General features: G+C 51.6%; 3 protein-coding genes across 5 annotated transcripts; 2 read left to right on the top strand and 1 right to left on the bottom strand.

The window, feature by feature from the left end:
* The first annotated feature begins 8,526 nt into the window (after nt 1-8,526).
* On the top strand, nt 8,527-22,942 carry LOC116437773 (cell wall adhesin EAP1-like). The gene is made up of 9 exons (XM_032095937.1): nt 8,527-8,545; nt 9,177-9,202; nt 11,051-11,173; nt 13,020-13,142; nt 14,955-15,077; nt 16,924-17,046; nt 18,893-19,015; nt 20,862-20,984; nt 22,832-22,942. Exons 1-9 carry the CDS (start codon nt 8,527-8,529, stop codon nt 22,940-22,942), a joined length of 894 nt encoding a protein of 297 aa, XP_031951828.1.
* A 3,973-nt stretch (nt 22,943-26,915) lies between these two features.
* Nucleotides 26,916-38,999, top strand: LOC116438108 (serine/threonine-protein kinase PAK 3-like). Its single transcript, XM_032096746.1, has 13 exons — nt 26,916-27,158; nt 27,964-28,098; nt 28,376-28,720; nt 29,145-29,312; nt 29,637-29,808; nt 30,141-30,204; nt 30,897-30,945; nt 31,727-31,839; nt 32,513-32,630; nt 33,448-33,547; nt 33,991-34,187; nt 37,330-37,467; nt 38,821-38,999. Exons 1-13 carry the CDS (start codon nt 27,138-27,140, stop codon nt 38,908-38,910), a joined length of 1,710 nt encoding a protein of 569 aa, XP_031952637.1. The 5' UTR covers nt 26,916-27,137; the 3' UTR covers nt 38,911-38,999.
* Nucleotides 39,000-48,308: 9,309 nt separating this feature from the next.
* Nucleotides 48,309-64,693, bottom strand: LOC116438110 (serine/threonine-protein kinase PAK 1-like). 3 transcript variants are annotated; one of them, XM_032096748.1, is made up of 11 exons: nt 64,167-64,690; nt 63,202-63,239; nt 62,642-62,764; nt 60,021-60,155; nt 59,399-59,743; nt 55,469-55,581; nt 54,678-54,795; nt 53,761-53,860; nt 53,121-53,317; nt 49,841-49,978; nt 48,309-48,487 (listed from the first exon to the last, which is right to left on the bottom strand). In XM_032096748.1, exons 1-11 carry the CDS (start codon nt 64,399-64,401, stop codon nt 48,398-48,400), a joined length of 1,632 nt encoding a protein of 543 aa, XP_031952639.1. In that variant the 5' UTR covers nt 64,402-64,690; the 3' UTR covers nt 48,309-48,397. The 3 variants fall into 3 exon arrangements, with proteins under 3 accessions (XP_031952639.1, XP_031952640.1, XP_031952641.1); XM_032096749.1 differs by lacking the exon at nt 60,021-60,155 and having other exon boundaries at nt 64,167-64,693; XM_032096750.1 differs by lacking the exons at nt 62,642-62,764; nt 63,202-63,239; nt 64,167-64,690 and adding an exon at nt 60,961-61,162.
* Between the last annotated feature and the right edge of the window lie 3,482 nt (nt 64,694-68,175).

The raw sequence follows: 68,175 nt of genomic DNA, 5'->3' as shown, positions 1-68,175 counted from the left end.
AAAGAAAGAAAGTGCGCAGTTGGGAACCCTTCTTCCGTGGCAGAAGTCAGAGGCTGCCATGTTTCTGCAGCTACTTTCTGTTGTGAAGTCCGCTTTTAAAACTCCATTTGAAAACTGCATTGGAGCTTTGAGCTGGGCCAAAGCTGCAGCGCTACGAGTGCTGACTGGTAGGGCAAAGAACAGGAAGGAGATCTTGAAGTTCTGGCTGCTGTATTTGAAGTCCAATGTGCAACTTTGTGCCTGGGGAGCTGCATGGGAGAAAAGGAGCCAGGGGTGCCGGTCCACAGTAGCTGAACAGGAGCCAGGGGTGCCGGTCCACAGTAGCTGAACGTGAGCCAGCGTGTGCCCAGGTGGCCAGGAAGGCCAAGGGCGTCCTGGCCTGTGTCAGCAATAGTGGGGCAGCAGGAGCGGGGCAGTGACCGTCCCCCTGTGCTGGGCACCGGTGAGGCCGCAGCTCGAGTGCTGGGTCCGGTTCTGGGCCCCTGTGAAGAAGCAAGGCCTTGAGGGGCTGCAGCGTGTGCAGAGAAGGGCAAGGGAGCTGGGGAAGGGTGTGGAGCCCAAGTCCCATGAGGAGGTGCTGAGGCAGCTTTAGGCTGGAGAAAGGGAGGCTCCTGAGGGACCTTGAACCAGACTTCCCTAAATGCCTACATGACAGTGCTCGCCACAAGTGCCGTTGCATCCCGTGCCAAGCATCCCCTCCCTGCACCCAAGGGCTTTAGACAGTGCAGCAGGTGACACTTTTGTCTTTTGGTCTCTTGGTTTGTGTGTTTGCTAGGAGGAGAAGCCCTGTTTATTTTCTCTTTCTCCAGCAAGCAAAGGTGCTTTTGCTCAACCTTTCCTGCCCTTTTCCAGCACTGGGAGAGATTCTGATCCAGTTTTAGTTCTCCATGTCTGCAGCAGCAGTAGCAAAGGCATCGCTGTGGAATACCTGCTTTTGCATTTCAGAGCTGTGGAAGACTAAAAGCCGGGTTTTGCAGAGAGAACGTTGCTTGCTGAGAGTAGCCAGGGTGGAATATCTAGTTCAGAGCAATATGCAGTACTGTTGAATTAGCCCATTTTACTTTAGTTGGAGGCACTTGGAATGCCATTGCTATCCAAGGTTATGATTGCTCCTTAGTAGAGCTGGTTGTAGAGCTGAAGAGAGATAAGGTTAGAAATGATAGGTAACTGCCTGTCCCTCACGCTACAACCTGTCCACAGAGCACAGAACCAACTGCAGGCTCTCCTCTGGCTCCCTCTGCTCCTGGAGAAGAGGCTGAAAAGGAGCAAAATGTCCTGAACTCTCCAGCCGTGGTCAGACGCGAACCTGAACGTCGTGAGCCAGTAAGTGCCAGTTCTGGTTGGTGCTGTCTTTAGAGGAAATCCGAGCTGCAAGTTTCTGAGCGGCCAGCACTTGCTGGTGGTGGCCAAGGATGCTGAGTGCTGGAGTCGTGCCAGGACCTAGGGATTCCCCCCAGCCAGTGAGAGCTGGAACATGGCCTTTGACCTGTCATGTTTAGGCCCCAGCTTGCTGGGATTCCAAGAGGGGCAAACGTGAATCATGAAGGCTCCCCTGTCCCCAGAGGAGGGAGTGGTCAAAGGACACCGCTCTCAGCCTTGCCAGACACGTAGGGGACACGGTGGCCTGGAGAGACGTGTCCCACTCCACAGGCTGGCCAGGTAGCTGCTGGCACAAAAGCTGTTGATGTGAGCACACAAGTCCTTTGGGGTGGTTTGTCGACAGGAGCTTCTTGGGTGGGCCTACCTGGGAGTATTTCAGAGACGCACTGGGGACGGGGAGCTGCTGCTTGAAGTCAGGGACTTTGGTGCCTTTGTTGCCAGGTTGTTCTTTCGCCTCTTCAGGCAGAGCAGTCAGGAGCAGAGCTGACAGGGGCTCTGAGTGCGCCTGTGGTTTTGCTTGTGATAAGCTGCAAAGAGATGGTTGTGTTGTCCATGGAGCTGTGTGAGGCCACTCTTCTCCCGTGTGGCATAAGAAAGAAAGTGCGCAGTTGGGAACCCTTCTTCCGTGGCAGAAGTCAGAGGCTGCCATGTTTCTGCAGCTACTTTCTGTTGTGAAGTCCGCTTTTAAAACTCCATTTGAAAACTGCATTGGAGCTTTGAGCTGGGCCAAAGCTGCAGCGCTACGAGTGCTGACTGGTAGGGCAAAGAACAGGAAGGAGATCTTGAAGTTCTGGCTGCTGTATTTGAAGTCCAATGTGCAACTTTGTGCCTGGGGAGCTGCATGGGAGAAAAGGAGCCAGGGGTGCCGGTCCACAGTAGCTGAACAGGAGCCAAGGGTGCCGGTCCACAGTAGCTGAACGTGAGCCAGCGTGTGCCCAGGTGGCCAGGAAGGCCAAGGGCATGCTGGCCTGTGTCAGCAATAGTGGGGCAGCAGGAGCGGGGCAGTGACCGTCCCCCTGTGCTGGGCACCGGTGAGGCCGCAGCTCGAGTGCTGGGTCCGGTTCTGGGCCCCTGTGAAGAAGCAAGACCTTGAGGGGCTGCAGCGTGTGCAGAGAAGGGCAAGGGAGCTGGGGAAGGGTGTGGAGCCCAAGTCCCATGAGGAGGTGCTGAGGCAGCTTTAGGCTGGAGAAAGGGAGGCTCCTGAGGGACCTTGAACCAGACTTCCCTAAATGCCTACATGACAGTGCTCGCCACAAGTGCCGTTGCATCCCGTGCCAAGCATCCCCTCCCTGCACCCAAGGGCTTTAGACAGTGCAGCAGGTGACACTTTTGTCTTTTGGTCTCTTGGTTTGTGTGTTTGCTAGGAGGAGAAGCCCTGTTTATTTTCTCTTTCTCCAGCAAGCAAAGGTGCTTTTGCTCAACCTTTCCTGCCCTTTTCCAGCACTGGGAGAGATTCTGATCCAGTTTTAGTTCTCCATGTCTGCAGCAGCAGTAGCAAAGGCATCGCTGTGGAATACCTGCTTTTGCATTTCAGAGCTGTGGAAGACTAAAAGCCGGGTTTTGCAGAGAGAACGTTGCTTGCTGAGAGTAGCCAGGGTGGAATATCTAGTTCAGAGCAATATGCAGTACTGTTGAATTAGCCCATTTTACTTTAGTTGGAGGCACTTGGAATGCCATTGCTATCCAAGGTTATGATTGCTCCTTAGTAGAGCTGGTTGTAGAGCTGAAGAGAGATGAGGTTAGAAATGATAGGTAACTGCCTGTCCCTCACGCTACAACCTGTCCACAGAGCACAGAACCAACTGCAGGCTCTCCTCTGGCTCCCTCTGCTCCTGGAGAAGAGGCTGAAAAGGAGCAAAATGTCCTGAACTCTCCAGCCGTGGTCAGACACGAACCTGAACGTCGTGAGCCAGTAAGTGCCAGTTCTGGTTGGTGCTGTCTTTAGAGGAAATCCGAGCTGCAAGTTTCTGAGCGGCCAGCACTTGCTGGTGGTGGCCAAGGATGCTGAGTGCTGGAGTCGTGCCAGGACCTAGGGATTCCCCCCAGCCAGTGAGAGCTGGAACATGGCCTTTGACCTGTCATGTTTAGGCCCCAGCTTGCTGGGATTCCAAGAGGGGCAAACGTGAATCATGAAGGCTCCCCTGTCCCCAGAGGAGGGAGTGGTCAAAGGACACCGCTCTCAGCCTTGCCAGACACGTAGGGGACACGGTGGCCTGGAGAGACGTGTCCCACTCCACAGGCTGGCCAGGTAGCTGCTGGCACAAAAGCTGTTGATGTGAGCACACAAGTCCTTTGGGGTGGTTTGTCGACAGGAGCTTCTTGGGTGGGCCTACCTGGGAGTATTTCAGAGACGCACTGGGGACGGGGAGCTGCTGCTTGAAGTCAGGGACTTTGGTGCCTTTGTTGCCAGGTTGTTCTTTCGCCTCTTCAGGCAGAGCAGTCAGGAGCAGAGCTGACAGGGGCTCTGAGTGCGCCTGTGGTTTTGCTTGTGATAAGCTGCAAAGAGATGGTTGTGTTGTCCATGGACCTGTGTGAGGCCACTCTTCTCCCGTGTGGCATAAGAAAGAAAGTGCGCAGTTGGGAACCCTTCTTCCGCGGCAGAAGTCAGAGGCTGCCATGTTTCTGCAGCTACTTTCTGTTGTGAAGTCCGCTTTTAAAACTCCATTTGAAAACTGCATTGGAGCTTTGAGCTGGGCCAAAGCTGCAGCGCTACGAGTGCTGACTGGTAGGGCAAAGAACAGGAAGGAGATCTTGAAGTTCTGGCTGCTGTATTTGAAGTCCAATGTGCAACTTTGTGCCTGGGGAGCTGCATGGGAGAAAAGGAGCCAGGGGTGCCGGTCCACAGTAGCTGAACAGGAGCCAGGGGTGCCGGTCCACAGTAGCTGAACGTGAGCCAGCGTGTGCCCAGGTGGCCAGGAAGGCCAAGGGCGTCCTGGCCTGTGTCAGCAATAGTGGGGCAGCAGGAGCGGGGCAGTGACCGTCCCCCTGTGCTGGGCACCGGTGAGGCCGCAGCTCGAGTGCTGGGTCCGGTTCTGGGCCCCTGTGAAGAAGCAAGACCTTGAGGGGCTGCAGCGTGTGCAGAGAAGGGCAAGGGAGCTGGGGAAGGGTGTGGAGCCCAAGTCCCATGAGGAGGTGCTGAGGCAGCTTTAGGCTGGAGAAAGGGAGGCTCCTGAGGGACCTTGAACCAGACTTCCCTAAATGCCTACATGACAGTGCTCGCCACAAGTGCCGTTGCATCCCGTGCCAAGCATCCCCTCCCTGCACCCAAGGGCTTTAGACAGTGCAGCAGGTGACACTTTTGTCTTTTGGTCTCTTGGTTTGTGTGTTTGCTAGGAGGAGAAGCCCTGTTTATTTTCTCTTTCTCCAGCAAGCAAAGGTGCTTTTGCTCAACCTTTCCTGCCCTTTTCCAGCACTGGGAGAGATTCTGATCCAGTTTTAGTTCTCCATGTCTGCAGCAGCAGTAGCAAAGGCATCGCTGTGGAATACCTGCTTTTGCATTTCAGAGCTGTGGAAGACTAAAAGCCGGGTTTTGCAGAGAGAACGTTGCTTGCTGAGAGTAGCCAGGGTGGAATATCTAGTTCAGAGCAATATGCAGTACTGTTGAATTAGCCCATTTTACTTTAGTTGGAGGCACTTGGAATGCCATTGCTATCCAAGGTTATGATTGCTCCTTAGTAGAGCTGGTTGTAGAGCTGAAGAGAGATAAGGTTAGAAATGATAGGTAACTGCCTGTCCCTCACGCTACAACCTGTCCACAGAGCACAGAACCAACTGCAGGCTCTCCTCTGGCTCCCTCTGCTCCTGGAGAAGAGGCTGAAAAGGAGCAAAATGTCCTGAACTCTCCAGCCGTGGTCAGACAGCGAACCTGAACGTCGTGAGCCAGTAAGTGCCAGTTCTGGTTGGTGCTGTCTTTAGAGGAAATCCGAGCTGCAAGTTTCTGAGCGGCCAGCACTTGCTGGTGGTGGCCAAGGATGCTGAGTGCTGGAGTCGTGCCAGGACCTAGGGATTCCCCCCAGCCAGTGAGAGCTGGAACATGGCCTTTGACCTGTCATGTTTAGGCCCCAGCTTGCTGGGATTCCAAGAGGGGCAAACGTGAATCATGAAGGCTCCCCTGTCCCCAGAGGAGGGAGTGGTCAAAGGACACCGCTCTCAGCCTTGCCAGACACGTAGGGGACACGGTGGCCTGGAGAGACGTGTCCCACTCCACAGGCTGGCCAGGTAGCTGCTGGCACAAAAGCTGTTGATGTGAGCACACAAGTCCTTTGGGGTGGTTTGTCGACAGGAGCTTCTTGGGTGGGCCTACCTGGGAGTATTTCAGAGACGCACTGGGGACGGGGAGCTGCTGCTTGAAGTCAGGGACTTTGGTGCCTTTGTTGCCAGGTTGTTCTTTCGCCTCTTCAGGCAGAGCAGTCAGGAGCAGAGCTGACAGGGGCTCTGAGTGCGCCTGTGGTTTTGCTTGTGATAAGCTGCAAAGAGATGGTTGTGTTGTCCATGGAGCTGTGTGAGGCCACTCTTCTCCCGTGTGGCAAAAGAAAGAAAGTGCGCAGTTGGGAACCCTTCTTCCGTGGCAGAAGTCAGAGGCTGCCATGTTTCTGCAGCTACTTTCTGTTGTGAAGTCCGCTTTTAAAACTCCATTTGAAAACTGCATTGGAGCTTTGAGCTGGGCCAAAGCTGCAGCGCTACGAGTGCTGACTGGTAGGGCAAAGAACAGGAAGGAGATCTTGAAGTTCTGGCTGCTGTATTTGAAGTCCAATGTGCAACTTTGTGCCTGGGGAGCTGCATGGGAGAAAAGGAGCCAGGGGTGCCGGTCCACAGTAGCTGAACAGGAGCCAGGGGTGCCGGTCCACAGTAGCTGAACGTGAGCCAGCGTGTGCCCAGGTGGCCAGGAAGGCCAAGGGCATGCTGGCCTGTGTCAGCAATAGTGGGGCAGCAGGAGCGGGGCAGTGACCGTCCCCCTGTGCTGGGCACCGGTGAGGCCGCAGCTCGAGTGCTGGGTCCGGTTCTGGGCCCCTGTGAAGAAGCAAGACCTTGAGGGGCTGCAGCGTGTGCAGAGAAGGGCAAGGGAGCTGGGGAAGGGTGTGGAGCCCAAGTCCCATGAGGAGGTGCTGAGGCAGCTTTAGGCTGGAGAAAGGGAGGCTCCTGAGGGACCTTGAACCAGACTTCCCTAAATGCCTACATGACAGTGCTCGCCACAAGTGCCGTTGCATCCCGTGCCAAGCATCCCCTCCCTGCACCCAAGGGCTTTAGACAGTGCAGCAGGTGACACTTTTGTCTTTTGGTCTCTTGGTTTGTGTGTTTGCTAGGAGGAGAAGCCCTGTTTATTTTCTCTTTCTCCAGCAAGCAAAGGTGCTTTTGCTCAACCTTTCCTGCCCTTTTCCAGCACTGGGAGAGATTCTGATCCAGTTTTAGTTCTCCATGTCTGCAGCAGCAGTAGCAAAGGCATCGCTGTGGAATACCTGCTTTTGCATTTCAGAGCTGTGGAAGACTAAAAGCCGGGTTTTGCAGAGAGAACGTTGCTTGCTGAGAGTAGCCAGGGTGGAATATCTAGTTCAGAGCAATATGCAGTACTGTTGAATTAGCCCATTTTACTTTAGTTGGAGGCACTTGGAATGCCATTGCTATCCAAGGTTATGATTGCTCCTTAGTAGAGCTGGTTGTAGAGCTGAAGAGAGATAAGGTTAGAAATGATAGGTAACTGCCTGTCCCTCACGCTACAACCTGTCCACAGAGCACAGAACCAACTGCAGGCTCTCCTCTGGCTCCCTCTGCTCCTGGAGAAGAGGCTGAAAAGGAGCAAAATGTCCTGAACTCTCCAGCCGTGGTCAGACGCGAACCTGAACGTCGTGAGCCAGTAAGTGCCAGTTCTGGTTGGTGCTGTCTTTAGAGGAAATCCGAGCTGCAAGTTTCTGAGCGGCCAGCACTTGCTGGTGGTGGCCGAGGATGCTGAGTGCTGGAGTCGTGCCAGGACCTAGGGATTCCCCCCAGCCAGTGAGAGCTGGAACATGGCCTTTGACCTGTCATGTTTAGGCCCCAGCTTGCTGGGATTCCAAGAGGGGCAAACGTGAATCATGAAGGCTCCCCTGTCCCCAGAGGAGGGAGTGGTCAAAGGACACCGCTCTCAGCCTTGCCAGACACGTAGGGGACACGGTGGCCTGGAGAGACGTGTCCCACTCCACAGGCTGGCCAGGTAGCTGCTGGCACAAAAGCTGTTGATGTGAGCACACAAGTCCTTTGGGGTGGTTTGTCGACAGGAGCTTCTTGGGTGGGCCTACCTGGGAGTATTTCAGAGACGCACTGGGGACGGGGAGCTGCTGCTTGAAGTCAGGGACTTTGGTGCCTTTGTTGCCAGGTTGTTCTTTCGCCTCTTCAGGCAGAGCAGTCAGGAGCAGAGCTGACAGGGGCTCTGAGTGCGCCTGTGGTTTTGCTTGTGATAAGCTGCAAAGAGATGGTTGTGTTGTCCATGGACCTGTGTGAGGCCACTCTTCTCCCGTGTGGCATAAGAAAGAAAGTGCGCAGTTGGGAACCCTTCTTCCGTGGCAGAAGTCAGAGGCTGCCATGTTTCTGCAGCTACTTTCTGTTGTGAAGTCCGCTTTTAAAACTCCATTTGAAAACTGCATTGGAGCTTTGAGCTGGGCCAAAGCTGCAGCGCTACGAGTGCTGACTGGTAGGGCAAAGAACAGGAAGGAGATCTTGAAGTTCTGGCTGCTGTATTTGAAGTCCAATGTGCAACTTTGTGCCTGGGGAGCTGCATGGGAGAAAAGGAGCCAGGGGTGCCGGTCCACAGTAGCTGAACAGGAGCCAGGGGTGCCGGTCCACAGTAGCTGAACGTGAGCCAGCGTGTGCCCAGGTGGCCAGGAAGGCCAAGGGCGTCCTGGCCTGTGTCAGCAATAGTGGGGCAGCAGGAGCGGGGCAGTGACCGTCCCCCTGTGCTGGGCACCGGTGAGGCCGCAGCTCGAGTGCTGGGTCCGGTTCTGGGCCCCTGTGAAGAAGCAAGGACCTTGAGGGGCTGCAGCGTGTGCAGAGAAGGGCAAGGGAGCTGGGGAAGGGTGTGGAGCCCAAGTCCCATGAGGAGGTGCTGAGGCAGCTTTAGGCTGGAGAAAGGGAGGCTCCTGAGGGACCTTGAACCAGACTTCCCTAAATGCCTACATGACAGTGCTCGCCACAAGTGCCGTTGCATCCCGTGCCAAGCATCCCCTCCCTGCACCCAAGGGCTTTAGACAGTGCAGCAGGTGACACTTTTGTCTTTTGGTCTCTTGGTTTGTGTGTTTGCTAGGAGGAGAAGCCCTGTTTATTTTCTCTTTCTCCAGCAAGCAAAGGTGCTTTTGCTCAACCTTTCCTGCCCTTTTCCAGCACTGGGAGAGATTCTGATCCAGTTTTAGTTCTCCATGTCTGCAGCAGCAGTAGCAAAGGCATCGCTGTGGAATACCTGCTTTTGCATTTCAGAGCTGTGGAAGACTAAAAGCCGGGTTTTGCAGAGAGAACGTTGCTTGCTGAGAGTAGCCAGGGTGGAATATCTAGTTCAGAGCAATATGCAGTACTGTTGAATTAGCCCATTTTACTTTAGTTGGAGGCACTTGGAATGCCATTGCTATCCAAGGTTATGATTGCTCCTTAGTAGAGCTGGTTGTAGAGCTGAAGAGAGATGAGGTTAGAAATGATAGGTAACTGCCTGTCCCTCACGCTACAACCTGTCCACAGAGCACAGAACCAACTGCAGGCTCTCCTCTGGCTCCCTCTGCTCCTGGAGAAGAGGCTGAAAAGGAGCAAAATGTCCTGAACTCTCCAGCCGTGGTCAGACAGCGAACCTGAACGTCGTGAGCCAGTAAGTGCCAGTTCTGGTTGGTGCTGTCTTTAGAGGAAATCCGAGCTGCAAGTTTCTGAGCGGCCAGCACTTGCTGGTGGTGGCCGAGGATGCTGAGTGCTGGAGTCGTGCCAGGACCTAGGGATTCCCCCCAGCCAGTGAGAGCTGGAACATGGCCTTTGACCTGTCATGTTTAGGCCCCAGCTTGCTGGGATTCCAAGAGGGGCAAACGTGAATCATGAAGGCTCCCCTGTCCCCAGAGGAGGGAGTGGTCAAAGGACACCGCTCTCAGCCTTGCCAGACACGTAGGGGACACGGTGGCCTGGAGAGACGTGTCCCACTCCACAGGCTGGCCAGGTAGCTGCTGGCACAAAAGCTGTTGATGTGAGCACACAAGTCCTTTGGGGTGGTTTGTCGACAGGAGCTTCTTGGGTGGGCCTACCTGGGAGTATTTCAGAGACGCACTGGGGACGGGGAGCTGCTGCTTGAAGTCAGGGACTTTGGTGCCTTTGTTGCCAGGTTGTTCTTTCGCCTCTTCAGGCAGAGCAGTCAGGAGCAGAGCTGACAGGGGCTCTGAGTGCGCCTGTGGTTTTGCTTGTGATAAGCTGCAAAGAGATGGTTGTGTTGTCCATGGAGCCTGTGTGAGGCCACTCTTCTCCCGTGTGGCAAAAGAAAGAAAGTGCGCAGTTGGGAACCCTTCTTCCGTGGCAGAAGTCAGAGGCTGCCATGTTTCTGCAGCTACTTTCTGTTGTGAAGTCCGCTTTTAAAACTCCATTTGAAAACTGCATTGGAGCTTTGAGCTGGGCCAAAGCTGCAGCGCTACGAGTGCTGACTGGTAGGGCAAAGAACAGGAAGGAGATCTTGAAGTTCTGGCTGCTGTATTTGAAGTCCAATGTGCAACTTTGTGCCTGGGGAGCTGCATGGGAGAAAAGGAGCCAGGGGTGCCGGTCCACAGTAGCTGAACAGGAGCCAGGGGTGCCGGTCCACAGTAGCTGAACGTGAGCCAGCGTGTGCCCAGGTGGCCAGGAAGGCCAAGGGCATGCTGGCCTGTGTCAGCAATAGTGGGGCAGCAGGAGCGGGGCAGTGACCGTCCCCCTGTGCTGGGCACCGGTGAGGCCGCAGCTCGAGTGCTGGGTCCGGTTCTGGGCCCCTGTGAAGAAGCAAGGACCTTGAGGGGCTGCAGCGTGTGCAGAGAAGGGCAAGGGAGCTGGGGAAGGGTGTGGAGCCCAAGTCCCATGAGGAGGTGCTGAGGCAGCTTTAGGCTGGAGAAAGGGAGGCTCCTGAGGGACCTTGAACCAGACTTCCCTAAATGCCTACATGACAGTGCTCGCCACAAGTGCCGTTGCATCCCGTGCCAAGCATCCCCTGCCTGCACCCAAGGGCTTTAGACAGTGCAGCAGGTGACACTTTTGTCTTTTGGTCTCTTGGTTTGTGTGTTTGCTAGGAGGAGAAGCCCTGTTTATTTTCTCTTTCTCCAGCAAGCAAAGGTGCTTTTGCTCAACCTTTCCTGCCCTTTTCCAGCACTGGGAGAGATTCTGATCCAGTTTTAGTTCTCCATGTCTGCAGCAGCAGTAGCAAAGGCATCGCTGTGGAATACCTGCTTTTGCATTTCAGAGCTGTGGAAGACTAAAAGCCGGGTTTTGCAGAGAGAACGTTGCTTGCTGAGAGTAGCCAGGGTGGAATATCTAGTTCAGAGCAATATGCAGTACTGTTGAATTAGCCCATTTTACTTTAGTTGGAGGCACTTGGAATGCCATTGCTATCCAAGGTTATGATTGCTCCTTAGTAGAGCTGGTTGTAGAGCTGAAGAGAGATAAGGTTAGAAATGATAGGTAACTGCCTGTCCCTCACGCTACAACCTGTCCACAGAGCACAGAACCAACTGCAGGCTCTCCTCTGGCTCCCTCTGCTCCTGGAGAAGAGGCTGAAAAGGAGCAAAATGTCCTGAACTCTCCAGCCGTGGTCAGACACGAACCTGAACGTCGTGAGCCAGTAAGTGCCAGTTCTGGTTGGTGCTGTCTTTAGAGGAAATCCGAGCTGCAAGTTTCTGAGCGGCCAGCACTTGCTGGTGGTGGCCGAGGATGCTGAGTGCTGGAGTCGTGCCAGGACCTAGGGATTCCCCCCAGCCAGTGAGAGCTGGAACATGGCCTTTGACCTGTCATGTTTAGGCCCCAGCTTGCTGGGATTCCAAGAGGGGCAAACGTGAATCATGAAGGCTCCCCTGTCCCCAGAGGAGGGAGTGGTCAAAGGACACCGCTCTCAGCCTTGCCAGACACGTAGGGGACACGGTGGCCTGGAGAGACGTGTCCCACTCCACAGGCTGGCCAGGTAGCTGCTGGCACAAAAGCTGTTGATGTGAGCACACAAGTCCTTTGGGGTGGTTTGTCGACAGGAGCTTCTTGGGTGGGCCTACCTGGGAGTATTTCAGAGACGCACTGGGGACGGGGAGCTGCTGCTTGAAGTCAGGGACTTTGGTGCCTTTGTTGCCAGGTTGTTCTTTCGCCTCTTCAGGCAGAGCAGTCAGGAGCAGAGCTGACAGGGGCTCTGAGTGCGCCTGTGGTTTTGCTTGTGATAAGCTGCAAAGAGATGGTTGTGTTGTCCATGGAGCTGTGTGAGGCCACTCTTCTCCCGTGTGGCAAAAGAAAGAAAGTGCGCAGTTGGGAACCCTTCTTCCGTGGCAGAAGTCAGAGGCTGCCATGTTTCTGCAGCTACTTTCTGTTGTGAAGTCCGCTTTTAAAACTCCATTTGAAAACTGCATTGGAGCTTTGAGCTGGGCCAAAGCTGCAGCGCTACGAGTGCTGACTGGTAGGGCAAAGAACAGGAAGGAGATCTTGAAGTTCTGGCTGCTGTATTTGAAGTCCAATGTGCAACTTTGTGCCTGGGGAGCTGCATGGGAGAAAAGGAGCCAGGGGTGCCGGTCCACAGTAGCTGAACAGGAGCCAGGGGTGCCGGTCCACAGTAGCTGAACGTGAGCCAGCGTGTGCCCAGGTGGCCAGGAAGGCCAAGGGCGTCCTGGCCTGTGTCAGCAATAGTGGGGCAGCAGGAGCGGGGCAGTGACCGTCCCCCTGTGCTGGGCACCGGTGAGGCCGCAGCTCGAGTGCTGGGTCCGGTTCTGGGCCCCTGTGAAGAAGCAAGGCCTTGAGGGGCTGCAGCGTGTGCAGAGAAGGGCAAGGGAGCTGGGGAAGGGTGTGGAGCCCAAGTCCCATGAGGAGGTGCTGAGGCAGCTTTAGGCTGGAGAAAGGGAGGCTCCTGAGGGACCTTGAACCAGACTTCCCTAAATGCCTACATGACAGTGCTCGCCACAAGTGCCGTTGCATCCCGTGCCAAGCATCCCCTCCCTGCACCCAAGGGCTTTAGACAGTGCAGCAGGTGACACTTTTGTCTTTTGGTCTCTTGGTTTGTGTGTTTGCTAGGAGGAGAAGCCCTGTTTATTTTCTCTTTCTCCAGCAAGCAAAGGTGCTTTTGCTCAACCTTTCCTGCCCTTTTCCAGCACTGGGAGAGATTCTGATCCAGTTTTAGTTCTCCATGTCTGCAGCAGCAGTAGCAAAGGCATCGCTGTGGAATACCTGCTTTTGCATTTCAGAGCTGTGGAAGACTAAAAGCCGGGTTTTGCAGAGAGAACGTTGCTTGCTGAGAGTAGCCAGGGTGGAATATCTAGTTCAGAGCAATATGCAGTACTGTTGAATTAGCCCATTTTACTTTAGTTGGAGGCACTTGGAATGCCATTGCTATCCAAGGTTATGATTGCTCCTTAGTAGAGCTGGTTGTAGAGCTGAAGAGAGATGAGGTTAGAAATGATAGGTAACTGCCTGTCCCTCACGCTACAACCTGTCCACAGAGCACAGAACCAACTGCAGGCTCTCCTCTGGCTCCCTCTGCTCCTGGAGAAGAGGCTGAAAAGGAGCAAAATGTCCTGAACTCTCCAGCCGTGGTCAGACGCGAACCTGAACGTCGTGAGCCAGTAAGTGCCAGTTCTGGTTGGTGCTGTCTTTAGAGGAAATCCGAGCTGCAAGTTTCTGAGCGGCCAGCACTTGCTGGTGGTGGCCGAGGATGCTGAGTGCTGGAGTCGTGCCAGGACCTAGGGATTCCCCCCAGCCAGTGAGAGCTGGAACATGGCCTTTGACCTGTCATGTTTAGGCCCCAGCTTGCTGGGATTCCAAGAGGGGCAAACGTGAATCATGAAGGCTCCCCTGTCCCCAGAGGAGGGAGTGGTCAAAGGACACCGCTCTCAGCCTTGCCAGACACGTAGGGGACACGGTGGCCTGGAGAGACGTGTCCCACTCCACAGGCTGGCCAGGTAGCTGCTGGCACAAAAGCTGTTGATGTGAGCACACAAGTCCTTTGGGGTGGTTTGTCGACAGGAGCTTCTTGGGTGGGCCTACCTGGGAGTATTTCAGAGACGCACTGGGGACGGGGAGCTGCTGCTTGAAGTCAGGGACTTTGGTGCCTTTGTTGCCAGGTTGTTCTTTCGCCTCTTCAGGCAGAGCAGTCAGGAGCAGAGCTGACAGGGGCTCTGAGTGCGCCTGTGGTTTTGCTTGTGATAAGCTGCAAAGAGATGGTTGTGTTGTCCATGGACCTGTGTGAGGCCACTCTTCTCCCGTGTGGCAAAAGAAAGAAAGTGCGCAGTTGGGAACCCTTCTTCCGTGGCAGAAGTCAGAGGCTGCCATGTTTCTGCAGCTACTTTCTGTTGTGAAGTCCGCTTTTAAAACTCCATTTGAAAACTGCATTGGAGCTTTGAGCTGGGCCAAAGCTGCAGCGCTACGAGTGCTGACTGGTAGGGCAAAGAACAGGAAGGAGATCTTGAAGTTCTGGCTGCTGTATTTGAAGTCCAATGTGCAACTTTGTGCCTGGGGAGCTGCATGGGAGAAAAGGAGCCAGGGGTGCCGGTCCACAGTAGCTGAACGTGAGCCAGCGTGTGCCCAGGTGGCCAGGAAGGCCAAGGGCATGCTGGCCTGTGTCAGCAATAGTGGGGCAGCAGGAGCGGGGCAGTGACCGTCCCCCTGTGCTGGGCACCGGTGAGGCCGCAGCTCGAGTGCTGGGTCCGGTTCTGGGCCCCTGTGAAGAAGCAAGGCCTTGAGGGGCTGCAGCGTGTGCAGAGAAGGGCAAGGGAGCTGGGGAAGGGTGTGGAGCCCAAGTCCCATGAGGAGGTGCTGAGGCAGCTTTAGGCTGGAGAAAGGGAGGCTCCTGAGGGACCTTGAACCAGACTTCCCTAAATGCCTACATGACAGTGCTCGCCACAAGTGCCGTTGCATCCCGTGCCAAGCATCCCCTGCCTGCACCCAAGGGCTTTAGACAGTGCAGCAGGTGACACTTTTGTCTTTTGGTCTCTTGGTTTGTGTGTTTGCTAGGAGGAGAAGCCCTGTTTATTTTCTCTTTCTCCAGCAAGCAAAGGTGCTTTTGCTCAACCTTTCCTGCCCTTTTCCAGCACTGGGAGAGATTCTGATCCAGTTTTAGTTCTCCATGTCTGCAGCAGCAGTAGCAAAGGCATCGCTGTGGAATACCTGCTTTTGCATTTCAGAGCTGTGGAAGACTAAAAGCCGGGTTTTGCAGAGAGAACGTTGCTTGCTGAGAGTAGCCAGGGTGGAATATCTAGTTCAGAGCAATATGCAGTACTGTTGAATTAGCCCATTTTACTTTAGTTGGAGGCACTTGGAATGCCATTGCTATCCAAGGTTATGATTGCTCCTTAGTAGAGCTGGTTGTAGAGCTGAAGAGAGATAAGGTTAGAAATGATAGGTAACTGCCTGTCCCTCACGCTACAACCTGTCCACAGAGCACAGAACCAACTGCAGGCTCTCCTCTGGCTCCCTCTGCTCCTGGAGAAGAGGCTGAAAAGGAGCAAAATGTCCTGAACTCTCCAGCCGTGGTCAGACACGAACCTGAACGTCGTGAGCCAGTAAGTGCCAGTTCTGGTTGGTGCTGTCTTTAGAGGAAATCCGAGCTGCAAGTTTCTGAGCGGCCAGCACTTGCTGGTGGTGGCCGAGGATGCTGAGTGCTGGAGTCGTGCCAGGACCTAGGGATTCCCCCCAGCCAGTGAGAGCTGGAACATGGCCTTTGACCTGTCATGTTTAGGCCCCAGCTTGCTGGGATTCCAAGAGGGGCAAACGTGAATCATGAAGGCTCCCCTGTCCCCAGAGGAGGGAGTGGTCAAAGGACACCGCTCTCAGCCTTGCCAGACACGTAGGGGACACGGTGGCCTGGAGAGACGTGTCCCACTCCACAGGCTGGCCAGGTAGCTGCTGGCACAAAAGCTGTTGATGTGAGCACACAAGTCCTTTGGGGTGGTTTGTCGACAGGAGCTTCTTGGGTGGGCCTACCTGGGAGTATTTCAGAGACGCACTGGGGATGGGGAGCTGCTGCTTGAAGTCAGGGACTTTGGTGCCTTTGTTGCCAGGTTGTTCTTTCGCCTCTTCAGGCAGAGCAGTCAGGAGCAGAGCTGACAGGGGCTCTGAGTGCGCCTGTGGTTTTGCTTGTGATAAGCTGCAAAGAGATGGTTGTGTTGTCCATGGACCTGTGTGAGGCCACTCTTCTCCCGTGTGGCAAAAGAAAGAAAGTGCGCAGTTGGGAACCCTTCTTCCGTGGCAGAAGTCAGAGGCTGCCATGTTTCTGCAGCTACTTTCTGTTGTGAAGTCCGCTTTTAAAACTCCATTTGAAAACTGCATTGGAGCTTTGAGCTGGGCCAAAGCTGCAGCGCTACGAGTGCTGACTGGTAGGGCAAAGAACAGGAAGGAGATCTTGAAGTTCTGGCTGCTGTATTTGAAGTCCAATGTGCAACTTTGTGCCTGGGGAGCTGCATGGGAGAAAAGGAGCCAGGGGTGCCGGTCCACAGTAGCTGAACGTGAGCCAGGGGTGCCGGTCCACAGTAGCTGAACGTGAGCCAGCGTGTGCCCAGGTGGCCAGGAAGGCCAAGGGCATGCTGGCCTGTGTCAGCAATAGTGGGGCAGCAGGAGCGGGGCAGTGACCGTCCCCCTGTGCTGGGCACCGGTGAGGCCGCAGCTCGAGTGCTGGGTCCGGTTCTGGGCCCCTGTGAAGAAGCAAGGCCTTGAGGGGCTGCAGCGTGTGCAGAGAAGGGCAAGGGAGCTGGGGAAGGGTGTGGAGCCCAAGTCCCATGAGGAGGTGCTGAGGCAGCTTTAGGCTGGAGAAAGGGAGGCTCCTGAGGGACCTTGAACCAGACTTCCCTAAATGCCTACATGACAGTGCTCGCCACAAGTGCCGTTGCATCCCGTGCCAAGCATCCCCTCCCTGCACCCAAGGGCTTTAGACAGTGCAGCAGGTGACACTTTTGTCTTTTGGTCTCTTGGTTTGTGTGTTTGCTAGGAGGAGAAGCCCTGTTTATTTTCTCTTTCTCCAGCAAGCAAAGGTGCTTTTGCTCAACCTTTCCTGCCCTTTTCCAGCACTGGGAGAGATTCTGATCCAGTTTTAGTTCTCCATGTCTGCAGCAGCAGTAGCAAAGGCATCGCTGTGGAATACCTGCTTTTGCATTTCAGAGCTGTGGAAGACTAAAAGCCGGGTTTTGCAGAGAGAACGTTGCTTGCTGAGAGTAGCCAGGGTGGAATATCTAGTTCAGAGCAATATGCAGTACTGTTGAATTAGCCCATTTTACTTTAGTTGGAGGCACTTGGAATGCCATTGCTATCCAAGGTTATGATTGCTCCTTAGTAGAGCTGGTTGTAGAGCTGAAGAGAGATAAGGTTAGAAATGATAGGTAACTGCCTGTCCCTCACGCTACAACCTGTCCACAGAGCACAGAACCAACTGCAGGCTCTCCTCTGGCTCCCTCTGCTCCTGGAGAAGAGGCTGAAAAGGAGCAAAATGTCCTGAACTCTCCAGCCGTGGTCAGACGCGAACCTGAACGTCGTGAGCCAGTAAGTGCCAGTTCTGGTTGGTGCTGTCTTTAGAGGAAATCCGAGCTGCAAGTTTCTGAGCGGCCAGCACTTGCTGGTGGTGGCCGAGGATGCTGAGTGCTGGAGTCGTGCCAGGACCTAGGGATTCCCCCCAGCCAGTGAGAGCTGGAACATGGCCTTTGACCTGTCATGTTTAGGCCCCAGCTTGCTGGGATTCCAAGAGGGGCAAACGTGAATCATGAAGGCTCCCCTGTCCCCAGAGGAGGGAGTGGTCAAAGGACACCGCTCTCAGCCTTGCCAGACACGTAGGGGACACGGTGGCCTGGAGAGACGTGTCCCACTCCACAGGCTGGCCAGGTAGCTGCTGGCACAAAAGCTGTTGATGTGAGCACACAAGTCCTTTGGGGTGGTTTGTCGACAGGAGCTTCTTGGGTGGGCCTACCTGGGAGTATTTCAGAGACGCACTGGGGACGGGGAGCTGCTGCTTGAAGTCAGGGACTTTGGTGCCTTTGTTGCCAGGTTGTTCTTTCGCCTCTTCAGGCAGAGCAGTCAGGAGCAGAGCTGACAGGGGCTCTGAGTGCGCCTGTGGTTTTGCTTGTGATAAGCTGCAAAGAGATGGTTGTGTTGTCCATGGACCTGTGTGAGGCCACTCTTCTCCCGTGTGGCATAAGAAAGAAAGTGCGCAGTTGGGAACCCTTCTTCCGTGGCAGAAGTCAGAGGCTGCCATGTTTCTGCAGCTACTTTCTGTTGTGAAGTCCGCTTTTAAAACTCCATTTGAAAACTGCATTGGAGCTTTGAGCTGGGCCAAAGCTGCAGCGCTACGAGTGCTGACTGGTAGGGCAAAGAACAGGAAGGAGATCTTGAAGTTCTGGCTGCTGTATTTGAAGTCCAATGTGCAACTTTGTGCCTGGGGAGCTGCATGGGAGAAAAGGAGCCAGGGGTGCCGGTCCACAGTAGCTGAACAGGAGCCAGGGGTGCCGGTCCACAGTAGCTGAACGTGAGCCAGCGTGTGCCCAGGTGGCCAGGAAGGCCAAGGGCGTCCTGGCCTGTGTCAGCAATAGTGGGGCAGCAGGAGCGGGGCAGTGACCGTCCCCCTGTGCTGGGCACCGGTGAGGCCGCAGCTCGAGTGCTGGGTCCGGTTCTGGGCCCCTGTGAAGAAGCAAGACCTTGAGGGGCTGCAGCGTGTGCAGAGAAGGGCAAGGGAGCTGGGGAAGGGTGTGGAGCCCAAGTCCCATGAGGAGGTGCTGAGGCAGCTTTAGGCTGGAGAAAGGGAGGCTCCTGAGGGACCTTGAACCAGACTTCCCTAAATGCCTACATGACAGTGCTCGCCACAAGTGCCGTTGCATCCCGTGCCAAGCATCCCCTCCCTGCACCCAAGGGCTTTAGACAGTGCAGCAGGTGACACTTTTGTCTTTTGGTCTCTTGGTTTGTGTGTTTGCTAGGAGGAGAAGCCCTGTTTATTTTCTCTTTCTCCAGCAAGCAAAGGTGCTTTTGCTCAACCTTTCCTGCCCTTTTCCAGCACTGGGAGAGATTCTGATCCAGTTTTAGTTCTCCATGTCTGCAGCAGCAGTAGCAAAGGCATCGCTGTGGAATACCTGCTTTTGCATTTCAGAGCTGTGGAAGACTAAAAGCCGGGTTTTGCAGAGAGAACGTTGCTTGCTGAGAGTAGCCAGGGTGGAATATCTAGTTCAGAGCAATATGCAGTACTGTTGAATTAGCCCATTTTACTTTAGTTGGAGGCACTTGGAATGCCATTGCTATCCAAGGTTATGATTGCTCCTTAGTAGAGCTGGTTGTAGAGCTGAAGAGAGATGAGGTTAGAAATGATAGGTAACTGCCTGTCCCTCACGCTACAACCTGTCCACAGAGCACAGAACCAACTGCAGGCTCTCCTCTGGCTCCCTCTGCTCCTGGAGAAGAGGCTGAAAAGGAGCAAAATGTCCTGAACTCTCCAGCCGTGGTCAGACGCGAACCTGAACGTCGTGAGCCAGTAAGTGCCAGTTCTGGTTGGTGCTGTCTTTAGAGGAAATCCGAGCTGCAAGTTTCTGAGCGGCCAGCACTTGCTGGTGGTGGCCGAGGATGCTGAGTGCTGGAGTCGTGCCAGGACCTAGGGATTCCCCCCAGCCAGTGAGAGCTGGAACATGGCCTTTGACCTGTCATGTTTAGGCCCCAGCTTGCTGGGATTCCAAGAGGGGCAAACGTGAATCATGAAGGCTCCCCTGTCCCCAGAGGAGGGAGTGGTCAAAGGACACCGCTCTCAGCCTTGCCAGACACGTAGGGGACACGGTGGCCTGGAGAGACGTGTCCCACTCCACAGGCTGGCCAGGTAGCTGCTGGCACAAAAGCTGTTGATGTGAGCACACAAGTCCTTTGGGGTGGTTTGTCGACAGGAGCTTCTTGGGTGGGCCTACCTGGGAGTATTTCAGAGACGCACTGGGGACGGGGAGCTGCTGCTTGAAGTCAGGGACTTTGGTGCCTTTGTTGCCAGGTTGTTCTTTCGCCTCTTCAGGCAGAGCAGTCAGGAGCAGAGCTGACAGGGGCTCTGAGTGCGCCTGTGGTTTTGCTTGTGATAAGCTGCAAAGAGATGGTTGTGTTGTCCATGGACCTGTGTGAGGCCACTCTTCTCCCGTGTGGCAAAAGAAAGAAAGTGCGCAGTTGGGAACCCTTCTTCCGTGGCAGAAGTCAGAGGCTGCCATGTTTCTGCAGCTACTTTCTGTTGTGAAGTCCGCTTTTAAAACTCCATTTGAAAACTGCATTGGAGCTTTGAGCTGGGCCAAAGCTGCAGCGCTACGAGTGCTGACTGGTAGGGCAAAGAACAGGAAGGAGATCTTGAAGTTCTGGCTGCTGTATTTGAAGTCCAATGTGCAACTTTGTGCCTGGGGAGCTGCATGGGAGAAAAGGAGCCAGGGGTGCCGGTCCACAGTAGCTGAACAGGAGCCAGGGGTGCCGGTCCACAGTAGCTGAACGTGAGCCAGCGTGTGCCCAGGTGGCCAGGAAGGCCAAGGGCGTCCTGGCCTGTGTCAGCAATAGTGGGGCAGCAGGAGCGGGGCAGTGACCGTCCCCCTGTGCTGGGCACCGGTGAGGCCGCAGCTCGAGTGCTGGGTCCGGTTCTGGGCCCCTGTGAAGAAGCAAGACCTTGAGGGGCTGCAGCGTGTGCAGAGAAGGGCAAGGGAGCTGGGGAAGGGTGTGGAGCCCAAGTCCCATGAGGAGGTGCTGAGGCAGCTTTAGGCTGGAGAAAGGGAGGCTCCTGAGGGACCTTGAACCAGACTTCCCTAAATGCCTACATGACAGTGCTCGCCACAAGTGCCGTTGCATCCCGTGCCAAGCATCCCCTCCCTGCACCCAAGGGCTTTAGACAGTGCAGCAGGTGACACTTTTGTCTTTTGGTCTCTTGGTTTGTGTGTTTGCTAGGAGGAGAAGCCCTGTTTATTTTCTCTTTCTCCAGCAAGCAAAGGTGCTTTTGCTCAACCTTTCCTGCCCTTTTCCAGCACTGGGAGAGATTCTGATCCAGTTTTAGTTCTCCATGTCTGCAGCAGCAGTAGCAAAGGCATCGCTGTGGAATACCTGCTTTTGCATTTCAGAGCTGTGGAAGACTAAAAGCCGGGTTTTGCAGAGAGAACGTTGCTTGCTGAGAGTAGCCAGGGTGGAATATCTAGTTCAGAGCAATATGCAGTACTGTTGAATTAGCCCATTTTACTTTAGTTGGAGGCACTTGGAATGCCATTGCTATCCAAGGTTATGATTGCTCCTTAGTAGAGCTGGTTGTAGAGCTGAAGAGAGATAAGGTTAGAAATGATAGGTAACTGCCTGTCCCTCACGCTACAACCTGTCCACAGAGCACAGAACCAACTGCAGGCTCTCCTCTGGCTCCCTCTGCTCCTGGAGAAGAGGCTGAAAAGGAGCAAAATGTCCTGAACTCTCCAGCCGTGGTCAGACGCGAACCTGAACGTCGTGAGCCAGTAAGTGCCAGTTCTGGTTGGTGCTGTCTTTAGAGGAAATCCGAGCTGCAAGTTTCTGAGCGGCCAGCACTTGCTGGTGGTGGCCGAGGATGCTGAGTGCTGGAGTCGTGCCAGGACCTAGGGATTCCCCCCAGCCAGTGAGAGCTGGAACATGGCCTTTGACCTGTCATGTTTAGGCCCCAGCTTGCTGGGATTCCAAGAGGGGCAAACGTGAATCATGAAGGCTCCCCTGTCCCCAGAGGAGGGAGTGGTCAAAGGACACCGCTCTCAGCCTTGCCAGACACGTAGGGGACACGGTGGCCTGGAGAGACGTGTCCCACTCCACAGGCTGGCCAGGTAGCTGCTGGCACAAAAGCTGTTGATGTGAGCACACAAGTCCTTTGGGGTGGTTTGTCGACAGGAGCTTCTTGGGTGGGCCTACCTGGGAGTATTTCAGAGACGCACTGGGGACGGGGAGCTGCTGCTTGAAGTCAGGGACTTTGGTGCCTTTGTTGCCAGGTTGTTCTTTCGCCTCTTCAGGCAGAGCAGTCAGGAGCAGAGCTGACAGGGGCTCTGAGTGCGCCTGTGGTTTTGCTTGTGATAAGCTGCAAAGAGATGGTTGTGTTGTCCATGGAGCTGTGTGAGGCCACTCTTCTCCCGTGTGGCAAAAGAAAGAAAGTGCGCAGTTGGGAACCCTTCTTCCGCGGCAGAAGTCAGAAGCTGCCATGTTTCTGCAGCTACTTTCTGTTGTGAAGTCCGCTTTTAAAACTCCATTTGAAAACTGCATTGGAGCTTTGAGCTGGGCCAAAGCTGCAGCGCTACGAGTGCTGACTGGTAGGGCAAAGAACAGGAAGGAGATCTTGAAGTTCTGGCTGCTGTATTTGAAGTCCAATGTGCAACTTTGTGCCTGGGGAGCTGCATGGGAGAAAAGGAGCCAGGGGTGCCGGTCCACAGTAGCTGAACAGGAGCCAGGGGTGCCGGTCCACAGTAGCTGAACGTGAGCCAGCGTGTGCCCAGGTGGCCAGGAAGGCCAAGGGCGTCCTGGCCTGTGTCAGCAATAGTGGGGCAGCAGGAGCGGGGCAGTGACCGTCCCCCTGTGCTGGGCACCGGTGAGGCCGCAGCTCGAGTGCTGGGTCCGGTTCTGGGCCCCTGTGAAGAAGCAAGGACCTTGAGGGGCTGCAGCGTGTGCAGAGAAGGGCAAGGGAGCTGGGGAAGGGTGTGGAGCCCAAGTCCCATGAGGAGGTGCTGAGGCAGCTTTAGGCTGGAGAAAGGGAGGCTCCTGAGGGACCTTGAACCAGACTTCCCTAAATGCCTACATGACAGTGCTCGCCACAAGTGCCGTTGCATCCCGTGCCAAGCATCCCCTGCCTGCACCCAAGGGCTTTAGACAGTGCAGCAGGTGACACTTTTGTCTTTTGGTCTCTTGGTTTGTGTGTTTGCTAGGAGGAGAAGCCCTGTTTATTTTCTCTTTCTCCAGCAAGCAAAGGTGCTTTTGCTCAACCTTTCCTGCCCTTTTCCAGCACTGGGAGAGATTCTGATCCAGTTTTAGTTCTCCATGTCTGCAGCAGCAGTAGCAAAGGCATCGCTGTGGAATACCTGCTTTTGCATTTCAGAGCTGTGGAAGACTAAAAGCCGGGTTTTGCAGAGAGAACGTTGCTTGCTGAGAGTAGCCAGGGTGGAATATCTAGTTCAGAGCAATATGCAGTACTGTTGAATTAGCCCATTTTACTTTAGTTGGAGGCACTTGGAATGCCATTGCTATCCAAGGTTATGATTGCTCCTTAGTAGAGCTGGTTGTAGAGCTGAAGAGAGATAAGGTTAGAAATGATAGGTAACTGCCTGTCCCTCACGCTACAACCTGTCCACAGAGCACAGAACCAACTGCAGGCTCTCCTCTGGCTCCCTCTGCTCCTGGAGAAGAGGCTGAAAAGGAGCAAAATGTCCTGAACTCTCCAGCCGTGGTCAGACAGCGAACCTGAACGTCGTGAGCCAGTAAGTGCCAGTTCTGGTTGGTGCTGTCTTTAGAGGAAATCCGAGCTGCAAGTTTCTGAGCGGCCAGCACTTGCTGGTGGTGGCCAAGGATGCTGAGTGCTGGAGTCGTGCCAGGACCTAGGGATTCCCCCCAGCCAGTGAGAGCTGGAACATGGCCTTTGACCTGTCATGTTTAGGCCCCAGCTTGCTGGGATTCCAAGAGGGGCAAACGTGAATCATGAAGGCTCCCCTGTCCCCAGAGGAGGGAGTGGTCAAAGGACACCGCTCTCAGCCTTGCCAGACACGTAGGGGACACGGTGGCCTGGAGAGACGTGTCCCACTCCACAGGCTGGCCAGGTAGCTGCTGGCACAAAAGCTGTTGATGTGAGCACACAAGTCCTTTGGGGTGGTTTGTCGACAGGAGCTTCTTGGGTGGGCCTACCTGGGAGTATTTCAGAGACGCACTGGGGACGGGGAGCTGCTGCTTGAAGTCAGGGACTTTGGTGCCTTTGTTGCCAGGTTGTTCTTTCGCCTCTTCAGGCAGAGCAGTCAGGAGCAGAGCTGACAGGGGCTCTGAGTGCGCCTGTGGTTTTGCTTGTGATAAGCTGCAAAGAGATGGTTGTGTTGTCCATGGAGCTGTGTGAGGCCACTCTTCTCCCGTGTGGCATAAGAAAGAAAGTGCGCAGTTGGGAACCCTTCTTCCGTGGCAGAAGTCAGAGGCTGCCATGTTTCTGCAGCTACTTTCTGTTGTGAAGTCCGCTTTTAAAACTCCATTTGAAAACTGCATTGGAGCTTTGAGCTGGGCCAAAGCTGCAGCGCTACGAGTGCTGACTGGTAGGGCAAAGAACAGGAAGGAGATCTTGAAGTTCTGGCTGCTGTATTTGAAGTCCAATGTGCAACTTTGTGCCTGGGGAGCTGCATGGGAGAAAAGGAGCCAGGGGTGCCGGTCCACAGTAGCTGAACAGGAGCCAGGGGTGCCGGTCCACAGTAGCTGAACGTGAGCCAGCGTGTGCCCAGGTGGCCAGGAAGGCCAAGGGCAGTCCTGGCCTGTGTCAGCAATAGTGGGGCAGCAGGAGCGGGGCAGTGACCGTCCCCCTGTGCTGGGCACCGGTGAGGCCGCAGCTCGAGTGCTGGGTCCGGTTCTGGGCCCCTGTGAAGAAGCAAGGACCTTGAGGGGCTGCAGCGTGTGCAGAGAAGGGCAAGGGAGCTGGGGAAGGGTGTGGAGCCCAAGTCCCATGAGGAGGTGCTGAGGCAGCTTTAGGCTGGAGAAAGGGAGGCTCCTGAGGGACCTTGAACCAGACTTCCCTAAATGCCTACATGACAGTGCTCGCCACAAGTGCCGTTGCATCCCGTGCCAAGCATCCCCTCCCTGCACCCAAGGGCTTTAGACAGTGCAGCAGGTGACACTTTTGTCTTTTGGTCTCTTGGTTTGTGTGTTTGCTAGGAGGAGAAGCCCTGTTTATTTTCTCTTTCTCCAGCAAGCAAAGGTGCTTTTGCTCAACCTTTCCTGCCCTTTTCCAGCACTGGGAGAGATTCTGATCCAGTTTTAGTTCTCCATGTCTGCAGCAGCAGTAGCAAAGGCATCGCTGTGGAATACCTGCTTTTGCATTTCAGAGCTGTGGAAGACTAAAAGCCGGGTTTTGCAGAGAGAACGTTGCTTGCTGAGAGTAGCCAGGGTGGAATATCTAGTTCAGAGCAATATGCAGTACTGTTGAATTAGCCCATTTTACTTTAGTTGGAGGCACTTGGAATGCCATTGCTATCCAAGGTTATGATTGCTCCTTAGTAGAGCTGGTTGTAGAGCTGAAGAGAGATAAGGTTAGAAATGATAGGTAACTGCCTGTCCCTCACGCTACAACCTGTCCACAGAGCACAGAACCAACTGCAGGCTCTCCTCTGGCTCCCTCTGCTCCTGGAGAAGAGGCTGAAAAGGAGCAAAATGTCCTGAACTCTCCAGCCGTGGTCAGACGCGAACCTGAACGTCGTGAGCCAGTAAGTGCCAGTTCTGGTTGGTGCTGTCTTTAGAGGAAATCCGAGCTGCAAGTTTCTGAGCGGCCAGCACTTGCTGGTGGTGGCCAAGGATGCTGAGTGCTGGAGTCGTGCCAGGACCTAGGGATTCCCCCCAGCCAGTGAGAGCTGGAACATGGCCTTTGACCTGTCATGTTTAGGCCCCAGCTTGCTGGGATTCCAAGAGGGGCAAACGTGAATCATGAAGGCTCCCCTGTCCCCAGAGGAGGGAGTGGTCAAAGGACACCGCTCTCAGCCTTGCCAGACACGTAGGGGACACGGTGGCCTGGAGAGACGTGTCCCACTCCACAGGCTGGCCAGGTAGCTGCTGGCACAAAAGCTGTTGATGTGAGCACACAAGTCCTTTGGGGTGGTTTGTCGACAGGAGCTTCTTGGGTGGGCCTACCTGGGAGTATTTCAGAGACGCACTGGGGACGGGGAGCTGCTGCTTGAAGTCAGGGACTTTGGTGCCTTTGTTGCCAGGTTGTTCTTTCGCCTCTTCAGGCAGAGCAGTCAGGAGCAGAGCTGACAGGGGCTCTGAGTGCGCCTGTGGTTTTGCTTGTGATAAGCTGCAAAGAGATGGTTGTGTTGTCCATGGACCTGTGTGAGGCCACTCTTCTCCCGTGTGGCAAAAGAAAGAAAGTGCGCAGTTGGGAACCCTTCTTCCGTGGCAGAAGTCAGAGGCTGCCATGTTTCTGCAGCTACTTTCTGTTGTGAAGTCCGCTTTTAAAACTCCATTTGAAAACTGCATTGGAGCTTTGAGCTGGGCCAAAGCTGCAGCGCTACGAGTGCTGACTGGTAGGGCAAAGAACAGGAAGGAGATCTTGAAGTTCTGGCTGCTGTATTTGAAGTCCAATGTGCAACTTTGTGCCTGGGGAGCTGCATGGGAGAAAAGGAGCCAGGGGTGCCGGTCCACAGTAGCTGAACAGGAGCCAGGGGTGCCGGTCCACAGTAGCTGAACGTGAGCCAGCGTGTGCCCAGGTGGCCAGGAAGGCCAAGGGCGTCCTGGCCTGTGTCAGCAATAGTGGGGCAGCAGGAGCGGGGCAGTGACCGTCCCCCTGTGCTGGGCACCGGTGAGGCCGCAGCTCGAGTGCTGGGTCCGGTTCTGGGCCCCTGTGAAGAAGCAAGGCCTTGAGGGGCTGCAGCGTGTGCAGAGAAGGGCAAGGGAGCTGGGGAAGGGTGTGGAGCCCAAGTCCCATGAGGAGGTGCTGAGGCAGCTTTAGGCTGGAGAAAGGGAGGCTCCTGAGGGACCTTGAACCAGACTTCCCTAAATGCCTACATGACAGTGCTCGCCACAAGTGCCGTTGCATCCCGTGCCAAGCATCCCCTCCCTGCACCCAAGGGCTTTAGACAGTGCAGCAGGTGACACTTTTGTCTTTTGGTCTCTTGGTTTGTGTGTTTGCTAGGAGGAGAAGCCCTGTTTATTTTCTCTTTCTCCAGCAAGCAAAGGTGCTTTTGCTCAACCTTTCCTGCCCTTTTCCGGCACTGAACGTGATTGTGCTAGACTTTTAGTTTACAAGGTCGCGGTTCTGGAAGATGCAGTGTTTTTCGTGAGAACACGTAGTTTGGGGCAGGGACGTTGGTGCAGAAGGAGCTGTTCTGGTTGCCGGCCAGCCAGTAGTGCCTTGCATATCATTTTCATGTTATCAGCCCCTGTTCATTTTCTCATCCCAGGGGATCAGAATGTGTTGTATTTCAGATATGGGAACTCAGCAGGAAATCAACGCCCTTGCATTCTGGCTGGTCTTCAGAGATCAGAGGGGCTGGGATGGGCCTCATTTCTGATTGCAGCCCCTTTAACATTGTCAGTCTGGTTGAGTCCAAGAGAAGAACTTGCCCCAGTACAGATGCACAAAGAGTGCAGTTCCCAGTGCAGTGCCCTGGGTCTGATCGCATTCCTTAAGGACCTTACTGCTCCCGGTTCTCCAAGAGTGAGGTTTATTGAGGCAACAGGAGAGCAAATTCAGGATTGCCGCTGATCAGGGCACTGCCTACCGAGTGTTGTTGTGTGTAGTGATGGAAAGCACAGGAAAAGTGAGATGATAACAGTGAGATAGATCTATCTATCTATCTGTCTATCTAAATGAAACTCCCTGGCTCTGCTCCAAGGCAGTTGGAGGTGCAAACTCACCTAAAGACATCCTTTCAGGAGAGGAGGAGAGACATGTTCCATCGATCGATCCCGAGCAGGCAGAGATGTTTCCCCCTCCAGAGATGGTTGTTTCTTCCCCTCAGAGGTGTTTTCCTCCCCCTGTTTATCCTTTAAAGTTTGGTCTGTCCTATGGGTGTGGAACAATCCCAGCCTCTTGTTGGGGTTTGGTGACTCTGGTCAAACATGCATTACAAGACACATGGTTTCCTTCATTGGCATCCTGAAGGGTGTCTAAGTTAATTTGTTAATAGGGCCTTATGAGGGTCTCTGTTACTGCCGGTCAGAATTCTCAGTTGACAAAAAAGGGAGGACAATAAACACCTTGGTCCTCCTCCATATACTGAGGTGGCCATAGAGGCCCTCTGACCTCCATTGGAGGGTCTTTGTGCGCATCCTCATCTCCTGAATAATCCAGGATCTGTAACAAGAGTGTAGATGTCAGAAAGGCAGGAATGGCAGTGCAGGCCTGAAGAGAACATGAACTCCAGAAGTGTCTCTCACAAGGAGCAAGCTCACACAGGAAGCCACCTGCAGAGCCAGGGTGGGGCTGTGGGACAGGGCTGGGTGTCAGTCACTTCTAAAAAACAAACAGGACACGGCAGAAGAGGAGCGAGGTCCTCAGCAGAGCCTTGAGAAATGCCCCACGTTCCCTGTCAGATGCCTAAGAGTCTGTTGGAGCTTCAGTCCCAGATGGACCCTGACTGTACTGCCAGTGTCACTTTGGAATCTGTGCCTCCCCATGGGCAGAGAAGGACCCAGGAGAGCAGCAGCACATTGCTTTGGGAATGTGTGAGCCCATCAGTCTTTGAGTCCTGCCCCACAAATGTTTTATGGGAAGTTGAAACCCATCTTCTCTTGCTTTCTGTGCAGCTCCTTCTAGAGAAAGAGCATGAGCAGATTGCTCTATCAGAGTTGCCATGCCAGACTTGGGGAGAGCTGTTCCCAGCCCGAGAGCAGCTGGAGCAGCTCAGGCAGCAGGTGGAAGAGCCACAAGAGAATGGCCAGGTGAGCCTGACTAGCCAGGTGAGAGAGTGAAGGGCAGGAACGGGGACATAAAACGGAGCTCTTGGGACTGAGGAGGCCAGGAGTCCCACAGGCACTGAAAGCACAGAGCCTTGTCATCTGCAGAGACCAGCTCTGGGACGGGAGGGTTCCAATGGAAGCAGAGCTGGGTAGGGAAGCAGAAGGGAGTGGCTGAATGAATGTGATTTTGAGGCCAAAAGAGGAAAAAGCTGAGCCTGATGGCAGCTCCCAGTCACTTGCTCTCCATTTGTGTGTACAGAACATCAAGGCAGAGCCACAAGCAGAGCTGCCCGAAGCCCAGAGTGACATCAAGGCAGCGAAGAGGAGGAACAAGGAAGACATCAGAAGCATCCAAGAGGAGAAGAATCTCCATCAGCACAGGAGCGATCTACAAGACCAGGTGAGTGTAAGAGCGGAAGCCACTCCACTCATGAAATATCCTCTCTCTTGTTTTTTACAGAACTTCAACAAACAGCTGCAGGCAGAGCTGCAGGCAACTGAGACTAGGTTAAGAGCAAGGGAGAAGAGACTGGATGGAAAAACAAAAGTAGCCCGAGAGAAACTGGATGTCCTCCTTCAGGAGCAAGAGGCTCTAGAAAAGCAAGTGAGTGAAGCAGAGATAGCCGCTGCAGTCACCAAACTGGTGGTTTCTGCCCTTCCTACCTTTCCTCTGCAGAGCAGCAGGCGGGCTGGGTGATGTCTCTGAGTGCCATCCTGCTGTGGTCTCTATCACAGCCACTCTGAAGGACACGTCCTGGGCTGCTGAATCTCAGCTGCTGCCCTGGACAGTGCGACTAGTCCTTTGGCCTGTTGGCCAGCAGTCATCCAAATGGATTCCTGCTGGCCTGTTCCTGCTCTCCTTGTTTCTTGAGGTGTTTTTGCAGGTCAACTTGGTGACCCTGATGGATCTTGAAACAAGCTGTCTGTATCACTTGTGAACCTGTTCTTTCCCTTCCCTCACAGTCTGTGACCCATGGCTGACAGGGATAAGCTGTAGTGTCTGACTGCTTTGTTCTGTTTGACTTGAGGTGGAAGTGTTGACATCTCACCTGGCAGCCTGCAAAGACTTCCAGCAAGTGATTGGCCACAAAGAGCCCCAAGGCTGGTGTGGGGCACAGGAACTGTCCCAGCCAGACCTGCTGCAGCTTGAGCCCGTCCTGAAGATGGCTGAGGAAATGAGGACTCAATGGGAGGAGGTAGAACATTAGAACAAGGAGGTGCAAGTGTGTCCATAGCCCTTGGAGGGGGAAAAGAGTGCTTGGGAGGAAGTGGAATAGTCATTGCGGCAGTCATCCTTCAGAAAATCCATGAAAATGGAACATGAATCTGGCCATGAACTCAAGTAAAATCAGCCTTTGGTTTTGACCCATCTGGTTTGAGAAGTGGACATCCAAAAAAATCCATTTTAAGAGCCCTGCATGTGGCTGACAGCATCTTCCTATGGGCTTGCATTTGAAATGTGATCCCAGGGCCATCTCTGCCAGCCACACTTTCTGACACAAACTCATTTCTTGTCTCAGATCTACACAGGCTCTCTCATGGAACCTGCTCCAGCAGCAGCAGCAGCATTGTCTAAAGGAGCCTTTGCACCCCAGCCTGAGAAGTGGAGCCTGGGCAGTTTGCTCAGCTCCAACACTGACACAGCTTCTTCCCGTCAACAGGAGATGGAGGATGACTCCCTGGAGCTACTGAGTACGTCTTGTGTATTTCTTGTGTGAGGGACAGTGTATTGTGTGCATGTGTCAGCATAGCTGTGCCAAATGTTCCTCCGCAGTTTGGTGTCACAGGGACATTTAGGACTCCTCACAGGAACTGCTGCAGAAAATCAGTCTCCGTGCCAGCAACGTGTTCTGCAGAGCTGCCTGGCTTGTTGCTGTTGCTGTTGTGGTTCTTGTCGCTGTTGTTGTTGTTACCCAGATGACCACAAAAGGCTCAGAGCCCCAGACAGTGGGGCTGCCTTTTGTATCTCCTGGAAGGTGGCATCTCTGCTTTAAAGTGAGCATCTTGCACTTTGTTTCCCTCAGGGAAAATGGTGAGCATGGAAAATCCGGTGATGAAATACACTGAACTGGAAAATATCGGCAGCGGGTGAGTCCAACCGCAGTTCCTTCTACAAAACCATGGGCCGGGTGTTCTGCTGGTGGAATATCTACCAAGTGTGAAGTCAGGCAAGCTGCAAACATGTTCAGACACTGGGGTTAGATTGGCCCATCCCTCAGTGCTGGTCAGAATTTGTAAGTGTGGTCAGAAGGCATTGTCAGAGACATCTCCATGCTGCCACGGTCTTGCCTGCAGCAAGGAACAGGAGCTGGAAGATCTCCTGTCTCTCAAGTGTGGGACAGCTGTGTGTTAATTTCCTTAGCATTTTTGTATGTCTCAAAATCATATGGCCACACTAATGAAAGGAGAAGAATCTTGCTTGCCTGAAAGAGCAGCCTACCCCCTGGTAGCTGTCAGATAACAGTTCTCAGGAACAGTTCTTTCCAAGAGTTTGCTGAAGGAAATACTCGGTGCTCAGGATTAGAACCGCACAGTTTAGAAACTGAAACTCAAGATGAAAGAATAAGCTCTCTTTTTGAGCTGAGGCACTAAAGCCCAAAGCTTCAGGAACAGGCCCAGTGCCCATGCACTTGAGAGGAAAATGCATCATGTGCCCTCTGGCAGACCCCTCATGCCTCCTGCAGGTTTTAGGCACTTACAGCAGAGATCTCCTGTCCGGGCTGGCTTTCACTCCAAGATCTAAATGGCTTCTCCTTTCTTTGCTGCTGTTTTGTTTCTAGGGGTTTCGGAAGTGTTTGTAGAGCATTCGACAATGCCACAGGAGGAGAGGTAAATGTCAACAGTCCCTGCAGATTCTGCAGCTCTTGAGGGCTTTCCCCTCTGGTGTGAGTTGTGGCTGGAGCTTTGGGTCACCGGGAGAGCTGTGCTGCAAAGGCACAAGAAGCACAGACTGGTGCCAGCCTGCAAAATACATTTGGGACAGTCTTTGTCCTTCTCAGCTGCCAGAAGGAAGGCAAGGAGAGCAGTGGTTCCTTTTGGAGAAGGAAGTGCTCACTCGCTCTCAGTGGCTAGAACAGAGGTGGTGCCTTAGAGCATCTCACTGCTTTTTTGTGGCTACAGCTTCAGAGTCCTGAATTCTCATTTCTGGCTGCCAGCAAATACATCTGAATCTTACTGGTAGCTCCTTAGCAACCTGCAGTGCTGCACTTGGGAACTGCACGTAGGGAGGGATCTGCAAGACGTCCCTAAAAGCCCTAAGCCCTGCTTATAGCCCAGGATGTAGCCATAGAGTAGCAAGGCTTGGATTACTTCTCTGGATCCCAGGCAGAGCAGCAGAGAGTGTGGGCAGAGCTTTGTGGGTGGTAGCTGAGACACCATTGATACCAAGTGGACAAGGCAAAACGTCAGTGGCCATGTGTCCTGTTTCTGGCCCCAAGGGAGCGGAGACATGGGCTGTTGGAATGTCAGTTCCTAATTACTCCAGTGTCTAATCACAAGGCACTTTGGCACAGCTTGGCTGTGTCATTCCAAAATCACTCGCTCCATGTGCATTGTGGTCTCGTGCCACCAACTTCTCAGGTACTGATTGTCATTGTCATTGTCATTTTAGGTGGCCATAAAGAAAATTAATCTCCAAGGACTGACCAGCAAGGAACTAACTGTCAATGAACTCATGGTCATGAAGATGAATAGGAATCCCAACCTGGTCAACTATTTAGACAGGTGAGTGGTCGTGGTCTTATCCCATGAATGTTTGTTTACCTACTGCAAGCATGAGAGGTCAAAAGCCCACTTTGGTCTGTGGCAGAAAATAGAGCCATTAATTACTGATCAATTATTATTTCTCTCCTCATCTCCAATGGATGGGAAGAGAGTGCATTTTGTCTGCATTAGTCTTCCCTGGCACACATAGTTTGAAAATTCTTCAAAAGCCTGGACCAGCGCTATCTTACTAAGTCAATACCCTCCAAGTTCACTGCCACCACGTTGTCTTGGGGCTTGATTTTTCTCAAGAGTCTTAAATGCTGATGAACCATCCGAGAGAGGATTTCCCTTGGATTGCTGCCCCTCTTTTCCATTGCTGTGCATGCCAGGAAGACTAGGTGCTTTTTTTCCATAAAAAACACACAGCTGTGTGTGACAGCTTTTTATCCGGGCTGTTAGTAAACTGCGTTTTTCACTTGCTGGCCATCTAAGACATCTCCTTTTTCACAGCTGTGCCTTTCTCCTTGACACAGCACAGACTGCAATCACTGCACAGCCTAGAGGGAACGTCTATTCCTTTGAGTCTGTCCTCGTTTCAAAGGGACCTGGAAACAAGAATCAATCGTTGTCTGTTCCAAACAGTAGCGTAGCCATGCACGTTCGTTTCCATAGCCTGGTTTCCTTCTTTCAGCTACCTTGTGGACGATGAACTCTGGCTGGTGATGGAGTACATGGATGGAGGCAGTCTGCGCGATGTCATCAGCAAGACCTACCTGTCTGAAGATGAGATGGCCGCCGTCAGTCGGGAGGTCAGGGATCCCACCTGTGCTTCCGAGGGCTTGGGCAGGATTGTCTGGGAAACAGGGGCTGAGAACTGGAGTGGTTCCATGTGCCAAACTTTGCTTCTGTGTGGCTGCTATGCTATGGGGAAGCAGGTGAACTGTGTGGCAGTGTGCCTGCACTCACTGTACTCTGTTCTTGTACTCTTATCTCCTGCTGTTGCATTCTCACTCTGTCTCTTGTATTTGTATTTACTGTTCTCCACCTTGCCTCTCTGAATATTTGCCTGGAGCCTGTCTGCACTGCATTCCTTGCCTGTAAAAGCAAAGGTGCTGGTGGCAGAATTTGAAACTAATGATAAAAGGGACTCATTTCTCAGAGTCCTCAGCTGAAAAGGATAGTAGTGCACCCAAAATGCTGTTTGCTTCTGAAAGGTGACTCATGTGATACTTCCAAGTCTGTGCTGAGGCCAGCAATAAAACCTTTGCCATGCAGCCTCCCACCCAAAAGTGACCCACTTCACAGCAAAGGGAGGGACTCTTTCTTTCTTGGCAACCCCTTGTTTGTCCTCTGGATGAAGAAAGCACATCCACTGCAGCAGCAGTCATTCTGGCTGGTTTGCAGAGGACAGTCTAGAACAGCAATTCCCGTTGGCTCTCTCAAAAGCTGATGTGCCTTCCCTTAGAAAGGTAGTGTTGGAGCAGCAAGCTCTTCCTCTCAATGGCACTGTGTTCTGCCATTACACTCTATTCCCCTGGAAAGGGAATATTTTAGAGCTGTTTCCTTTCTTGTGTGCTCAAATCACACCACTAATTTTTATCCTCCTGTCTCTGTTTTCTCTCTCAGTGCCTGCAAGGACTGGATTTTCTTCACTCAAACCATGTCATCCATCGAGATGTGAAGAGCTGCAACATCCTTCTCAGAACTGACGGCTCTGTCAAGCTGGGTTGGTATATTCTTGGCCAGGCACAGCGTTCCGGGGATGTGGGGTTTGGGGCTGCTTTTGAGTGACTGCCAGTTCCCCCAAAGTGGTGCTGGTGGCAGTGCAGGGACCCCTGCAGCGAGCTGAAGGCACAGTTGCAACGTGCACAGAGGTATGGCGAGGAAAAAGCAGTCCAGAGTGGCACTGGTTTGGGTCTGTGTGTGTCCCTTCCAGAGGGAGGGAGCTACAATCTAAAGGTTCCAGGGAATAAAAGCCACTTCTGGGGGCAGCATTAAAAGATGTGGGGATTTTTGGAAGCAGCCACTTCCATATTTCCTTGGCTAAAGTCCTGAGGAAACAGAGCAGGGACGGATTTCCAGGAGATTCAACAGCGCATTCGCAGACTTACAGTGGGGAGTTCTTTTGCTTGGTTTCCTAATTGTACAGAATTTTTTTGTTCTCCTCAGCTGATTTTGGCCTCTCTGCTCAGCTCACCGCTGAGGAGAATCAAAGGAGCTCAGTGGTCGGGACGTCTTGGTGGATGGCGCCTGAGGTTGTGACAGGTCAACCATATGGCCCCAAAGTGGACATATGGTCTCTTGGAATTGTGGGAATCGAAATGGTGGAACGACAAGTTCCTCACTGGAATGAAAGTCCTATCTCGGTAAGGAGCAAATACTCACTGATCCCTCTGCCTTTTTCACCTATCCTGTGTTCTGTCCTCCATCAGACAAAATCCCATTGCCAGCTGCTGGCACTGCTTCCACCAAGGTCCCCTTCTAAAAATGGCCCTGCAGCACATCAGCATCTGCTGTAGTTTTGGTTGCATCAGAAGGGAAGTTTCATGTAGCCAGTTCAGAAACCTGCCATTTTGGCCTTCAGCCATGCCTGACATTTCTCATGTGCTTTTTGAACACTCTTGGAGCTCCGTCTCTGAAGGACAAGAATTTTTCAGTGGGGAGGTTAGACGTGTGCTAAATACCCTTTGAAATGGAGGTAGGACCTTCCCAGTTTCAATTCTATAGAAAAAGTAGGAGAAAAGAAAAAAGAAAAAAAGAAAAAAGAAAGAAAGAAAAAGGGAAAAAGGGAAAAAGAAAAAGGGAAAATGAAGAAAAGAAAAAGAGGAAAAAAACAACCTCCAAAGAAATCTCCAAGCAGTTACACTTTCTTTTTCCTTTTTTAACCAGAGCACATCAATTTTCCTCCAAACTGTAGCATCTTATCCAAATCCTGTGGGTCTTTGAAAGTTTCAGCCTATCAAACCATCTGTACATTGTTCTGTCATGTGTCTGGGTGGCCTGGATAAGTTCAGCATGTTTTTTTCTCAGACTGCGGTTAGAATTGTGTGCCGAACCCTTGGTGTTTGTTGGTACGTTAAACAAGTTGAAGAGCTTGCAGCCAGGTGACTGGGGCTGGGATCCAAGGTCTGTGGTTGACCCCGGTGCCTGTTCCTTTCCTGCGGGAGCAGGGACGTCCCTGGGTTGCACAGTTATAATGACAGCGAGGGCTCCAGCTCCCCACTGTGTCCAGTGGCTGAGCTCAGCTGCAGAGGGACAGGATAAAACCCCCTTTGTGACCTCTGGTGGTGTGGGAAAACAAAAGAAAACTGCCGTAATTCTTTTTACTCGGGGGGAGTGCGTTTGCCATTTTAGGCTTAGAAATTTTCCTTTAGGCTTAGAAATTTTCCTCTGGGAGAAGAGGAAAGTAACAAAGTCTCTTTGGTCACCATCTATTTCAGTGCCACTAGCGTAGAGTTATTATTATTCTGGTGGGTGTTTTTATGATGACTCCTAGGCCTCTTTCCATTGTTATTTTAGATGGATTCTGCAGGCTGAGGTCTGAATAGCTCCAAGTCTGTGTCTTATGTTTCCAAATACCATCTTTCAAAAGCAGAATGAGCTCTCTCCCTCTGGCTTGTCAGCATGTTAGACCTTGGTTCCACATGAACCACTTGGGTAATGCTCACCCGATGTCTTGCCAAATTACACTGTAATTCCTTGGCCTGAGGAATATCAGGGTGACCTGCTAAGCTCCATGAACACTGCCAGCTGCATTGAAGTGAGCATCCTTGGCTTTGCTGAAGAAACTGGAGTTCAGCTTAGGTTAGATGCTCTTGAGGAGAAAGGCTGGAATCTTCAAGTGTTTCCAGAGGCCTGTGTGCCCAGAGGGACTGAGTTCTGGGGAGCAGCTGGATCTTACTGCACATCATGGAAGGGGAACCCCAGACAACTCAAGCCTTACCACAGGCAAACGCTCCCCAGCTCTTCTCAGACAACACTTTGCTCTAGGTTCCCAGTTGTTTTCGCTTGTCTGTCTGTGAAGATGTCCTATAAAACCTGAAGCAAGCGTCTCCTTATCTTTCCAGAAAAGAAGGGAAGAAATCAAACCCAACAAAGTTTCTAAAACAGTGGTTTTCTGGAGAACACTGCACTCCCTGTACGGTTTCTTGTCACTTGCCTAAAACCTGGGCATGAGGGTATAAAGGCCACATAGTCTCTTCTGCTTCCTGTGCAGTGTTGCTGTGTTCTAACCGCTGGACTCTGCCTAGCAGGCTGCTGTGGCCTGAAAGCTCAGCGAGGGTTTCCTAGGGCCATGCGATTAATCGCATCCCCGAGTCCAATTCGGACAGCCCTACGATCTGGCTCCGGCAGCCGGCAGCGTTACAATGCAGTGGTGGTAAAGAAGGTAGAGAAGGGTCTCTCATGAGGGCTTGAGATGACTTTAATCGCATCTTGCCCCCACGATGTTCAGAGGTGCAGAGACAGCGTGGTCTGAGTGCAGGATGATTTTGTCAGGGGCCCAGGGGCGGTCCCTGGGCGGGGTTGGGGTACAGAAGCAAATAGGGAGAAACCGAGGGAGTGGCCAAGGCCAGGGAGGGAAGAAGGGGAGCATGTGAAATAGGAGAAGCGATGGATTAACAGATCCCCACACTGCTGAAACACTTAGTGACCATATTTCTGTCATAGCCCAAGCCACGTTCTCTATGTGACCAAGCTGGAGCCTGGTGACATGGAGAGCCTGCCAAAACCTCCCATTTCTTACCTGGCACTTTCTGGGATGGGCACATCATTAATGCATTGACTTGAGTATCCAGAGGAGCAGAGGGTTACCATAGGGATGGCATTTCTCCTTCTGCTGATTTGACCATGAAAAGTTTTTCATTTGCCACATCAGAGAAGCTGGAACTTGCAGACTGCTGCGAGACAGAGCTGCAGGTGGCTCCTGTGTGCCCAAACAGGCATTTTCATCCCAATACATTTCTGCATGCATCTTAATGTGTCTGTGTTCAACACGAGTTTCCAAATGTTTGTTTCCTTACCTGAGGAAAATCTGATGGATTTCCTTTCTTTTCTTCCAATTACCATTGTTTTCAAGAACAGGATAAAAAGCTTGATGAGTTTTGTTTAATGGAAGCTGTGCTTAAGGGACCAACAAGCACTGCAGAAATCCTTTTCATGTAATAATCCTTAGAGATAGTATAGATAGTTAGTATAGCAAAGTCCCTCTTCCAAACTGCCTGTCAAGCTGGTGTGAATCCTCAGAGAAGCAAAACGTGCTTCTGCTGACGTAGTTGCCCCTAACTAGGTCAGCCAATCAAATCAGCTGCCAAGGCAGGATCTGCTGACTGTTAGAAAAGCTGCAGCTGCTTTGGGGTTTGGGTTTTTTGTTGGTATAGGAAAGCCATCTCTGCTTCTCTGCCAGGGCACAAACTGCCACTGCACAGTGGAGCTTAAGTAATGGGCTCTGGGAGAGTATTTACAGATGTGAAAGAAGCAGGTGGAGCCTCATGTTTCCTTTTTCTCCAGGCTGAACTCCTGTTAGCCACAGGAGGGACCCCACAGCTGCGGCAGCCCAAGCTATTCTCGGCTTCGCTGCGTGACTTCCTGAGCTGCTGCCTGCAGACAAACGAGGAGTGGCGCTGGTCTGCCAAGGAGCTCCTGCAGGTAAAATGCAAAGGGGCTGCAGGTCAAACAGTGTCCGAGGATGGGCTCCTCCTCCACTGAAGTCCAAGGCATCAGATGAGTCCTCCTGACCTCCCTCTTGGTGCTTTTCAAATGACAACAGTGAGGAATCCTAGACTGGGCTGGGCTGGCAGGAACCTGTAAAGGTCATCTGGTCCAAGCACCCTGCAATGAGCAGGGACAACTTTAAAGAGATCAGGTTGCTCAGAGCCCCTTCCCACCTGACCTGGAATGTTTCCAGGGATGGGGCACCTACCAGCTCTCAGGACAATCTGTGCCACTGTTGCACCATGCTCAGAGTAAACAAAGTATTCCTTACACCTAATCTGACTCAATCCCCTTTTTGTTTAAAAATATTACCCCACATCCTATTGTAACTGGCCCTGTTTGAAAAGGTGTCCTCCATTTCCTCAGAAGCCACTTTGAAGATTTGGAAACTTACAATAAAGTCTCAGTGGGGCCTGTTCTTCTCCAGGCTGAATAACCCCAACTCTCTCCACATGTCCTCAGAGGAGAGGTGCTTTGTCCTGATTGTTTCTGCTGCCCTTTTTTGTGATTTGGCGGGGTATTCAGTTCTATCTGATGGCAAATGTATTGAAGTAGAGCAATGCGGGGTACAGATGCTTGAAATGGTGGTGGAGGAACCCAAGGAAACCAGTCCCAGCCCAGTGGTCAGAGATTTGGCTGTGGGAAGGAGGGGCTGGGGGAGGCTCACTGTGAGCCTCTGAGGGGCCCTGGCTTGTGCCCCCTGCCCCACTCTTACAGGTTTCTGCCACCCAAACAGGGAAGCTGAGAGGGACTTGTCACAGCCCCATCTGCTGCCTGGAACGGTCGAGCAGATGGGAACTGGCCCAGGGTTACTGTCAGGCTGAGTGGCAGAGAGGGAGCTGCTGGACTCCCTGCCACTTGGCCGTCCCTGCTGGGAAGGAAGGTGCCATCCAGCACAGGAGGGGCAGGGGATGGAAAGGTAGACACTGCTCTGTCTCCCTGTGGAAATTAGCACAGTGCCGTCTTTCAAAGAGAGGGACCTATGTGAGGCTTTGGAGTTTCCTGAAAGGAAGAAACCCCGGGGACAGAAAGCACCATTTCTAGAGCACTGGCAGGGCAAAAATGCCAGCAAGATGAAGACACCTGGATGAGTGGATGAGTGGGATTCTGGGCCAGGTTTGCCTGTGATGGCAAGGTCCTGCACATGAAGATGGAGGTGCAGATGGTCCCATCAGTCCTCGTTCAGCATCTTTCTAGGGACCTGAGGAATCCTGATTGAGCCTGTGAAGCCCTGAGCTTGGAAAATCATGGCTCTTTTTTCTTTGTTGTTTTTTTTCCTTTGGGCAGCATCAATTTATAACATCAGTCAAGTCTGTGTCCAGCCTGGTGCCACTGATTATTTCAGTGAAGAAGAGGAAGGAGGAGGAAAGACTGTGACAATCACGTCAGAACCATTTATTCCAAAACCAGCCTGGATTCAGATTGTAGAGTGGTATTCTGAATAAATAAAGTTTCTGAAACCCCAACTCATCTGTAAGATTCCTTTCTTTCTCACCCTGTGATTAAGCTCAACTTTTCCTTCTGAATTGTCAGTTGTTCCTTAAAGGTGGAAAGTGACACTTATGGCTTCTTTGGTGTGGTTTGTAAGTGGGGCAGGCTCTTCTTCATTCATCCTCTCCAGACCACACTGCCTTTGGAATACTGGCCGGTTTTTGTCCAGCCATTGTGCTTGTAGTTGAGGCAGGAAGGGCAATGGCATTTGCAGGCAAAACCAGAGGAGGAGTGCTGCAGCCAAGACATCCTGTGCAGATGCAGGCGTTCAGCTGTGACTCGAGAGCATTGGGGTTCCTGCCACTTGGATTTGGATCCCTAGGTGCAATCTCTTTGGCTCGGGGAGAGTCTTGCTCAGCTGAGAAAGCAGAAAGGTCAGCGAGGGTGCTCTGAAAGGTCTCGTCTGATGCAGAGCTGTCGGCGACCGTGAGGTGAGAGCGGCCCGGCCTTGCCCAGGCCGGAGCCCCAGCAGAGCCCTGGCAGAGCCCAGAGCAGCCTGAGGCTCGGCAGAGGCAGGCTGGCAGGAGGCCCCTGTAGCTGCAAGAGGCAGCAGCCTGGCACTGGGTGCCTCTTCCGGGGAGCGGGCACATCCTCCCATCTCAGAGCCAAAGCGGCAGCTGGCTGCCCCCGAGGCAAGCGTAGCCGTGCTGGGCACAGCGCAGACTGGTGCCACTGGCCGTCTGGAGGTGGCACAGGAGGAGAGAAAGGCAAAAGGCAGCCGAGGGCTGGTGCCCCGGCTGAGGATTGCTACTCTTCTGCCGGCTGCCCTGTAACTCCTGGGAAAGGTTAGCAGTGTGTGCAGCAGCCCTGGGCACAGCGGGAGGGAGCCGGGCTGCTCCGCAGGCTCGAGCACAGGGCAGCGTCCTTCAGGCACGGCAGTTCTGCCAGGGGCACCGAGGCCAACGGGAGGCAGCGACAGCTCGTCAGGTCAGATCTGCAGGAGCCAGTGCCTCACACAGCTCTGGGAGGAAGCGCCTGCAATCCCGGAGTTCTGCACTGAGTCAGAGCAAAGGTGTGAAATGCAGAGCGCTCTGCAGAAATATTCGGGGCCACCAGGCCAGCCTGCTTTGTGCTCTCCGGTGCACGGCAAGCACGGCACCATGCAGCTCTGAGTTGCTGGCAGAGAGGGAATTGGGGATGTTCCCGAGGCTTGTGCTTGAGTAGTGCGCTGATTTAGAAAGGAGCAGAATAAATTTAATTGGCAATCTATGTTTTCTTTATTCCTGTCTGAAAGACAGACGCATCGTGTCTTCATTTAGCAAAAACACAGCCTTTTTTTACTGTATTTTAGGACAACAACTTAGGCAAGACCTTCAAAACAGCAACTGAAGCAACTCCCATGCAGTGAGCAAAAAAATCCAACCCCCCCCACATCTTTCTGCTGTAGATCTTGATGTTTTGGTCCTGCAAAGGTCTTGCAAAGGGCTAAGCAGCCTTTAAGGTGTGAAGAGCCTTCTTGTCTTGCCAGCAGGCATGAAGGTTGCTTGGGCTGTTCTGGAATCAGGCCATGAGCTTGTTTGCCTTTGACTTCTCGTTTTGTTGCAGCCCCTCTGTGGCAAATGTCCATAACCCTGTGAGCTTACCGAGCCTTGCTCACTCTGTCCGTCTGTACTGGTTTTGCTCAGCCTGGTTTTTGGTAGCAGGAGGGCCACAGAGGTGGCTCCTGGTAGAAGCTCCTGGAAGTTTCCACCATGTTCAGCAGAGCCAATCTCTGATGGCTCTGAAAGATAGACATGCTGCTGGCCAAAACTGGGCCAATGACAGAGGTGGGTAAAACCTCTGTGATAACATCTTTAAGAAGAAAATCAAAGTCACGGGGTTTTTGCTTCTAGTAAGAGAAGAGAATGAAGTGAGAAAATGTGAGGAAAAACAACATGGCAACACCAGGGTCAGTGAAGAAGGAGGGGCAGGAGGTGCTCCAGGAGCCAGAGCCGAGGTTCCTCTGCAGGCCGTGGTGCAGACCATGGTGAAGCAGCTGTGCCCCTGCAGCCCACGGGTCCATGGAGGATGTAGAGATCCACCCACAGCCCGTGGGGGAGGTGCCCACGCTGGAGCAGGTGGATGCCTGGAGGGGGCTGTGATCCAGCGGGAGACGCGGTGCAGAGAGGGGCCCTGGCTTCCAGGCTGGAGCAGCCTGTCCTTGGAGGACTGCACCCTGTGGAAGAGTGACCCACGCTACAGCAGTTTTGGGAGGACTGCTGCTCATGAGAGTGGACCCACGTCAGAGAGGTTCGTGGAGAACTGTCTCCCATGGGAGAGACCTCACGGCCTCACAGGGGAAGGACTCCTCTCCCGGAGAAGTAGAAGAAAATCGTGGTGATGAACTGACCAAACCCCCATGCCCTGTCTCCCTGCGCTGTCAGTGGGAAGGAGGGAGGGGCTGAGGTGTTTTAAGGGCTTATTTTACTTCTCATTATCTTCCTCTGATTCTGTTACCAATAAATTCACTTTGTAACTTTAAGTTAAGCCTGTTTTGCCCTTGAAGTGTTTCTCCTGGTCCTTATCTCACTCATGAAGAGTTCATTCCTTTTTTTTCCTTCCACAAGGAAAGAAAGGGCTTCTGCATTCTGTGGCTGGGAGAGCGGGAGCCGAGAAAGCACCCTGCTTGCTTGTTCAGCCATTTTTTGGGCTTTTTCCCTCCAGAGAGTTGAACTTTGTTTTTCCAGGAATTTCGGATTTTTTCCCTTTTTCTGATGGACTGCTTCAATATCAGAACACATTGGGAGGACTTTCCACCGAGCACAGAGGGCCTGGTCCTGGGCCAAGTCCCAGCTCCAAGGAAGAGGGAGACCAAAGGGAGGACTCTAACATTTCCCAGGTTTTTCTCTACAGCGAGATTTTATTATTTAGCAGTATTATCCTTTTCCCCTGTGTTTGTTAGATAAATAGTTTTTTCTTTCACTTTCCTTCGAGGAAAAAGTTTCTTTTTTTTCCCAGAACCTGGTGGGAGAGGGGTGGTTTATAACCAGCCTTCTCTCAGAGGATATATTTCTAAATTTGGCCAAACCAGCACAAAATTTAGTGGCAGCTGTGGCAGGGGAGGGTGAGCGAGCGACCCTCATGTGTGCCGGCATCAGGTCAGTGTCAAACCATGACACCATCCCAGTTCCTCTCGCAGAGGCAACAGATGGAAGCCTCTTCTGCTGGAAAGGGAACTTGTTTGCAATGGTGTAGTGATCCCCAAGTCCATACAATACTGCACCAAAGGATTAGACTCTTCACTCTTCAGTGCCTTCTTACTGATCCTGCCTCCCCTCCCCTCCCCTCCCCTCTGCCTGCTTTAAATTGGTATCTGGTTTGGATTATGTTTGGTAACTGCCCGGTACTAAACAGACCCCTTATGCTGTGTTTGTTCTCCTTGCTGCACGGGGTCCCACAGAAGATTACAAACACGACCTTTCGGTCCTTTTAAAACAAAAAGGGGGAACTGTGAATGCTAGCAAGGGCTGGCAGAGGAATTTTCCTGTGAAACTTTTCTTTCTCATGAGACGGCAGTTAGAGAAATCCAGCTTCTCACAGCTTCTCTGTGAAAGCTTTCGTTCTCATGTGAACTGGATGGACAACAGTTTGAGAGAATGTAAACCATTTCTATACCTGCAGGTTGTCATGAGAACCGGGAAAATTATTTTCCTTCTCTAAGAATAATATTTGGAAATGGGTGTCTTACTGCTCAACCTATCACCTTGAGAGATGGTGGGTCAATAGGCCAATCATGTAATTTCTCTTCTGCGAACCATGCTATAAAAGGTATGGGTGATTAAACGAGGTCACTTCGGCCATATCATCTGACCTGGACTTAACGTCGTGATTTTTGCTGTCTCTCTGGGGATAACAGCGACAGGCAGTGACTCAGATCTACTACAGCCTAAAACATAAGGACAAGATCACTGCAGGCAGATTTTACTCAAATGTTGAGATTGAAATAAAACAATGATAAAAGAGCAACCCCAAACTGGAAACAGTAATAATTAAAAGCAAGCAATAAATAGAGATCCTTGATGCACCAACTTCAGGACACAGAAAATCTTTTTAATAATAGTGGCATTTAAGTAAAACCTTATAAAATGAAGGCCTTGTTGCCTGTGTGAAATTATGGCTCAGGCCTGTTACTTTGGCTAGAGAAGGACTGTGAGAAAAGTCCATGAGAAGAAAAACAATCAGCTTTTACTCATGAAAATGTAGTATCAACAGAAGCATGAACGTGAAACAACAGAAGGAGAAAACCAGCAACATATCCGCACCTGTTATTTTTCTGAATGCTTGAATGCTTATGCTATAGGTAGCCAATGGTAGTATATTGCAGTTAATAATAGCCAATGAGTCTATTGTAGTAGTTTAGCAGCCAATGAATATGTAACACGAGTGATAACATACAAAAGGTGTATGAAATAGGCTGCTTTGTTTAATAAACGGCTTTTTGGCCCTTGAAAGAGGCACTGTCTGTGTGTGTTGTGACCGCCCCAACAGTGACAATATATTATTGAATATTTGTACACTGAAGTGACTGACTACACCACTAAATACATTTTTACAGTACTGTAAGAAAAACTCCAGCTTCCATTATTTCATGGAACCTTTTTCTATTTTAAAGTACCACAATGGGCAATCTGTGGCTTTGTCGAGATGGACATAACAGCACACACTTCTTGTAATACAAAGTCATAAGAGTTTTTATTTTCTCTACTGCTATTCTTATACCTCTTCACAGTGGCTGTGGCCTATTGAGATTGGCTGCTTAGCAAACAATGACAAGGCTGTCTAACAAACAATGACCATTCAGGCAGTAAAACAATTAGCTATACAAGCAAAGGTATAGTTGTTACATATGATCTGCAAGTTCTTCCTTGTACACTCTTAACGTCCCATAACAAGAACATCTCCTTGTGTCCAGAACATCTTCTCTCATTGATTATCTTCTTGGCCTTCTCTGTGAGTTTCACTGAAGCTGCAAAACTTCCACCGTAAAATTCTCATGGGTAAGTTCTGACCGATTTCAGGTCTGATTCTGTGAGGCCCCCAGACCAGCTGTCAGCCTCATCAGCAGTCTCCTCTTCAAAACCCTATGCCAGCTATTCATAAACCATTGGGAAAGAAAAGCCCCCAAACAAAACTAAACTAATAATACAAAGGATAGAATTAATTAATCCAAACAACATTTTGGAAAGCCACTACTATTTGTGAACATAAGGTGCTCAACCTCTCAGTATTATTTTCTTCTAGCACATTACTCAAAATGATTCATATTCAGCAACTGCTCCAGCAGCAAATAAACCCACGAGTACATCAGAGATGAATCAAAATACGACAGAACCACCACAGAAAATTTAGCTTTGTTTTCTAGGGACTGCATAGAAAAATGTCGCCAAGTTTTCTTACTTAGAAGCCCAGGTAAAGCCAGGCTCACACTCATGCTATCCAAGAAGTTACCGCCAGGGTGAGCACATCAAGCTCCGACACACAGACACAGACAGACAGACAGACACACACACACACAAACACACACACACACACACACACACACACACACACACACACACACACACACTCTCCCTCTCCTGGATGCGCACACATCCCTTTCACTCGCACTTAGAACCATCTTCCTGCTGAGCTGAGGACAAGGAGCGACCGGAATCCCGCGGGCACTCCAGCTTCACTGCAAGGCATCCGCCAGCCTTGAAGGTACAAAGCGAGCACAGCTCGGAGCTCTTACTGTCCGCAGCGAGCCCCGACGAGCTCCCACATCCCGCAGCCCCTCGCCAGGCACAGCCTGGGCGCAGCCGGGGCCGCTCCGCCTGCGCGGGGCCGCTGCCGGGGCGGTGTCGCGGCTCCTCCGCGGGGCGGAGCTGACCCGGCCCCGGCGGCCCCGGCCCGACCCCGCTGGGCTCCGAGCGCGGCCCCGGCGCGGCCCGGGCGAGGCGGCGGGGGACGGGCTGCGAGGGGCCGGAGGGGGTCCAGGAACGGTCGGACATCCCAGGAGAGGGGAGAGAGACCTGGGAGAGGGAGGAGTGACTGGGAGAGGGGGGAGATGCTGGGAGAGCCCTGGGAGAGCCCGAGAGAAGGGGGAGGGCTTGAAAGAGAGAGAAGGACCCGGGGAGGGGAGGGGAAGGGAGGGGAGGGGCACTGGGATGGTGTCGTGGTTTGACACTGACCTGATGCCGGCGCCCATGAGGGTCGCTCGCTCACCCTCCCCTGCCACGGCTGCCACTAAATTTTGTGCCGGTTTGGCCAAATTTAGAAATATATCCTCTGAGAGAAGAAATATATCCTCTGAGAGAAGGCTGGTTATAAACCACCCCTCTCCCACCAGGTTCTGGGAAAAAAAAGAAACTTTTTCCTCAAAGGAAAGTGAAAGAAAAAACTATTTATCTAACAAACACAGGGGAAAAGGATAATACTGCTAAATAATAAAATCTCTCGCTGTAGAGAAAAACCTGGGAAATGTTAGAGTCCTCCCTTTGGTCTCCCTCTTCCTCGGAGCTGGGACTTGGCCCAGGACCAGGCCCTCTGTGCTCGGTGGAAAGTCCTCCCAATGTGTTCTGATATTGAAGCAGTCCATCAGAAAAAGGGAAAAAATCCAAAATTCCTGGAAAAACAAAGTTCAGCTCTCTGGAGGGAAAAAGCCCAAAAAATGGCTGAACAAGCAAGCAGGGTGCTTTCTCGGCTCCCGCTCTCCCAGCCACAGAATGCAGAAGCTCTTTTTTTTCTTGTGGAAGGAAAAAAAAGGAATGAACTCTTCACGAGTGAGATAAGGACCAGGAGAAACACTTCAAGGGCAAAACAGGCTTAACTTAAAGTTACAAAGTGAATTTATTGGTAACAGAATCAGAGGAAGATAATGAGAAGTAAAATAAGCCCTTAAAACACCTCAGCCCCCCCCAGCCCCTCCCTCCTTCCCACTGACAGCGCAGGGAGACAGGGCATGGGGGTTTGGTCAGTTCATCACCACGATTTTCTTCTACTTCTCCGGGAGAGGAGTCCTTCCCCTGTGAGGCCGTGAGGTCTCTCCCATGGGAGACAGTTCTCCACGAACCTCTCTGACGTGGGTCCACTCTCATGAGCAGCAGTCCTCCCAAAACTGCTGTAGCGTGGGTCACTCTTCCACAGGGTGCAGTCCTCCAAGGACAGGCTGCTCCAGCCTGGAAGCCAGGGCCCCTCTCTGCACCGCGTCTCCCGCTGGATCACAGCCCCCTCCAGGCATCCACCTGCTCCAGCGTGGGCACCTCCCCCACGGGCTGTGGGTGGATCTCTACATCCTCCATGGACCCATGGGCTGCAGGGGCACAGCTGCTTCACCATGGTCTGCACCACGGCCTGCAGAGGAACCTCAGCTCTGGCTCCTGGAGCACCTCCTGCCCCTCCTTCTTCACTGACCCTGGTGTTGCCATGTTGTTTTTCCTCACATTTTCTCACTTCATTCTCTTCTCTTACTAGAAGCAAAAACCCCGTGACTTTGATTTTCTTCTTAAAGATGTTATCACAGAGGTTTTACCCACCTCTGTCATTGGCCCAGTTTTGGCCAGCAGCATGTCTATCTTTCAGAGCCATCAGAGATTGGCTCTGCTGAACATGGTGGAAACTTCCAGGAGCTTCTACCAGGAGCCACCTCTGTGGCCCTCCTGCTACCAAAAACCAGGCTGAGCAAAACCAGTACAGACGGACAGAGTGAGCAAGGCTCGGTAAGCTCACAGGGTTATGGACATTTGCCACAGAGGGGCTGCAACAAAACGAGAAGTCAAAGGCAAACAAGCTCATGGCCTGATTCCAGAACAGCCCAAGCAACCTTCATGCCTGCTGGCAAGACAAGAAGGCTCTTCACACCTTAAAGGCTGCTTAGCCCTTTGCAAGACCTTTGCAGGACCAAAACATCAAGATCTACAGCAGAAAGATGTGGGGGGGGTTGGATTTTTTTGCTCACTGCATGGGAGTTGCTTCAGTTGCTGTTTTGAAGGTCTTGCCTAAGTTGTTGTCCTAAAATACAGTAAAAAAAGGCTGTGTTTTTGCTAAATGAAGACACGATGCGTCTGTCTTTCAGACAGGAATAAAGAAAACATAGATTGCCAATTAAATTTATTCTGCTCCTTTCTAAATCAGCGCACTACTCAAGCACAAGCCTCGGGAACATCCCCAATTCCCTCTCTGCCAGCAACTCAGAGCTGCATGGTGCCGTGCTTGCCGTGCACCGGAGAGCACAAAGCAGGCTGGCCTGGTGGCCCCGAATATTTCTGCAGAGCGCTCTGCATTTCACACCTTTGCTCTGACTCAGTGCAGAACTCCGGGATTGCAGGCGCTTCCTCCCAGAGCTATGTGAGGCACTGGCTCCTGCAGATCTGACCTGACGAGCTGTCGCTGCCTCCCGTTGGCCTCGGTGCCCCTGGCAGAACTGCCGTGCCTGAAGGACGCTGCCCTGTGCTCGAGCCTGCGGAGCAGCCCGGCTCCCTCCCGCTGTGCCCAGGGCTGCTGCACACACTGCTAACCTTTCCCAGGAGTTACAGGGCAGCCGGCAGAAGAGTAGCAATCCTCAGCCGGGGCACCAGCCCTCGGCTGCCTTTTGCCTTTCTCTCCTCCTGTGCCACCTCCAGACGGCCAGTGGCACCAGTCTGCGCTGTGCCCAGCACGGCTACGCTTGCCTCGGGGGCAGCCAGCTGCCGCTTTGGCTCTGAGATGGGAGGATGTGCCCGCTCCCCGGAAGAGGCACCCAGTGCCAGGCTGCTGCCTCTTGCAGCTACAGGGGCCTCCTGCCAGCCTGCCTCTGCCGAGCCTCAGGCTGCTCTGGGCTCTGCCAGGGCTCTGCTGGGGCTCCGGCCTGGGCAAGGCCGGGCCGCTCTCACCTCACGGTCGCCGACAGCTCTGCATCAGACGAGACCTTTCAGAGCACCCTCGCTGACCTTTCTGCTTTCTCAGCTGAGCAAGACTCTCCCCGAGCCAAAGAGATTGCACCTAGGGATCCAAATCCAAGTGGCAGGAACCCCAATGCTCTCGAGTCACAGCTGAACGCCTGCATCTGCACAGGATGTCTTGGCTGCAGCACTCCTCCTCTGGTTTTGCCTGCAAACGCCATTGCCCTTCCTGCCTCAACTACAAGCACAATAGCTGGACAAAAACCGGCCAGTATTCCAAAGGCAGTGTGGTCTGGAGAGGATGAATGAAGAAGAGCCTGCCCCACTTACAAACCACACCAAAGAAGCCGTAAGTGTCACTTTCCACCTTTAAGGAACAACTGACAATTCAGAAGGAAAAGTTGAGCTTAATCACAGGGTGAGAAAGAAAGGAATCTTACAGATGAGTTGGGGTTTCAGAAACTTTATTTATTCAGAATACCACTCTACAATCTGAATCCAGGCTGGTTTTGGAATAAATGGTTCTGACGTGATTGTCACAGTCTTTCCTCCTCCTTCCTCTTCTTCACTGAAATAATCAGTGGCACCAGGCTGGACACAGACTTGACTGATGTTATAAATTGATGCTGCCCAAAGGAAAAAAAACAACAAAGAAAAAAGAGCCATGATTTTCCAAGCTCAGGGCTTCACAGGCTCAATCAGGATTCCTCAGGTCCCTAGAAAGATGCTGAACGAGGACTGATGGGACCATCTGCACCTCCATCTTCATGTGCAGGACCTTGCCATCACAGGCAAACCTGGCCCAGAATCCCACTCATCCACTCATCCAGGTGTCTTCATCTTGCTGGCATTTTTGCCCTGCCAGTGCTCTAGAAATGGTGCTTTCTGTCCCCGGGGTTTCTTCCTTTCAGGAAACTCCAAAGCCTCACATAGGTCCCTCTCTTTGAAAGACGGCACTGTGCTAATTTCCACAGGGAGACAGAGCAGTGTCTACCTTTCCATCCCCTGCCCCTCCTGTGCTGGATGGCACCTTCCTTCCCAGCAGGGACGGCCAAGTGGCAGGGAGTCCAGCAGCTCCCTCTCTGCCACTCAGCCTGACAGTAATCCTGGGCCAGTTCCCATCTGCTCGACCGTTCCAGGCAGCAGATGGGGCTGTGACAAGTCCCTCTCAGCTTCCCTGTTTGGGTGGCAGAAACCTGTAAGAGTGGGGCAGGGGGCACAAGCCAGGGCCCCTCAGAGGCTCACAGTGAGCCTCCCCCAGCCCCTCCTTCCCACAGCCAAATCTCTGACCACTGGGCTGGGACTGGTTTCCTTGGGTTCCTCCACCACCATTTCAAGCATCTGTACCCCGCATTGCTCTACTTCAATACATTTGCCATCAGATAGAACTGAATACCCCGCCAAATCACAAAAAAGGGCGGCAGAAACAATCAGGACAAAGCACCTCTCCTCTGAGGACATGTGGAGAGAGTTGGGGTTATTCAGCCTGGAGAAGAACAGGCCCCACTGAGACTTTATTGTAAGTTTCCAAATCTTCAAAGTGGCTTCTGAGGAAATGGAGGACACCTTTTCAAACAGGGCCAGTTACAATAGGATGTGGGGTAATATTTTTAAACAAAAAGGGGATTGAGTCAGATTAGGTGTAAGGAATACTTTGTTTACTCTGAGCATGGTGCAACAGTGGCACAGATTGTCCTGAGAGCTGGTAGGTGCCCCATCCCTGGAAACATTCCAGGTCAGGTGGGAAGGGGCTCTGAGCAACCTGATCTCTTTAAAGTTGTCCCTGCTCATTGCAGGGTGCTTGGACCAGATGACCTTTACAGGTTCCTGCCAGCCCAGCCCAGTCTAGGATTCCTCACTGTTGTCATTTGAAAAGCACCAAGAGGGAGGTCAGGAGGACTCATCTGATGCCTTGGACTTCAGTGGAGGAGGAGCCCATCCTCGGACACTGTTTGACCTGCAGCCCCTTTGCATTTTACCTGCAGGAGCTCCTTGGCAGACCAGCGCCACTCCTCGTTTGTCTGCAGGCAGCAGCTCAGGAAGTCACGCAGCGAAGCCGAGAATAGCTTGGGCTGCCGCAGCTGTGGGGTCCCTCCTGTGGCTAACAGGAGTTCAGCCTGGAGAAAAAGGAAACATGAGGCTCCACCTGCTTCTTTCACATCTGTAAATACTCTCCCAGAGCCCATTACTTAAGCTCCACTGTGCAGTGGCAGTTTGTGCCCTGGCAGAGAAGCAGAGATGGCTTTCCTATACCAACAAAAAACCCAAACCCCAAAGCAGCTGCAGCTTTTCTAACAGTCAGCAGATCCTGCCTTGGCAGCTGATTTGATTGGCTGACCTAGTTAGGGGCAACTACGTCAGCAGAAGCACGTTTTGCTTCTCTGAGGATTCACACCAGCTTGACAGGCAGTTTGGAAGAGGGACTTTGCTATACTAACTATCTATACTATCTCTAAGGATTATTACATGAAAAGGATTTCTGCAGTGCTTGTTGGTCCCTTAAGCACAGCTTCCATTAAACAAAACTCATCAAGCTTTTTATCCTGTTCTTGAAAACAATGGTAATTGGAAGAAAAGAAAGGAAATCCATCAGATTTTCCTCAGGTAAGGAAACAAACATTTGGAAACTCATGTTGAACACAGACACATTAAGATGCATGCAGAAATGTATTGGGATGAAAATGCCTGTTTGGGCACACAGGAGCCACCTGCAGCTCTGTCTCGCAGCAGTCTGCAAGTTCCAGCTTCTCTGATGTGGCAAATGAAAAACTTTTCATGGTCAAATCAGCAGAAGGAGAAATGCCATCCCTATGGTAACCCTCTGCTCCTCTGGATACTCAAGTCAATGCATTAATGATGTGCCCATCCCAGAAAGTGCCAGGTAAGAAATGGGAGGTTTTGGCAGGCTCTCCATGTCACCAGGCTCCAGCTTGGTCACATAGAGAACGTGGCTTGGGCTATGACAGAAATATGGTCACTAAGTGTTTCAGCAGTGTGGGGATCTGTTAATCCATCGCTTCTCCTATTTCACATGCTCCCCTTGTTCCCTCCCTGGCCTTGGCCACTCCCTCGGTTTCTCCCTATTTGCTTCTGTACCCCAACCCCGCCCAGGGACCGCCCCTGGGCCCCTGACAAAATCATCCTGCACTCAGACCACGCTGTCTCTGCACCTCTGAACATCGTGGGGGCAAGATGCGATTAAAGTCATCTCAAGCCCTCATGAGAGACCCTTCTCTACCTTCTTTACCACCACTGCATTGTAACGCTGCCAGCTGCCGGAGCCAGATCGTAGGGCTGTCCGAATTGGACTCGGGGATGCGATTAATCGCATGGCCCTAGGAAACCCTCGCTGAGCTTTCAGGCCACAGCAGCCTGCTAGGCAGAGTCCAGCGGTTAGAACACAGCAACACTGCACAGGAAGCAGAAGAGACTATGTGGCCTTTATACCCTCATGCCCAGGTTTTAGGCAAGTGACAAGAAACCGTACAGGGAGTGCAGTGTTCTCCAGAAAACCACTGTTTTAGAAACTTTGTTGGGTTTGATTTCTTCCCTTCTTTTCTGGAAAGATAAGGAGACGCTTGCTTCAGGTTTTATAGGACATCTTCACAGACAGACAAGCGAAAACAACTGGGAACCTAGAGCAAAGTGTTGTCTGAGAAGAGCTGGGGAGCGTTTGCCTGTGGTAAGGCTTGAGTTGTCTGGGGTTCCCCTTCCATGATGTGCAGTAAGATCCAGCTGCTCCCCAGAACTCAGTCCCTCTGGGCACACAGGCCTCTGGAAACACTTGAAGATTCCAGCCTTTCTCCTCAAGAGCATCTAACCTAAGCTGAACTCCAGTTTCTTCAGCAAAGCCAAGGATGCTCACTTCAATGCAGCTGGCAGTGTTCATGGAGCTTAGCAGGTCACCCTGATATTCCTCAGGCCAAGGAATTACAGTGTAATTTGGCAAGACATCGGGTGAGCATTACCCAAGTGGTTCATGTGGAACCAAGGTCTAACATGCTGACAAGCCAGAGGGAGAGAGCTCATTCTGCTTTTGAAAGATGGTATTTGGAAACATAAGACACAGACTTGGAGCTATTCAGACCTCAGCCTGCAGAATCCATCTAAAATAACAATGGAAAGAGGCCTAGGAGTCATCATAAAAACACCCACCAGAATAATAATAACTCTACGCTAGTGGCACTGAAATAGATGGTGACCAAAGAGACTTTGTTACTTTCCTCTTCTCCCAGAGGAAAATTTCTAAGCCTAAAGGAAAATTTCTAAGCCTAAAATGGCAAACGCACTCCCCCCGAGTAAAAAGAATTACGGCAGTTTTCTTTTGTTTTCCCACACCACCAGAGGTCACAAAGGGGGTTTTATCCTGTCCCTCTGCAGCTGAGCTCAGCCACTGGACACAGTGGGGAGCTGGAGCCCTCGCTGTCATTATAACTGTGCAACCCAGGGACGTCCCTGCTCCCGCAGGAAAGGAACAGGCACCGGGGTCAACCACAGACCTTGGATCCCAGCCCCAGTCACCTGGCTGCAAGCTCTTCAACTTGTTTAACGTACCAACAAACACCAAGGGTTCGGCACACAATTCTAACCGCAGTCTGAGAAAAAAACATGCTGAACTTATCCAGGCCACCCAGACACATGACAGAACAATGTACAGATGGTTTGATAGGCTGAAACTTTCAAAGACCCACAGGATTTGGATAAGATGCTACAGTTTGGAGGAAAATTGATGTGCTCTGGTTAAAAAAGGAAAAAGAAAGTGTAACTGCTTGGAGATTTCTTTGGAGGTTGTTTTTTTCCTCTTTTTCTTTTCTTCATTTTCCCTTTTTCTTTTTCCCTTTTTCCCTTTTTCTTTCTTTCTTTTTTCTTTTTTTCTTTTTTCTTTTCTCCTACTTTTTCTATAGAATTGAAACTGGGAAGGTCCTACCTCCATTTCAAAGGGTATTTAGCACACGTCTAACCTCCCCACTGAAAAATTCTTGTCCTTCAGAGACGGAGCTCCAAGAGTGTTCAAAAAGCACATGAGAAATGTCAGGCATGGCTGAAGGCCAAAATGGCAGGTTTCTGAACTGGCTACATGAAACTTCCCTTCTGATGCAACCAAAACTACAGCAGATGCTGATGTGCTGCAGGGCCATTTTTAGAAGGGGACCTTGGTGGAAGCAGTGCCAGCAGATGGCAATGGGATTTTGTCTGATGGAGGACAGAACACAGGATAGGTGAAAAAGACAGAGGGATCAGTGAGTATTTGCTCCTTACCGAGGTAGGACTTTCATTCCAGTGAGGAACTTGTCGTTCCACCATTTCGATTCCCACAATTCCAAGAGACCATATGTCCACTTTGGGGCCATATGGTTGACCTGTCACAACCTCAGGCGCCATCCACCAAGACGTCCCAACCACTGAGCTCCTTTGATTCTGCTCAGCGGTGAGCTGAGCAGAGAGGCCAAAATCAGCTGAGGGGAACAAAAAAGTTCTGTACAATTAGGAAACCAAGCAAAAGAACTCCCCACTGTAAGTCTGCGAATGCGCTGTTGAATCTCCTGGAAATCCGTCCCTGCTCTGTTTCCTCAGGACTTTAGCCAAGGAAATACGGAAGTGTCTGCTTCCAAAAATCCCCACATTTTTTAATGCTGCCCCCAGAAGTGGCTTTTATTCCCTGGAACCTTTAGATTGTAGCTCCCTCCCTCTGGAAGGGACACACACAGACCCAAACCAGTGCCACTCTGGACTGCTTTTTCCTCGCCATACCTCTGTGCACGTTGCAACTGTGCCTTCAGCTCGCTGCAGGGGTCCCTGCACTGCCACCAGCACCACTTTGGGGGAACTGGCAGTCACTCAAAAGCAGCCCCAAACCCCACATCCCCGGAACGCTGTGCCTGGCCAAGAATATACCAACCCAGCTTGACAGAGCCGTCAGTTCTGAGAAGGATGTTGCAGCTCTTCACATCTCGATGGATGACATGGTTTGAGTGAAGAAAATCCAGTCCTTGCAGGCACTGAGAGAGAAAACAGAGACAGGAGGATAAAAATTAGTGGTGTGATTTGAGCACACAAGAAAGGAAACAGCTCTAAAATATTCCCTTTCCAGGGGAATAGAGTGTAATGGCAGAACACAGTGCCATTGAGAGGAAGAGCTTGCTGCTCCAACACTACCTTTCTAAGGGAAGGCACATCAGCTTTTGAGAGAGCCAACGGGAATTGCTGTTCTAGACTGTCCTCTGCAAACCAGCCAGAATGACTGCTGCTGCAGTGGATGTGCTTTCTTCATCCAGAGGACAAACAAGGGGTTGCCAAGAAAGAAAGAGTCCCTCCCTTTGCTGTGAAGTGGGTCACTTTTGGGTGGGAGGCTGCATGGCAAAGGTTTTATTGCTGGCCTCAGCACAGACTTGGAAGTATCACATGAGTCACCTTTCAGAAGCAAACAGCATTTTGGGTGCACTACTATCCTTTTCAGCTGAGGACTCTGAGAAATGAGTCCCTTTTATCATTAGTTTCAAATTCTGCCACCAGCACCTTTGCTTTTACAGGCAAGGAATGCAGTGCAGACAGGCTCCAGGCAAATATTCAGAGAGGCAAGGTGGAGAACAGTAAATACAAATACAAGAGACAGAGTGAGAATGCAACAGCAGGAGATAAGAGTACAAGAACAGAGTACAGTGAGTGCAGGCACACTGCCACACAGTTCACCTGCTTCCCCATAGCATAGCAGCCACACAGAAGCAAAGTTTGGCACATGGAACCACTCCAGTTCTCAGCCCCTGTTTCCCAGACAATCCTGCCCAAGCCCTCGGAAGCACAGGTGGGATCCCTGACCTCCCGACTGACGGCGGCCATCTCATCTTCAGACAGGTAGGTCTTGCTGATGACATCGCGCAGACTGCCTCCATCCATGTACTCCATCACCAGCCAGAGTTCATCGTCCACAAGGTAGCTGAAAGAAGGAAACCAGGCTATGGAAACGAACGTGCATGGCTACGCTACTGTTTGGAACAGACAACGATTGATTCTTGTTTCCAGGTCCCTTTGAAACGAGGACAGACTCAAAGGAATAGACGTTCCCTCTAGGCTGTGCAGTGATTGCAGTCTGTGCTGTGTCAAGGAGAAAGGCACAGCTGTGAAAAAGGAGATGTCTTAGATGGCCAGCAAGTGAAAAACGCAGTTTACTAACAGCCCGGATAAAAAGCTGTCACACACAGCTGTGTGTTTTTTATGGAAAAAAAGCACCTAGTCTTCCTGGCATGCACAGCAATGGAAAAGAGGGGCAGCAATCCAAGGGAAATCCTCTCTCGGATGGTTCATCAGCATTTAAGACTCTTGAGAAAAATCAAGCCCCAAGACAACGTGGTGGCAGTGAACTTGGAGGGTATTGACTTAGTAAGATAGCGCTGGTCCAGGCTTTTGAAGAATTTTCAAACTATGTGTGCCAGGGAAGACTAATGCAGACAAAATGCACTCTCTTCCCATCCATTGGAGATGAGGAGAGAAATAATAATTGATCAGTAATTAATGGCTCTATTTTCTGCCACAGACCAAAGTGGGCTTTTGACCTCTCATGCTTGCAGTAGGTAAACAAACATTCATGGGATAAGACCACGACCACTCACCTGTCTAAATAGTTGACCAGGTTGGGATTCCTATTCATCTTCATGACCATGAGTTCATTGACAGTTAGTTCCTTGCTGGTCAGTCCTTGGAGATTAATTTTCTTTATGGCCACCTAAAATGACAATGACAATGACAATCAGTACCTGAGAAGTTGGTGGCACGAGACCACAATGCACATGGAGCGAGTGATTTTGGAATGACACAGCCAAGCTGTGCCAAAGTGCCTTGTGATTAGACACTGGAGTAATTAGGAACTGACATTCCAACAGCCCATGTCTCCGCTCCCTTGGGGCCAGAAACAGGACACATGGCCACTGACGTTTTGCCTTGTCCACTTGGTATCAATGGTGTCTCAGCTACCACCCACAAAGCTCTGCCCACACTCTCTGCTGCTCTGCCTGGGATCCAGAGAAGTAATCCAAGCCTTGCTACTCTATGGCTACATCCTGGGCTATAAGCAGGGCTTAGGGCTTTTAGGGACGTCTTGCAGATCCCTCCCTACGTGCAGTTCCCAAGTGCAGCACTGCAGGTTGCTAAGGAGCTACCAGTAAGATTCAGATGTATTTGCTGGCAGCCAGAAATGAGAATTCAGGACTCTGAAGCTGTAGCCACAAAAAAGCAGTGAGATGCTCTAAGGCACCACCTCTGTTCTAGCCACTGAGAGCGAGTGAGCACTTCCTTCTCCAAAAGGAACCACTGCTCTCCTTGCCTTCCTTCTGGCAGCTGAGAAGGACAAAGACTGTCCCAAATGTATTTTGCAGGCTGGCACCAGTCTGTGCTTCTTGTGCCTTTGCAGCACAGCTCTCCCGGTGACCCAAAGCTCCAGCCACAACTCACACCAGAGGGGAAAGCCCTCAAGAGCTGCAGAATCTGCAGGGACTGTTGACATTTACCTCTCCTCCTGTGGCATTGTCGAATGCTCTACAAACACTTCCGAAACCCCTAGAAACAAAACAGCAGCAAAGAAAGGAGAAGCCATTTAGATCTTGGAGTGAAAGCCAGCCCGGACAGGAGATCTCTGCTGTAAGTGCCTAAAACCTGCAGGAGGCATGAGGGGTCTGCCAGAGGGCACATGATGCATTTTCCTCTCAAGTGCATGGGCACTGGGCCTGTTCCTGAAGCTTTGGGCTTTAGTGCCTCAGCTCAAAAAGAGAGCTTATTCTTTCATCTTGAGTTTCAGTTTCTAAACTGTGCGGTTCTAATCCTGAGCACCGAGTATTTCCTTCAGCAAACTCTTGGAAAGAACTGTTCCTGAGAACTGTTATCTGACAGCTACCAGGGGGTAGGCTGCTCTTTCAGGCAAGCAAGATTCTTCTCCTTTCATTAGTGTGGCCATATGATTTTGAGACATACAAAAATGCTAAGGAAATTAACACACAGCTGTCCCACACTTGAGAGACAGGAGATCTTCCAGCTCCTGTTCCTTGCTGCAGGCAAGACCGTGGCAGCATGGAGATGTCTCTGACAATGCCTTCTGACCACACTTACAAATTCTGACCAGCACTGAGGGATGGGCCAATCTAACCCCAGTGTCTGAACATGTTTGCAGCTTGCCTGACTTCACACTTGGTAGATATTCCACCAGCAGAACACCCGGCCCATGGTTTTGTAGAAGGAACTGCGGTTGGACTCACCCGCTGCCGATATTTTCCAGTTCAGTGTATTTCATCACCGGATTTTCCATGCTCACCATTTTCCCTGAGGGAAACAAAGTGCAAGATGCTCACTTTAAAGCAGAGATGCCAACTTCCAGGAGATACAAAAGGCAGCCCCACTGTCTGGGGCTCTGAGCCTTTTGTGGTCATCTGGGTAACAACAACAACAGCGACAAGAACCACAACAGCAACAGCAGCAAGCCAGGCAGCTCTGCAGCACAGATGGCCAGCACTGAGACTGATTTTCTACAGTCCTCTGAAGAGATCTCTTGAGAGGAAACAAAGCACAGAGAGATGCATTCCTAGGAGAGGAGGGCACCTTTCGCAGTTTGCCAGAAGAATGCCTTTCTCTTTGTAAACCAGAGCAGCTCATGTTGTGACCAATACCAACGGGGCTTTCAGCATCAGGATGCTCAGCCTTTATGGGCAGGCTGAGTTCAAAGATGCCCTTGCCCGTGCCCCATGTGAAGAACCACACTGCTTGTCTTCACCCTGACTGCGCGGATCAGTCGCTCGCATCGGACTCGCCCTCTCAGCTCCGCACACGTCCCCGTCTTCCCAGCTCGGCACAGCGGCCATGGGCAGCAGGGACAGCAGTGCTCCTCAGGCGCCGGCGTGGCACGGACAGCTGCCCAGAGGAGATGCTGAGCCTCTCGTGAGTCCAGGCTCTGCGATGCAGAAGCCGGCCCAGACGAGGGGCTGCTGCCTCCTGGCAGCTCTGTGCTGCAGCGGCCGGGCAGCAGCAGGACTCTCTCAGCTAAGGAAGGCTCCAGCCTCTGCAGTTGCACCGGCTGTCAGGGGCAGGGCAGGTACCACAGCAAGGCTGGGAAGGGCCAAGGATGAGCACTGACAAGCACTGGGAAGAAGCCACAGCCAGACCGAGCCCCGTTACAAGCTCTTGCCCCCTTTCAGGACACAAGAGGATTGACTTTGAGATCAGACACACCGAGGTGCACATCAATGCCCTTTTTGTCCCAACAGGTGATGGTAGACACAGAGTCAACTGGGCTCTGTTCTCAGCCCCACCAGGTCTTACCTGAGAGCACAGCACTGGCAGCTGTTATGGGCAGGAAGCAGATTAAATGGGTTGTTGCTGCAGAATCACAAAGGGCTTCATGTGTTTTCCTAGAGAGTGAGCTGTGCAGGGGTCGGGCCAACGGGTAGCATTCTAACAGTCACGGGAATGATTGGGAATCAGGAATGAAAAAGTGCCACGGATCTGAGGGATAGACAGTGGATGGGCTGGAGGCTCACTCCTGAGAGCAGTGCAGTTTTACCTGACCACACCACATCGATATGTCTCTTGGACACATCCTTATAAGCATGAAACTAGGATATTAAATAGAGATTGTTATAAAAGTATCTGCTTTTTCTTTGGGGGTACATGGAAAACACCTCTTGCTCTCTACTTGTGCTGTCATTTGATGTTCTTTCAAAGGAGTTCTCACTGACAAAAATGTTGCATTGTCATAAAAACCAACTGTAGATGTAGTAGTGGTATTTGTAATAGTCCATGACACCAGTAAGACACCTGTGGAAGGAGAGCTCCTCTGGGATGGAGGAAAAGAAAAAAACAACTCCACAAAAAGAAAAACCAGACCCAAGAAAACTTCCAAAAACAAATGAAAAAAACCCCAATGCCGTCTGAGCTGTGCTCAGAGGCAGCAGGAACACCCAGAGCACTCCCTCGCTGCCTCGCAGCACAGCAGTTCCTGTGAGGAGTCCTAAATGTCCCTGTGACACCAAACTGCGGAGGAACATTTGGCACAGCTATGCTGACACATGCACACAATACACTGTCCCTCACACAAGAAATATGCAAGACGTACTCAGTAGCTCCAGATACTTCTCCTCAATCTCCTGTTTCTGAGCAGCTGCAGCCACACTGGACCTAAAAGAGATGATCAGGCTCCACTTCTCAGGTTGGGGACTGGAGACATCATTAAACAACGCTGCTGCAGCAGCATGTTGCATGACAGAGCTTGTGTAGATCTGGGAGAAGAAATGAGTTTGTGTCAGAAAGGTGGCTGGCAGAAATTGCCACCAGATCACATTTCAAATGCAAGCCCTTAGGAAGATGCTGTTGGCTGCATCCAGGGCAGCAGCTGAGATTCAGCAGCCCAGGACGTGTCCTTCAGAGTGGCTGTGATAGAGACCACAGCAGGATGGCACTCAGAGACATCACCCAGCCCGCCTGCTGCTCTGCAGAGGAAAGGTAGGAAGGGCAGAAACCACCAGTTTGGTGACTGCAGCGGCTATCTCTGCTTCACTCACTTGCTTTTCTAGAGCCTCTTGCTCCTGAAGGAGGACATCCAGTTTCTCTCGGGCTACTTTTGTTTTTCCATCCAGTCTCTTCTCCCTTGCTCTTAACCTAGTCTCAGTTGCCTGCAGCTCTGCCTGCAGCTGTTTGTTGAAGTTCTGTAAAAAACAAGAGAGAGGATATTTCATGAGTGGAGTGGCTTCCGCTCTTACACTCACCTGGTCTTGTAGATCGCTCCTGTGCTGATGGAGATTCTTCTCCTCTTGGATGCTTCTGATGTCTTCCTTGTTCCTCCTCTTCGCTGCCTTGATGTCACTCTGGGCTTCGGGCAGCTCTGCTTGTGGCTCTGCCTTGATGTTCTGTACACACAAATGGAGAGCAAGTGACTGGGAGCTGCCATCAGGCTCAGCTTTTTCCTCTTTTGGCCTCAAAATCACATTCATTCAGCCACTCCCTTCTGCTTCCCTACCCAGCTCTGCTTCCATTGGAACCCTCCCGTCCCAGGGCTGGTCTCTGCAGATGACAAGGCTCTGTGCTTTCAGTGCCTGTGGGACTCCTGGCCTCCTCAGTCCCAAGAGCTCTGTTTTATGTCCCTGTTCCTGCCCTTCACTCTCTCACCTGGCTAGTCAGGCTCACCTGGCCATTCTCTTGTGGCTCTTCCACCTGCTGCCTGAGCTGCTCCAGCTGCTCTCGGGCTGGGAACAGCTCTCCCCAAGTCTGGCATGGCAACTCTGATAGAGCAATCTGCTCATGCTCTTTCTCTAGAAGGAGCTGCACAGAAAGCAAGAGAAGATGGGTTTCAACTTCCCATAAAACATTTGTGGGGCAGGACTCAGAGACTGATGGGCTCACACATTCCCAAAGCAATGTGCTGCTGCTCTCCTGGGTCCTTCTCTGCCCATGGGGAGGCACAGATTCCAAAGTGACACTGGCAGTACAGTCAGGGTCCATCTGGGACTGAAGCTCCAACAGACTCTTAGGCATCTGACAGGGAACGTGGGGCATTTCTCAAGGCTCTGCTGAGGACCTCGCTCCTCTTCTGCCGTGTCCTGTTTGTTTTTTAGAAGTGACTGACACCCAGCCCTGTCCCACAGCCCCACCCTGGCTCTGCAGGTGGCTTCCTGTGTGAGCTTGCTCCTTGTGAGAGACACTTCTGGAGTTCATGTTCTCTTCAGGCCTGCACTGCCATTCCTGCCTTTCTGACATCTACACTCTTGTTACAGATCCTGGATTATTCAGGAGATGAGGATGCGCACAAAGACCCTCCAATGGAGGTCAGAGGGCCTCTATGGCCACCTCAGTATATGGAGGAGGACCAAGGTGTTTATTGTCCTCCCTTTTTTGTCAACTGAGAATTCTGACCGGCAGTAACAGAGACCCTCATAAGGCCCTATTAACAAATTAACTTAGACACCCTTCAGGATGCCAATGAAGGAAACCATGTGTCTTGTAATGCATGTTTGACCAGAGTCACCAAACCCCAACAAGAGGCTGGGATTGTTCCACACCCATAGGACAGACCAAACTTTAAAGGATAAACAGGGGGAGGAAAACACCTCTGAGGGGAAGAAACAACCATCTCTGGAGGGGGAAACATCTCTGCCTGCTCGGGATCGATCGATGGAACATGTCTCTCCTCCTCTCCTGAAAGGATGTCTTTAGGTGAGTTTGCACCTCCAATTGCCTTGGAGCAGAGCCAGGGAGTTTCATTTAGATAGACAGATAGATAGATAGATCTATCTCACTGTTACCATCTCGCTTTTCCTGTGCTTTCCATCACTACACACAACAACACTCGGTAGGCAGTGCCCTGATCAGCGGCAATCCTGAACTTGCTCTCCTGTTGCTTCAATAAACCTCATTCTTGGAGAACCTGGAGCAGTAAGGTCCTTAAGGAATGCGATCAGACCCAGGGCACTGCACTGGGAACTGCACTCTTTGTGCATCTGTACTGGGGCAAGTTCTTCTCTTGGACTCAACCAGACTGACAATGTTAAAGGGGCTGCAATCAGAAATGAGGCCCATCCCAGCCACTCTGATCTCTGAAGACCAGCCAGAATGCAAGGGCGTTGATTTCCTGCTGAAAAATCCCATACCTGAAATACAACACATTCTGATCCCCTGGGCAGTCAAAAGGCACGGGCGCTGTTAACCTGAAAGTGATATGCAAGGCACTACTGGCTGGCCGGCCACCAGAACAGCTCCTTCTGCACCAACATCCCTGCCTCAAACTATGTGTTCTCATGCAAAAATACTTCATCTTCCAGAACCGCCCTCTTGCAAACTACAGTTCTAGCAGAATCTCGTCCAGTGCTGGAGGAAAAGAGCAGGAAAGGTTGAGCAAAAGCACCTTTGCTTGCCGAGAAAGAAAATACAGGGCTTCACCTCCTAGCAAACCAACAAACCAACAAACAAAAAGACGAAAGTGTCACGTGCTTCAGAGCTACAGCTTTGCCCAACTCTAGGCTTTAATGGAGTTTTCAAATGGAGTTTTCAAATGGAGTTTTAAAAGCGGACTTCACAACAGAAAGTAGCTGCAGAAACATGGCAGCCTCTGATTTCTGCCACGGAAGAAGGGTTCCCAACTGCGCACTTTCTTTCTTTTGCCACACGGGAGAAGAGTGGCCTCACACAGGTCCATGGACAACACAACCATCTCTTTGCAGCTTATCACAAGCAAAACCACAGGCGCACTCAGAGCCCCTGTCAGCTCTGCTCCTGACTGCTCTGCCTGAAGAGGCGAAAGAACAACCTGGCAACAAAGGCACCAAAGTCCCTGACTTCAAGCAGCAGCTCCCCGTCCCCAGTGCGTCTCTGAAATACTCCCAGGTAGGCCCACCCAAGAAGCTCCTGTCGACAAACCACCCCAAAGGACTTGTGTGCTCACATCAACAGCTTTTGTGCCAGCAGCTACCTGGCCAGCCTGTGGAGTGGGACACGTCTCTCCAGGCCACCGTGTCCCCTACGTGTCTGGCAAGGCTGAGAGCGGTGTCCTTTGACCACTCCCTCCTCTGGGGACAGGGGAGCCTTCATGATTCACGTTTGCCCCTCTTGGAATCCCAGCAAGCTGGAAGCTGGGGCCTAAAAATGACAGGTCAAAGGCCATGTTCCAGCTCTCACTGGCTGGGGGGAATCCCTAGGTCCTGGCACGACTCCAGCACTCAGCATCCTCGGCCACCACCAGCAAGTGCTGGCCGCTCAGAAACTTGCAGCTCGGATTTCCTCTAAAGACAGCACCAACCAGAACTGGCACTTACTGGCTCACGACGTTCAGGTTCGCGTCTGACCACGGCTGGAGAGTTCAGGACATTTTGCTCCTTTTCAGCCTCTTCTCCAGGAGCAGAGGGAGCCAGAGGAGAGCCTGCAGTTGGTTCTGTGCTCTGTGGACAGGTTGTAGCGTGAGGGACAGGCAGTTACCTATCATTTCTAACCTCATCTCTCTTCAGCTCTACAACCAGCTCTACTAAGGAGCAATCATAACCTTGGATAGCAATGGCATTCCAAGTGCCTCCAACTAAAGTAAAATGGGCTAATTCAACAGTACTGCATATTGCTCTGAACTAGATATTCCACCCTGGCTACTCTCAGCAAGCAATGTTCTCTCTGCAAAACCGGGCTTTTACTTCTTCCACAGCTCTGAAATGCAAAAGCAGGTATTACACAGCGATGCCTTTGCTATTGCTGCTGCAAACATGGAAATGGATTTTCTTGCTGCCCACTCTGTTCACTCTCCTCACTCTACTGCCACAGGCCAAGCTCACAGCTTCCTCCACAATACTTAAACACCAGGAACATCAAAGGTTCCTTTCTCACTCACCTCCGGATCAGGACCTACGAATACTCGGATCAGGTGACCTGCAGTGGGAAGCAAAAATGAACCAGATGCTGTGAAAATACTGCCTGTGCTGGTGAATCCCGCAGAACAAGTCCACCCAAACAGAGAGTATTTTCCTTTCACAACATCCCTCCAGCAGACACATTTCTTCCTCACAGCCAGCAAGAGAGCAGGGCTATATTCTTGGTTGTGCCTATGCTTTGGCCTCTTTTGCCAGTAAATGAATACAAACTGGATCAAGAAAATGCAAATTGTTCTTTAACACCCAATATTTCTCTTCTGCCCAACAGCTAAAGCTGCCTTTTTAATCCACTCTTTCAGGTCCATTTTTTTAAAAATAAGTTGCATGCACTAATTCCCATTAAGTAACTGAAAACAGTTGCCCAGAAAACCTTCCCCCAAACCCCCCTGAGATGTCATAGTTCTACTGTGAAACAGCCCAGGAGCAGCTCTGGGGTTCAGGAGCGGACACTCACTGTTTTGGAGGTTGCGCTTCATTGCAAAAAGAATCGCTATTTTAGCACTCAGTAAAGGGTCGAGTTAGACAGTAAAATCCTTTAATGACAAAATTTAGAAAAAAAGAAGCTTTCTCTGAATTCCAGGCAGAACTGCAGAGTTCTTTGAAGGCCCTCTGAGAACACCTCCCAGTCTGCCTTTTCAAAGTTGTCCTGCTTGACCCAGCACACTGAGGAAATGACAGACTCTGCTGCCACAGACTCTCCCTTGGAGGGAAGGGAACCCCTGCACCTTCCCTTTCAAATGCTGCCCGCACCTCCCTGGCTACAGACACCCTCTTTTCAGCTGAACGTGTTGACAGGAGCTTTACCAAAGCAGTGGCATCCTAATGGTCTGTTTGTTTCAAAATCAACTCAGTTACCAAGAAAGAAAGAGCAGGAAAGACCTACACAAGCCAGGTTAGGTTACACCCAGAGAAAACCTCTACTCACGTGTCAGGTTAGTCAGGTAATAGCTGGAATAGCCAATGCCATACACAGTGCAAACTGCACCAGCAAGTGCCTCCATGATTTTAGCACTGCTGTGCAAGTTTGCAGACTGTGCTCTAACACAAGAAAAAAACAAGGCTCCTGTCAGGAGGCAGCTGCCCCCTGACAAGGCCTCAACCAGGAGGATGCTCCTGCTCTGAGCAAGCCCAAGAGCTGCTCTGACACTGAGGCCTTCCATGCACCAAGGCAACCTTCTGATGACAGCACCACAACGTGGCAACCATGCCCTGACATCACAAAGCAGCTGCTCTGCATTGGTCTGAATTGATGCAAAGCAACCCAAGCTTCCCTGCAGCAAACACAAAATAGCCTGGGAAGTTCTCCTCTGTCACAAAGCAGCACAAACTCCCCTCGTGGGCCAAACCCTGCTGTTCAAGGGGTCCAAGAGTAACTCAAAGAGTGCCCCAAGCACCTACAGCCTGTACCCCAAGTGAACACTGAGATGGGACCAAAGCAAAGGAGACCACACCTTTGGCCACTGATGCTTCTGACTAAACCCGAGAATGCCTGTTCCTCTTCCAAACCTGCTGCACACACATCAGCCTGCTGCTGCAGTGCCAGGGCATCTCAAAGAAGCACGTGTGGCCTGTGCCTCACCCCTGGAGCTCCCCAGGGCACATCTGTGAGCCGCAGAGATGGGGCTGGAATGGCCATAAGGAAACCAAAGAAGAAAGATACAACAGAATGTGGGAAGACTTAGAAGGTGGTGGGAGGAGGAAGCCACTGGGACCAAATGGGTAAATTCCATCAAAATTGGGAGCTACGAGGCAGGGACCCAACAGATGTGGAATAGAGACCCAATCACCTGTGAGTTCCTTTCTCCGTTAAAAAGAAAAAGGAGAGAGAAATAGCTGGGCTTTAGCTGCGTGTCTAGATAGGAAGCCACGTTAGATTTTTGAATGGCTCCACACAAGTTTTTCAAGTTTTTTCCAAGCCTGCACATTCCCCAGCCCCAGGACCACCCCTGGCCGGTGCATGAGCCCACAAAGTGCAGTGGAGAAAGCAGCTGGCCAAATGCAGACGGTGAAATCTGGGAGGCTGCGTACTGTCCTAATGCCAATCCTCTGTGTGTGCCAGACTGAAAGGCAGGACAGTTTGCAAGAAATGCTTGACTACATGCTTGGAACTATTGGCTTCTTTGGATTTACAGGCATCATTTTTCCTACTTATTAATGTCATCATCTCCAAGATTTAACTTTTCAGTGGGTGACCATGTTTTCTTCTAGATCGGGGATCAGAAAATGATTTCAAACACAAAAAACACTCCCCAAAGCCCTGCTAAACACACTTCATGCTCCATTCAGAGAATGCAACTATTTCTTCAAAAAAATGGAACTGAAAACTTTAGCAGCCAGTCCCAGCTGGGACGAGTAGTGATGACTTGTGGGAAAACCAAGGGCTTTGTGGGGGCTGCATTTCTCTGCACACACCCAGGCCACCTGGGGCACAGAGCTTTGGCCCCAAAAGGTAAACAAGAGGGAAATGGCTGGACAATGTTTCATTTTGACCTTTTTTACTGTCCAACAGAAGTGACCAAAATGAAAGGTTAACAAGCAGGGCTCAATCCCTTCTCCTGCAGGAGGGGCCCCACGACAGCTCCTGCCTGGGGCCAGTGCCCTTGTGCCGGCACTCCGTGCATCAGGAGCAACAATGCTCATGGTTTGGCTGGGCAGTGCCCACAGCTCCTGGGTCCTTGCAGGGATGCACAAAGCCCAGCCTGGTTACCTGGTACTTATGCAAAGCTTCAGGAAAAGATTAGAGTGGAAAAATATAACTGTCATGATATTTTATTTTACTATGTTTACATGTTCTACAGGATTGTAGTTTTATATATTTGTAGTATTTTAACACCTTTAGTCTCTGAAACACTGTCAGATACACTTTGATTCCCAATGGAAAGTTTTAAACTTTCAGTTTAGTTTATAAAGTGAAGTTACTGACATTAAATAATACATACTTTGTAGTGTAGTATGATGATGTGGTGCTGGCTCATGGGCTTGAGCTCCGGCGTGCCCTCAGTCAGAGGGGACGCAGCGTCTCTTCCACAACATCCTGTAGAGACGTCTTCGGTGCGGGTAATGCGTAAACTGGTCACGCATGCTGGCTCCTCTACAGAGGAGGGACATCAGGGAGCCGATGGTTTGGGCTCACGTCCCCCAGAGGCAAAGGAAAAGAGACGGCCTCTGGTGTGGGCTCCAGCACGGCTACTAACAGGAGGGTCCAGAGACCAGAAGAGCCTGGTAAAGCGTTTTCCACATGCTTTTATAGGGGGTGGATTAAGGCGGGGAGAAGGAAAGTGACCAATATGCTACAAGCAAAGGGGAGGAGACAACTTTAACCAATGGGGAAACAGGGAGGCGGGAGTTACAACTGGGAACCAATAGATAACTAAGTAATGGAGAACTTTCCAGAAGCGAGGGAGGCAGCTTGGGCCAAGGTGCCACCCAGGGGGATGCAACTTAAACTTCAGTGCTGCCTATGGATCTGCCCTCGGATCCACTGTCTTGAGTGGGAAAATCCACCCACTGTATTTGATTGCCACAGCCCCAAAGGGGGCTGGGCCACTGCAACAGTAGGACACAGTGATTGTGTGAGTGATTATGATTGCTTAGGCACAGTTGGCTTGGGTCTGTACAGGAATGTGAATTTTGCAAGAGAACATTTTCCCTAAGTTTTGTAAAAGATTTGAGAAACACTTCTTATTTGAAGTAATCTGTTGCAAACATCTTTTCACTTAGCAGCCTGAGGAAGGCTCTTACTTTTGAGAGCGGTAGAATTTTACATTTTAAGAACAGAAAAATGTAGGCAACTCATGAACTTCATAATTATTGCAGACCAATATTAATCTTTCAGAAAGCATTAGTGATGTATATCTGATGCAATGCATCTTTTAGCCAGGTTTATTTCATACATACCTCTGCTTTTTATTGGCTACTGAATATATCCAGTATGCATCAGATAAATCGGGCACATGCTCAATCCAAATTTGCAGGTTGAAGCAGATTTTAACACTACTAAGACACATAGTTTCCCATGTAAGGTGGAAAGTAGCTGAAGCCCTTGACTGTGATTAGTTTTGATATCATAAGTTGATTGAATGTGTCATAGGTTAGCAAACTGAGTCTCGGAGTGATGTTCTTCTTACAGCTTCCTCTATGACCTAACAGAACCTATCAGCTGGCCAGTTTGAATATAGACAATTCTTTAAGCCACTTAAAGTTGTGACCGCCTCTGTGATCCACACTTAAAAATAGACAAACTCCCCCCCAAGCTCTCTCTCGTTTCCAGTGCTGGGACAGGTGGCTGCAGGCCCCGTGTGGGGGCCAGCGGGCCCAGCCAGGCCCTGCTCGGGCCAGGCCAGGCCAGGCCAGGCCATGGACATCCTGGAGCTGATGGGCCCGGTTCCACCGGTGGAACCCCACCCCCAGCAGGGCTGTGGGCAGCCAGAGCAGCTCGGCTCCCCCCTCCCTCTCCACTGTGGCCAAGATTTCAGCAAAAGCGGCACTGCTGTCCGGCAGAGGTCATGTGACCAACTGCGATAAGTGAAATTCCAGCTGCAAGGCCGAGGTGAGATTAACCCTTTTCATTGCTGTGAAGAGCTGAAAACATGAGGGAAGAGAAAGAGGAGATGCTTAAAGCTGAAATTCTCTTGTGAAGCTATGATATATCAGAGTATCCCATTGTAACTTCATGAAGATCTGGGGGGGTGGAGTGTTCAACTCGTAAGCAAAAGCACCTGCACTGAGATAGGCAGATGCTGATGCAGCTGTAATTTCATGAGAAGCTTGGACAGGGAGAGATGGAAGCGATGAGGACTTTTGCTCCAAATGGGAAAAGAGAAACCTCAGTTCCTAGAGATGCTCCCAGAGATAGTCCTAAAGATGAAGATGAGGAAGACCCTTTGCTCCCAGGAAAGGAGAAGGGCCTCTGTTCTTAGAGATGAAATGCTCCC

The sequence above is a fragment of the Corvus moneduloides genome, chromosome Z (genome assembly GCF_009650955.1).
Source record: "Corvus moneduloides isolate bCorMon1 chromosome Z, bCorMon1.pri, whole genome shotgun sequence".
Taxonomy (NCBI): domain Eukaryota; kingdom Metazoa; phylum Chordata; class Aves; order Passeriformes; family Corvidae; genus Corvus; species Corvus moneduloides.
This window is presented reverse-complemented; position numbering and strand designations above follow the sequence as displayed.

Excerpts from the sequence above, each read along its gene's own strand:
- LOC116437773 (XM_032095937.1), top strand. Across the intron at positions 19,016-20,861 it reads AACCTGAACGTCGTGAGCCA|AGCACAGAACCAACTGCAGG; the intron begins GTAAGTGCCAGT and ends ACCTGTCCACAG. Across the intron at positions 20,985-22,831 it reads AACCTGAACGTCGTGAGCCA|AGCACAGAACCAACTGCAGG; the intron begins GTAAGTGCCAGT and ends ACCTGTCCACAG.
- LOC116438110 (XM_032096748.1), bottom strand. The coding sequence starts at position 64,401 with ATGGAAGGCCTCAGTGTCAGAGCAGCTCTTGGGCTTGCTCAGAGCAGG. Across the intron at positions 49,979-53,120 it reads GGAATGAAAGTCCTACCTCG|GCTGAACTCCTGTTAGCCAC; the intron begins GTAAGGAGCAAA and ends CTTTTTCTCCAG. Across the intron at positions 48,488-49,840 it reads CTGCCAAGGAGCTCCTGCAG|CATCAATTTATAACATCAGT; the intron begins GTAAAATGCAAA and ends TCCTTTGGGCAG.
- LOC116438108 (XM_032096746.1), top strand. The coding sequence starts at position 27,138 with ATGTTTCCCCCTCCAGAGATG. Across the intron at positions 27,159-27,963 it reads TGTTTCCCCCTCCAGAGATG|CTCCTTCTAGAGAAAGAGCA; the intron begins GTTGTTTCTTCC and ends CTTTCTGTGCAG. Across the intron at positions 29,809-30,140 it reads TGACTCCCTGGAGCTACTGA|GGAAAATGGTGAGCATGGAA; the intron begins GTACGTCTTGTG and ends TGTTTCCCTCAG.